The sequence below is a fragment of the Nerophis ophidion genome, linkage group LG14, assembly GCF_033978795.1.
Source record: "Nerophis ophidion isolate RoL-2023_Sa linkage group LG14, RoL_Noph_v1.0, whole genome shotgun sequence".
Lineage (NCBI taxonomy): Eukaryota > Metazoa > Chordata > Actinopteri > Syngnathiformes > Syngnathidae > Nerophis > Nerophis ophidion.
This window is the reverse complement of record NC_084624.1, coordinates 48,819,254-48,891,342: the sequence shown is the minus strand read 5'-3', so window position 1 is coordinate 48,891,342 and position 72,089 is coordinate 48,819,254. Positions and strand designations below refer to the sequence as shown.

The window sequence follows — 72,089 nt, the reverse complement described above, 5'->3', positions numbered from 1 at the left end:
TCATCCAACATTGCAGTAACACACAACAGTTAATTTCACACAGTTCAACACCACACACACACACACACACACACACACACACACTTGGATTTTGGTCACACACTCCATTCCTTAGTTTAAGTATAGTGAGTTTGTATTGTTCATATCTATATATATATATATAAAATAAATCATTGAACATTACAGCCCCCTGGTTTCTGAGCCGTCATCTCCCCTTTCTAAACATAACAATCTTACTTTTTCCATTTCTGCAAGTTCAGACAATATTAAGTAGTAACACCATGGCAAAAGTGACTTATTGTTATAGTAAAACATAACATCATTTTCCCTGCCTTCACCTTTTTTGTGTGATGTCTGTTTCCCCCAGCTAATTAGTCCTCAGCGAGGGGCGGACACTAAGGCACACCTGCAACCAATTTCACCCAGCGAGTATTTAAGCTGGTCACTGACAGCCTAGTCTTGTCCATTATTTTCTCCTGCATCTCCCACCTGCTACACTTTGTCAATCCAGGTATGTTGTCTCTCCTTATTCCTGAAATTCCTCCCCTCTTTGTGTTTGCTTCCTAGCCTCCCTGAGGTAAAGAGGACTTTGTGTTGGACTTTTGTTGTGCTCAGTGTGCCCTGGCCTTTCCCCTGCCGACCCATGAGGGACCTGTTTTGTTTGTTGATTCATGGTGTGTACTTCTGCCCCATCGCCTTTAGTTACACCTTTTGGACTTAACTTTGTCTCCCGTCTCTGCATCCTGGGGTCTCCTCCTTGACCAATTCCTAACATATTTTGTTCTAAAAACTTGTTACTTTACCTCAACTCAGCGTTTTTCTCACACTTACCATGAATTGATGTATGTGGACCCCGACTTAAACAAGTTGAAAAACTTATTGGGGTGTTAGCATTTAGTGGTCAATTGTACGGAATATGTACTGTACTGTGCAATCTACTAATACAAAAAACTCTTCTACACTTTACTATGAATTAAAAAGCGCCTTTAAAAGAGAAACTTGCTAATTATTACATTTATTTTTACCATAAGAATGTTGAGGATTTTGAATTGCATTCCAGGTGTTTTCTGAGAGGACAAGGCGCATGTCTTGAGGAGGGATGAGGACTCTGTCCTGGTCCTCTCCTCCTCGTCCTAGAAAAGATGATCATCACATCAGCATGCTTGTAGCGAGTACGCTAAGTCACACATTACAATATCATCCATAATTCATTCTTGTATCGCATTCATTACTCACGCTGCTCAATGTTTGACCTAGGGCTGGGCCATAGGGCAAGAAAAACAAAATGATGACAATTAATTTCAGAATTATATATTTTTTAAATTAAAGTCAGATTGTCCCGTGCAGGATTATAGCGAGTACTTCCTGTTTGCTACTGCAGTATTTAGTGACTGACATCTGTGCCAAGTTTGATTGAGCGAATACGATATTATTCTCACAGCTGTCACTGTCTTCAAATGTATCATTGTCTTCACATGTATCATTGTCTTCACATGTATCATTGTCTTCATATCTATCATTGTCTTCATATGTATCATTGTCTTCACATGTATCATTGTCTTCACATGTATCATTGTCTTCACATGTATCATTGTCTTCATATGTATCATTGTCTTCATATGTATCATTGTCTTCATATGTATCATTGTCTTCACATGTATCATTGTCTTCATATGTATCATTGTCTTCATATGTATCATTGTCTTCACATGTATCATTGTCTTAACATGTATCATTGTCTTCATATCTACTGTATCATTGTCTTCATATGTATCATTGTCTTCACATGTATCATTGTCTTCACATGTATCATTGTCTTCATATGTATCATTGTCTTCATATGTATCATTGTCTTCATATGTATCATTGTCTTCACATGTATCATTGTCTTCACATGTATCATTGTCTTCATATCTATCATTGTCTTCATATGTATCATTGTCTTCACATGTATCATTGTCTTCACATGTATCATTCTCTTCATATGTATCATTGTCTTCATATGTATCATTGTCTTCATATGTATCATTGTCTTCACATGTATCATTGTCTTCACATGTATCATTGTCTTCACATGTATCATTGTCTTCACATGTATCATTGTCTTCATATGTATCATTGTCTTCATATGTATCATTGTCTTCACATGTATCATTGTCTTCATATGTATCATTGTCTTCATATGTATCATTGTCTTCATATGTATCATTGTCTTCATATCTATCATTGTCTTCATATCTATCATTGTCTTCATATGTATCATTGTCTTCACATGTATCATTGTCTTCACATGTATCATTGTCTTCACATGTATCATTGTCTTCACATGTATCATTGTCTTCATATGTATCATTGTCTTCACATGTATCATTGTCTTCATATGTATCATTGTCTTCATATGTATCATTGTCTTCATATCTATCATTGTCTTCATATCTATCATTGTCTTCATATGTATCATTGTCTTCACATGTATCATTGTCTTCATATGTATCATTGTCTTCATATGTATCATTGTCTTCATATGTATCATTGTCTTCATATCTATCATTGTCTTCATATCTATCATTGTCTTCATATGTATCATTGTCTTCACATGTATCATTGTCTTCACATGTATCATTGTCTTCACATGTATCATTGTCTTCACATGTATCATTGTCTTCATATGTATCATTGTCTTCACATGTATCATTGTCTTCATATGTATCATTGTCTTCATATGTATCATTGTCTTCATATCTATCATTGTCTTCATATCTATCATTGTCTTCATATGTATCATTGTCTTCACATGTATCATTGTCTTCATATGTATCATTGTCTTCATATGTATCATTGTCTTCATATGTATCATTGTCTTCATATGTATCATTGTCTTCACATGTATCATTGTCTTCATATGTATCATTGTCTTCATATGTATCATTGTCTTCATATGTATCATTGTCTTCACATGTATCATTGTCTTCATATGTATCATTGTCTTCATATGTATCGTCTTCATATCTATCATTGTCTTCATATGTATCATTGTCTTCATATGTATCATTGTCTTCATATGTATCATTGTCTTCATATGTATCATTGTCTTCATATGTATCATTGTCTTCATATGTATCATTGTCTTCATATCTATCATTGTCTTCACATGTATCATTGTCTTCATATGTATCATTGTCTTCATATGTATCATTGTCTTCATATATATCATTGTCTTCATATGTATCATTGTCTTCATATGTATCACTGTCTTCATATGTATCATTGTCTTCATATGTATCATTGTCTTCAAATGTATCATTGTCTTCATATGTATCATTGTCTTCACATGTGTCATTGTCTTCAAATGTATCATTGTCTTCAAATGTATCATTGTCTTCATATGTATCATTGTCTTCACATGTATCATTGTCTTCAAATGTATCATTGTCTTCACATGTATCATTGTCTTCACATGTATCATTGTCTTCACATGTATCATTGTCTTCATATGTATCATTGTCTTCACATGTATCATTGTCTTCATATGTATCATTGTCTTCACATGTATCATTGTCTTCATATGTGTCATTGTCTTCATATGTATCACTGTCTTCAAATGTATCATTGTCTTCACATGTATCATTGTCTTCATATGTATCATTGTCTTCACGTGTATCATTGTCTTCATATGTATCATTGTCTTCATACGTATCATTGTCTTCATATGTATCATTGTCTTCATATGTATCATTGTCTTCACATGTATCATTGTCTTCATATGTATCGTCTTCATATCTATCATTGTCTTCATATCCATCATTGTCTTCATATGTATCATTGTCTTCATATGTATCATTGTCTTCATATGTATCATTGTCTTCATATATATCATTGTCTTCACATCTATCATTGTCTTCATATGTATCATTGTCTTCATACGTATCATTGTCTTCATATGTATCATTGTCTTCATATGTATCATTGTCTTCATATGTATCATTGTCTTCATATGTATCATTGTCTTCAAATGTATCATTGTCTTCACATGTATCATTGTCTTCATATGTATCGTCTTCATATCTATCATTGTCTTCATATGTATCATTGTCTTCATATGTATCATTGTCTTCATATATATCATTGTCTTCATATGTATCATTGTCTTCATATGTATCACTGTCTTCATATGTATCATTGTCTTCAAATGTATCATTGTCTTCACATGTGTCATTGTCTTCAAATGTATCATTGTCTTCAAATGTATCATTGTCTTCATATGTATCATTGTCTTCATATGTATCATTGTCTTCACATGTGTCATTGTCTTCAAATGTATCATTGTCTTCAAATGTATCATTGTCTTCATATGTATCATTGTCTTCATATGTATCATTGTCTTCATATGTATCATTGTCTTCATATGTATCATTGTCTTCACATGTATCATTGTCTTCATATGTATCATTGTCTTCATATGTATCATTGTCTTCACATGTATCATTGTCTTCATATGTATCATTGTCTTCATATGTATCATTGTCTTCATATGTATCATTGTCTTCACATGTATCATTGTCTTCATATGTATCATTGTCTTCACATGTATCATTGTCTTCATATGTATCATTGTCTTCATATGTATCATTGTCTTCATATGTATCATTGTCTTCACATGTATCATTGTCTTCATATCTATCATTGTCTTCATATCTATCATTGTCTTCATATGTATCATTGTCTTCATACGTATCATTGTCTTCATATGTATCATTGTCTTCATACGTATCATTGTCTTCATATGTATCATTGTCTTCATATCTATCATTGTCTTCATATGTATCATTGTCTTCATATGTATCATTGTCTTCATATGTATCATTGTCTTCATATCTATCATTGTCTTCATATGTATCATTGTCTTCATATCTATCATTGTCTTCATATGTATCATTGTCTTCATATGTATCATTGTCTTCATATGTATCATTGTCTTCATATCTATCATTGTCTTCATATGTATCATTGTCTTCATGTATGTATCATTGTCTTCATATCTATCATTGTCTTCACATGTATCATTGTCTTCATATGTATCATTGTCTTCATATCTATCATTGTCTTCATATCTATCATTGCCTTCATATGTATTATTGTCTTCATATCTATCATTGTCTTCACATGTATCATTGTCTTCATATGTATCATTGTCTTCATATGTATCATTGTCTTCATGTATGTATCATTGTCTTCATATGTATCATTGTCTTCATATGTATCATTGTCTTCACATGTATCATTGTCTTCATATGTATCATTGTCTTCATACGTATCATTGTCTTCATATGTATCATTGTCTTCATATGTATCATTGTCTTCACATGTATCATTGTCTTCATATGTATCATTGTCTTCACATGTATCATTGTCTTCATATGTGTCATTGTCTTCATATGTATCATTGTCTTCAAATGTATCATTGTCTTCACATGTATCATTGTCTTCATATGTATCATTGTCTTCACATGTATCATTGTCTTCATATGTATCATTGTCTTCATACGTATCATTGTCTTCATATGTATCATTGTCTTCATATGTATCATTGTCTTCACATGTATCATTGTCTTCATATGTATCGTCTTCATATCTATCATTGTCTTCATATCCATCATTGTCTTCATATGTATCATTGTCTTCATATGTATCATTGTCTTCATATGTATCATTGTCTTCATATATATCATTGTCTTCACATGTATCATTGTCTTCATATGTATCATTGTCTTCATACGTATAATTGTCTTCATATGTATCATTGTCTTCATATGTATCATTGTCTTCATATGTATCATTGTCTTCAAATGTATCATTGTCTTCACATGTATTATTGTCTTCATATGTATCGTCTTCATATCTATCATTGTCTTCATATGTATCATTGTCTTCATATGTATCATTGTCTTCATATGTATCATTGTCTTCATATGTATCATTGTCTTCATATGTATCACTGTCTTCATATGTATCATTGTCTTCAAATGTATCATTGTCTTCACATGTGTCATTGTCTTCAAATGTATCATTGTCTTCAAATGTATCATTGTCTTCATATGTATCATTGTCTTCATATGTATCATTGTCTTCACATGTGTCATTGTCTTCAAATGTATCATTGTCTTCAAATGTATCATTGTCTTCATATGTATCATTGTCTTCATATGTATCATTGTCTTCATATGTATCATTGTCTTCACATGTATCATTGTCTTCATATGTATCATTGTCTTCATATGTATCATTGTCTTCATATGTATCATTGTCTTCATATGTATCATTGTTTTCATATGTATCATTGTCTTCACATGTATCATTGTCTTCACATGTATCATTGTCTTCATATGTATCATTGTCTTCACATGTATCATTGTCTTCATATGTATCATTGTCTTCATATGTATCATTGTCTTCATATCTATCATTGTCTTCATATGTATCATTGTCTTCATATGTATCATTGTCTTCATACGTATCATTGTCTTCATATGTATCATTGTCTTCATACGTATCATTGTCTTCATATGTATCATTGTCTTCATACGTATCATTGTCTTCATATGTATCATTGTCTTCATATCTATCATTGTCTTCATATGTATCATTGTCTTCATATCTATCATTGTCTTCACATGTATCATTGTCTTCATATGTATCATTGTCTTCATATGTATCATTGTCTTCATATCTATCATTGTCTTCATATGTATCATTGTCTTCATATCTATCATTGTCTTCATATGTATCATTGTCTTCATATGTATCATTGTCTTCATATGTATCATTGTCTTCATATCTATCATTGTCTTCATATGTATCATTGTCTTCATGTATGTATCATTGTCTTCATATCTATCATTGTCTTCACATGTATCATTGTCTTCATATGTATCATTGTCTTCATATGTATCATTGTCTTCATATCTATCATTGTCTTCATATGTATTATTGTCTTCATATCTATCATTGTCTTCACATGTATCATTGTCTTCATATGTATCATTGTCTTCATATGTATCATTGTCTTCAAGTATGTATCATTGTCTTCATATCTATCATTGTCTTCACATGTATCATTGTCTTCATATCTATCATTGTCTTCATATGTATCATTGTCTTCACATGTATCATTGTCTTCATATGTATCATTGTCTTCATATCTATCATTGTCTTCACATGTATCATTGTCTTCATATCTATCATTGTCTTCATATCTATCATTGTCTTCATATCATCATTGTCTTCACATGTATCATTGTCTTCATATGTATCATTGTCTTCATATGTATCATTGTCTTCACATGTATCATTGTCTTCAAATGTATCATTGTCTTCAAATGTATCATTGTCTTCATATGTATCATTGTCTTCATATCTATCATTGTCTTCATATGTATCATTGTCTTCACATGTATCATTGTCTTCATATCTATCATTGTCTTCACATGTATCATTGTCTTCATATCTATCATTGTCTTCACATGTATCATTGTCTTCATATCTATCATTGTCTTCATATGTATCATTGTCTTCATATGTATCATTGTCTTCATATCTATCATTGTCTTCATATGTATCATTGTCTTCATATCTATCATTGTTTTCATATGTATCATTGTCTTCACATGTATCATTGTCTTCATATGTATCATTGTCTTCATATGTATCATTGTCTTCATATGTATCACTGTCTTCATATGTATCATTGTCTTCAAATGTATCATTGTCTTCACATGTGTCATTGTCTTCAAATGTATCATTGTCTTCAAATGTATCATTGTCTTCATATGTATCATTGTCTTCATATGTATCATTGTCTTCACATGTGTCATTGTCTTCAAATGTATCATTGTCTTCAAATGTATCATTGTCTTCATATGTATCATTGTCTTCATATGTATCATTGTCTTCATATGTATCATTGTCTTCATATGTATCATTGTCTTCATATGTATCATTGTCTTCACATGTATCATTGTCTTCACATGTATCATTGTCTTCATATGTATCATTGTCTTCACATGTATCATTGTCTTCATATGTATCATTGTCTTCATATGTATCATTGTCTTCATATCTATCATTGTCTTCATATGTATCATTGTCTTCATATGTATCATTGTCTTCATACGTATCATTGTCTTCATATGTATCATTGTCTTCACATGTATCATTGTCTTCATATGTATCATTGTCTTCATATGTATCATTGTCTTCATATGTATCATTGTCTTCATATGTATCATTGTCTTCACATGTATCATTGTCTTCACATGTATCATTGTCTTCATATGTATCATTGTCTTCACATGTATCATTGTCTTCATATGTATCATTGTCTTCATATGTATCATTGTCTTTATATCTATCATTGTCTTCATATGTATCATTGTCTTCATATGTATCATTGTCTTCATACGTATCATTGTCTTCATATGTATCATTGTCTTCATATCTATCATTGTCTTCATATGTATCATTGTCTTCATATCTATCATTGTCTTCACATGTATCATTGTCTTCATATGTATCATTGTCTTCATATGTATCATTGTCTTCATATCTATCATTGTCTTCATATGTATCATTGTCTTCATATCTATCATTGTCTTCATATGTATCATTGTCTTCATATGTATCATTGTCTTCATATGTATCATTGTCTTCATATCTATCATTGTCTTCATATGTATCATTGTCTTCATGTATGTATCATTGTCTTCATATCTATCATTGTCTTCACATGTATCATTGTCTTCATATGTATCATTGTCTTCATATGTATCATTGTCTTCATATCTATCATTGTCTTCATATGTATTATTGTCTTCATATCTATCATTGTCTTCACATGTATCATTCTCTTCATATGTATCATTGTCTTCATATGTATCATTGTCTTCATGTATGTATCATTGTCTTCATATCTATCATTGTCTTCACATGTATCATTGTCTTCATATCTATCATTGTCTTCATATGTATCATTGTCTTCACATGTATCATTGTCTTCATATGTATCATTGTCTTCATATGTATCATTGTCTTCATATCTATCATTGTCTTCACATGTATCATTGTCTTCATATCTATCATTGTCTTCATATCTATCATTGTCTTCATATCATCATTGTCTTCACATGTATCATTGTCTTCACATGTATCATTGTCTTCATATGTATCATTGTCTTCACATGTATCATTGTCTTCAAATGTATCATTGTCTTCATATGTATCATTGTCTTCATATCTATCATTGTCTTCATATGTATCATTGTCTTCACATGTATCATTGTCTTCATATCTATCATTGTCTTCACATGTATCATTGTCTTCACATGTATCATTGTCTTCATATCTATCATTGTCTTCATATGTATCATTGTCTTCATATGTATCATTGTCTTCATATCTATCATTGTCTTCATATGTATCATTGTCTTCATATCTATCATTGTCTTCATATGTATCATTGTCTTCACATGTATCATTGTCTTCATATGTATCATTGTCTTCATATGTATCATTGTCTTCATATGTATCATTGTCTTCACATGTATCATTGTCTTCATATCTATCATTGTCTTCATATCTATCATTGTCTTCATATGTATCATTGTCTTCACATGTATCATTGTCTTCATATGTATCATTGTCTTCATATGTATCATTGTCTTCATATGTATCATTGTCTTCATATCTATCATTGTCTTCACATGTATCATTGTCTTCATATGTATCATTGTCTTCACATGTATCATTGTCTTCATATGTATCATTGTCTTCATATGTATCATTGTCTTCATATGTATCATTGTCTTCAAATGTATCATTGTCTTCATGTCTATCATTGTCTTCATATGTATCATTGTCTTCATATGTATCATTGTCTTCACATGTATCATTGTCTTCATATGTATCATTGTCTTCATATCTATCATTGTCTTCACATGTATCATTGTCTTCATATGTATCATTGTCTTCACATGTATCATTGTCTTCATATGTATCATTGTCTTCATATGTATCATTGTCTTCACATGTATCATTGTCTTCATATGTATCATTGTCTTCATATGTATCATTGTCTTCATATGTATCATTGTCTTCATATCTATCATTGTCTTCACATGTATCATTGTCTTCATATGTATCATTGTCTTCACATGTATCATTGTCTTCATATGTATCATTGTCTTCATATGTATCATTGTCTTCATATGTATCATTGTCTTCAAATGTATCATTGTCTTCATATCTATCATTGTCTTCATATGTATCATTGTCTTCATATGTATCATTGTCTTCACATGTATCATTGTCTTCATATGTATCATTGTCTTCATATGTATCATTGTCTTCATATGTATCATTGTCTTCACATGTATCATTGTCTTCATATGTATCATTGTCTTCATATGTATCATTGTCTTCATATGTATCATTGTCTTCATATGTATCATTGTCTTCATATGTATCATTGTCTTCACATGTATCATTGTCTTCACATGTATCATTGTCTTCACATGTATCATTGTCTTCATATGTATCATTGTCTTCACATGTATCATTGTCTTCATATGTATCATTGTCTTCATATGTATCATTGTCTTCATATCTATCATTGTCTTCATATGTATCATTGTCTTCATATGTATCATTGTCTTCATACGTATCATTGTCTTCATATGTATCATTGTCTTCATACGTATCATTGTCTTCATATGTATCATTGTCTTCATACGTATCATTGTCTTCATATGTATCATTGTCTTCATATCTATCATTGTCTTCATATGTATCATTGTCTTCATATCTATCATTGTCTTCACATGTATCATTGTCTTCATATGTATCATTGTCTTCATATGTATCATTGTCTTCATATCTATCATTGTCTTCATATGTATCATTGTCTTCATATCTATCATTGTCTTCATATGTATCATTGTCTTCATATGTATCATTGTCTTCATATGTATCATTGTCTTCATATCTATCATTGTCTTCATATGTATCATTGTCTTCATATGTATCATTGTCTTCATATGTATCATTGTCTTCATATGTATCATTGTCTTCATATGTATCATTGTCTTCATATCTATCATTGTCTTCATATGTATTATTGTCTTCATATCTATCATTGTCTTCACATGTATCATTGTCTTCATATGTATCATTGTCTTCATATGTATCATTGTCTTCATGTATGTATCATTGTCTTCATATCTATCATTGTCTTCACATGTATCATTGTCTTCATATCTATCATTGTCTTCATATGTATCATTGTCTTCACATGTATAATTGTCTTCATATGTATCATTGTCTTCATATCTATCATTGTCTTCACATGTATCATTGTCTTCATATCTATCATTGTCTTCATATCTATCATTGTCTTCATATCATCATTGTCTTCACATGTATCATTGTCTTCATATGTATCATTGTCTTCACATGTATCATTGTCTTCAAATGTATCATTGTCTTCATATGTATCATTGTCTTCATATCTATCATTGTCTTCATATGTATCATTGTCTTCACATGTATCATTGTCTTCATATCTATCATTGTCTTCACATGTATCATTGTCTTCATATCTATCATTGTCTTCACATGTATCATTGTCTTCATATCTATCATTGTCTTCATATGTATCATTGTCTTCATATCTATCATTGTCTTCATATGTATCATTGTCTTCATATGTATCATTGTCTTCATATCTATCATTGTCTTCATATGTATCATTGTCTTCATATCTATCATTGTCTTCATATGTATCATTGTCTTCATATCTATCATTGTCTTCACATGTATCATTGTCTTCATATCTATCATTGTCTTCATATGTATCATTGTCTTCATATGTATCATTGTCTTCATATCTATCATTGTCTTCATATGTATCATTGTCTTCATATCTATCATTGTCTTCATATGTATCATTGTCTTCACATGTATCATTGTCTTCATATGTATCATTGTCTTCATATGTATCATTGTCTTCATATGTATCACTGTCTTCATATGTATCATTGTCTTCATATGTATCATTGTCTTCATATGTATCATTGTCTTCATATGTATCATTGTCTTCATATGTATCATTGTCTTCATATGTATCATTGTCTTCACATGTATCATTGTCTTCACATGTATCATTGTCTTCATATGTATCATTGTCTTCACATGTATCATTGTCTTCATATGTATCATTGTCTTCATATGTATCATTGTCTTCATATCTATCATTGTCTTCATATGTATCATTGTCTTCATATGTATCATTGTCTTCATACGTATCATTGTCTTCATACGTATCATTGTCTTCACATGTATCATTGTCTTCATATGTATCATTGTCTTCATATGTATCATTGTCTTCATATGTATCATTGTCTTCACATGTATCATTGTCTTCATATGTATCATTGTCTTCATATGTATCATTGTCTTCATATGTATCATTGTCTTCATATGTATCATTGTCTTCACATGTATCATTGTCTTCATATGTATCATTGTCTTCATATGTATCATTGTCTTTATATCTATCATTGTCTTCATATGTATCATTGTCTTCATATGTATCATTGTCTTCATATGTATCATTGTCTTTATATCTATCATTGTCTTCATATGTATCATTGTCTTCATATGTATCATTGTCTTCATACGTATCATTGTCTTCATATGTATCATTGTCTTCATATCTATCATTGTCTTCATATGTATCATTGTCTTCATATCTATCATTGTCTTCACATGTATCATTGTCTTCATATGTATCATTGTCTTCATATGTATCATTGTCTTCATATCTATCATTGTCTTCATATGTATCATTGTCTTCATATCTATCATTGTCTTCATATGTATCATTGTCTTCATATGTATCATTGTCTTCATATGTATCATTGTCTTCATATCTATCATTGTCTTCATATGTATCATTGTCTTCATGTATGTATCATTGTCTTCATATCTATCATTGTCTTCACATGTATCATTGTCTTCATATGTATCATTGTCTTCATATGTATCATTGTCTTCATATCTATCATTGTCTTCATATGTATTATTGTCTTCATATCTATCATTGTCTTCACATGTATCATTCTCTTCATATGTATCATTGTCTTCATATGTATCATTGTCTTCATGTATGTATCATTGTCTTCATATCTATCATTGTCTTCACATGTATCATTGTCTTCATATGTATCATTGTCTTCATATCTATCATTGTCTTCATATGTATCATTGTCTTCACATGTATCATTGTCTTCATATGTATCATTGTCTTCATATGTATCATTGTCTTCATATCTATCATTGTCTTCACATGTATCATTGTCTTCATATCTATCATTGTCTTCAAATGTATCATTGTCTTCATATCTATCATTGTCTTCATATGTATCATTGTCTTCATATGTATCATTGTCTTCACATGTATCATTGTCTTCATATGTATCATTGTCTTCATATGTATCATTGTCTTCACATGTATCATTGTCTTCATATGTATCATTGTCTTCATAAGTATCATTGTCTTCATATGTATCATTGTCTTCATATCTATCATTGTCTTCATAAGTATCATTGTCTTCATATGTATCATTGTCTTCATATGTATCATTGTCTTCACATGTATCATTGTCTTCATATGTATCATTGTCTTCACATGTATCATTGTCTTCATATGTATCATTGTCTTCATATCTATCATTGTCTTCATATGTATCATTGTCTTCACATGTATCATTGTCTTCACATGTGTCATTGTCTTCACATGTATCATTGTCTTCATATGTATCATTGTCTTCATATGTATCATTGTCTTCATATGTATCATTGTCTTCAAATGTATCATTGTCTTCATATCTATCATTGTCTTCATATGTATCATTGTCTTCATATGTATCATTGTCTTCACATGTATCATTGTCTTCATATGTATCATTGTCTTCATATGTATCATTGTCTTCATATGTATCATTGTCTTCACATGTATCATTGTCTTCATATGTATCATTGTCTTCATAAGTATCATTGTCTTCATATGTATCATTGTCTTCATATCTATCATTGTCTTCATACGTATCATTGTCTTCATATGTATCATTGTCTTCATATGTATCATTGTCTTCACATGTATCATTGTCTTCATATGTATCATTGTCTTCACATGTATCATTGTCTTCATATGTATCATTGTCTTCATATGTATCATTGTCTTCATATGTATCATTGTCTTCACATGTATCATTGTCTTCATATCTATCATTGTCTTCATATGTATCATTGTCTTCACATGTATCATTGTCTTCATATCTATCATTGTCTTCATATGTATCATTGTCTTCATATGTATCATTGTCTTCATATCCATCATTGTCTTCACATGTATCATTGTCTTCATATGTATCATTGTCTTCATATGTATCATTGTCTTCATATCTATCATTGTCTTCATATGTATCATTGTCTTCATATCTATCATTGTCTTCATATGTATCATTGTCTTCACATGTATCATTGTCTTCATATGTATCATTGTCTTCATATGTATCATTGTCTTCATATGTATCATTGTCTTCACATGTATCATTGTCTTCATATCTATCATTGTCTTCATATCTATCATTGTCTTCATATGTATCATTGTCTTCACATGTATCATTGTCTTCATATGTATCATTGTCTTCATATGTATCATTGTCTTCATATATATCATTGTCTGCAAATGTATCATTGTCTTCACATGTATCATTGTCTTCACATGTATCATTGTCTTCATATCTATCATTGTCTTCATATGTATCATTGTCTTCACATGTATCATTGTCTTCATATCTATCATTGTCTTCATATGTATCATTGTCTTCAAATGTATCATTGTCTTCACATGTATCATTGTCTTCATATGTATCATTGTCTTCATATGTATCATTGTCTTCATATGTATCATTGTCTTCAAATGTATCATTGTCTTCATATCTATCATTGTCTTCATATGTATCATTGTCTTCATATGTATCATTGTCTTCACATGTATCATTGTCTTCATATGTATCATTGTCTTCATATGTATCATTGTCTTCATATGTATCATTGTCTTCACATGTATCATTGTCTTCATATGTATCATTGTCTTCACATGTATCATTGTCTTCACATGTATCATTGTCTTCATATGTATCATTGTCTTCATATGTATCATTGTCTTCATATGTATCATTGTCTTCATATGTATCATTGTCTTCATATCTATCATTGTCTTCACATGTATCATTGTCTTCATATCTATCATTGTCTTCATATGTATCATTGTCTTCATATGTATCATTGTCTTCATATCTATCATTGTCTTCATATGTATCATTGTCTTCATATCTATCATTGTCTTCATATGTATCATTGTCTTCACATGTATCATTGTCTTCATATGTATCATTGTCTTCATATGTATCATTGTCTTCATATGTATCACTGTCTTCATATGTATCATTGTCTTCAAATGTATCATTGTCTTCACATGTGTCATTGTCTTCAAATGTATCATTGTCTTCAAATGTATCATTGTCTTCATATGTATCATTGTCTTCATATGTATCATTGTCTTCACATGTGTCATTGTCTTCAAATGTATCATTGTCTTCAAATGTATCATTGTCTTCATATGTAGCATTGTCTTCATATGTATCATTGTCTTCATATGTATCATTGTCTTCATATGTATCATTGTCTTCATATGTATCATTGTCTTCATATGTATCATTGTCTTCACATGTATCATTGTCTTCACATGTATCATTGTCTTCATATGTATCATTGTCTTCACATGTATCATTGTCTTCATATGTATCATTGTCTTCATATGTATCATTGTCTTCATATCTATCATTGTCTTCATATGTATCATTGTCTTCATATGTATCATTGTCTTCATACGTATCATTGTCTTCATACGTATCATTGTCTTCACATGTATCATTGTCTTCATATGTATCATTGTCTTCATATGTATCATTGTCTTCATATGTATCATTGTCTTCACATGTATCATTGTCTTCATATGTATCATTGTCTTCATATGTATCATTGTCTTCATATGTATCATTGTCTTCACATGTATCATTGTCTTCATATGTATCATTGTCTTCACATGTATCATTGTCTTCACATGTATCATTGTCTTCATATGTATCATTGTCTTCATATGTATCATTGTCTTCATATGTATCATTGTCTTCACATGTATCATTGTCTTCATATGTATCATTGTCTTCATATGTATCATTGTCTTCATATGTATCATTGTCTTCATGTATGTATCATTGTCTTCATATCTATCATTGTCTTCACATGTATCATTGTCTTCATATCTATCATTGTCTTCATATGTATCATTGTCTTCACATGTATCATTGTCTTCATATGTATCATTGTCTTCATATGTATCATTGTCTTCATATCTATCATTGTCTTCACATGTATCATTGTCTTCATATGTATCATTGTCTTCATATCATCGTCTTCACATGTATCATTGTCTTCATATGTATCATTGTCTTCATATGTATCATTGTCTTCACATGTATCATTGTCTTCAAATGTATCATTGTCTTCATATGTATCATTGTCTTCATATCTATCATTGTCTTCATATGTATCATTGTCTTCACATGTATCATTGTCTTCATATCTATCATTGTCTTCACATGTATCATTGTCTTCATATCTATCATTGTCTTCATATGTATCATTGTCTTCATATGTATCATTGTCTTCATATCTATCATTGTCTTCACATGTATCATTGTCTTCATATGTATCATTGTCTTCATATGTATCATTGTCTTCATATGTATCATTGTCTTCATATCTATCATTGTCTTCATATGTATCATTGTCTTCATATCTATCATTGTCTTCATATGTATCATTGTCTTCACATGTATCATTGTCTTCATATGTATCATTGTCTTCATATGTATCATTGTCTTCATATGTATCATTGTCTTCACATGTATCATTGTCTTCATATCTATCATTGTCTTCATATCTATCATTGTCTTCATATGTATCATTGTCTTCACATGTATCATTGTCTTCATATGTATCATTGTCTTCATATGTATCATTGTCTTCATATATATCATTGTCTGCAAATGTATCATTGTCTTCACATGTATCATTGTCTTCACATGTATCATTGTCTTCATATCTATCATTGTCTTCATATGTATCATTGTCTTCACATGTATCATTGTCTTCATATCTATCATTGTCTTCATATGTATCATTGTCTTCATATGTATCATTGTCTTCATATCCATCATTGTCTTCACATGTATCATTGTCTTCATATGTATCATTGTCTTCATATGTATCATTGTCTTCATATGTATCATTGTCTTCATATCTATCATTGTCTTCATATGTATCATTGTCTTCATATCTATCATTGTCTTCATATGTATCATTGTCTTCACATGTATCATTGTCTTCATATGTATCATTGTCTTCATATGTATCATTGTCTTCATATGTATCATTGTCTTCACATGTATCATTGTCTTCATATCTATCATTGTCTTCATATGTATCATTGTCTTCACATGTATCATTGTCTTCATATGTATCATTGTCTTCATATGTATCATTGTCTTCATATATATCATTGTCTGCAAATGTATCATTGTCTTCACATGTATCATTGTCTTCACATGTATCATTGTCTTCATATCTATCATTGTCTTCATATGTATCATTGTCTTCACATGTATCATTGTCTTCATATCTATCATTGTCTTCATATGTATCATTGTCTTCAAATGTATCATTGTCTTCACATGTATCATTGTCTTCATATGTATCATTGTCTTCATATGTATCATTGTCTTCATATGTATCATTGTCTTCAAATGTATCATTGTCTTCATATCTATCATTGTCTTCATATGTATCATTGTCTTCATATGTATCATTGTCTTCACATGTATCATTGTCTTCATATGTATCATTGTCTTCATATGTATCATTGTCTTCATATGTATCATTGTCTTCACATGTATCATTGTCTTCATATGTATCATTGTCTTCACATGTATCATTGTCTTCACATGTATCATTGTCTTCATATGTATCATTGTCTTCATATGTATCATTGTCTTCATATGTATCATTGTCTTCATATGTATCATTGTCTTCATATCTATCATTGTCTTCACATGTATCATTGTCTTCATATCTATCATTGTCTTCATATGTATCATTGTCTTCATATGTATCATTGTCTTCATATCTATCATTGTCTTCATATGTATCATTGTCTTCATATCTATCATTGTCTTCATATGTATCATTGTCTTCATATGTATCATTGTCTTCATATGTATCACTGTCTTCATATGTATCATTGTCTTCAAATGTATCATTGTCTTCACATGTGTCATTGTCTTCAAATGTATCATTGTCTTCAAATGTATCATTGTCTTCATATGTATCATTGTCTTCATATGTATCATTGTCTTCACATGTGTCATTGTCTTCAAATGTATCATTGTCTTCAAATGTATCATTGTCTTCATATGTATCATTGTCTTCATATGTATCATTGTCTTCATATGTATCATTGTCTTCATATGTATCATTGTCTTCATATGTATCATTGTCTTCATATGTATCATTGTCTTCACATGTATCATTGTCTTCACATGTATCATTGTCTTCATATGTATCATTGTCTTCACATGTATCATTGTCTTCATATGTATCATTGTCTTCATATGTATCATTGTCTTCATATCTATCATTGTCTTCATATGTATCATTGTCTTCATATGTATCATTGTCTTCATACGTATCATTGTCTTCATACGTATCATTGTCTTCACATGTATCATTGTCTTCATATGTATCATTGTCTTCATATGTATCATTGTCTTCACATGTATCATTGTCTTCATATGTATCATTGTCTTCATATGTATCATTGTCTTCATATGTATCATTGTCTTCACATGTATCATTGTCTTCATATGTATCATTGTCTTCACATGTATCATTGTCTTCACATGTATCATTGTCTTCATATGTATCATTGTCTTCATATGTATCATTGTCTTCATATGTATCATTGTCTTCACATGTATCATTGTCTTCATATGTATCATTGTCTTCATATGTATCATTGTCTTCATATGTATCATTGTCTTCATGTATGTATCATTGTCTTCATATCTATCATTGTCTTCACATGTATCATTGTCTTCATATCTATCATTGTCTTCACATGTATCATTGTCTTCATATGTATCATTGTCTTCATATGTATCATTGTCTTCATATCTATCATTGTCTTCATATGTATCATTGTCTTCATATCTATCATTGTCTTCACATGTATCATTGTCTTCATATGTATCATTGTCTTCATATCATCGTCTTCACATGTATCATTGTCTTCATATGTATCATTGTCTTCATATGTATCATTGTCTTCATATGTATCATTGTCTTCATATGTATCATTGTCTTCATATATATCATTGTCTGCAAATGTATCATTGTCTTCACATGTATCATTGTCTTCACATGTATCATTGTCTTCATATATATCATTGTCTGCAAATGTATCATTGTCTTCACATGTATCATTGTCTTCACATGTATCATTGTCTTCATATCTATCATTGTCTTCATATGTATCATTGTCTTCACATGTATCATTGTCTTCATATCTATCATTGTCTTCATATGTATCATTGTCTTCAAATGTATCATTGTCTTCACATGTATCATTGTCTTCACATGTATCTGTGGAGAGGCGCAGTCGGCGAATGAGCCAAGATGGCGGCAAGGAGGCGGTGGTGGGGAGTGCCGGGAGCGACGCCACAATCGAGTTCAGGTGTGTGGATCGCACACCTGCACACAATCAATGAATCTCCTCTGGCTGCATAAAAGGGCAGCAGTGGAGGAGGGCGAGGCAGAAGGCGTTGGACAGCTTGCAGCAGCGCATGAGAAGCGGAAGCGACAAAACGCAGGACGGCGACGACGAAGTCGCGGCCGACTAAAGAGTGACACGGAGGAGCGAGCAGCGGGAGCAACGACGGCGCGAAAGACTTCCTTTTATTTGAAAAAATAAACCAGAGTCAAACCTGCAAAAGCAATGTCCTTCCTTGGTGGTCGGTGGAACCCGCACGACGACTGCAAGAGACGGTCACAGTAACTTTACAACTTTTATCATAATATTGCACAAATGTTCAGTTTTTATTGTAAAATTTTGACTTGTTTTGAGTAAAATGGAGACTTTTATTATAATAGTTTTTGTTATAAAATTCCAACTCATTTTTCACAACAAGCTTTTTTATATGTGCATAGAATGTATATATTATTCATGTTGTAAATACTCATCTTTATACATCTAGAAGGGCTGCTCCTAAAGAGGGAGGCATTTTACTCAGGTCTCAAGAAGGTAACAGATACAAAAAATGTGTGTGTTTGTTTGTCTATGTTTGTGTGTGTGTGAGAGACGCTCCCACTCTGAGTGTGTGTGTGTGTGTGAAGCAGACAGCTGTTATCTGTCGCTCACAGAATCTCCCATCAGCCCCCTCTTCCTGTCAATCAACGCACCTTGTCGCCATGTTGCTGCTCAAACTAGCCCCTTCTCTCTTTGCCAAAGCAACCTGCATGTGTGTGTGAGTGTGTGTGTGTGTGTGTGTGTGTGTGAATAAGCCCTATGACCTTGACTCCGGTCCTCAATGAATGAACACATAATTGACTTCCTCACACTGCAAAAAGATTCCCTCAATAAATAAAGAGCATGTTCAGGTGGGCGTGGGCTTTGCCAACCTCCTAATAAAAGTGGCGCTCCATTAGTGGTTCACCACATAAAATGGGACACTAAGGCTGGTGAATGACACGGACAAGGTGGTTTGGGGCCACCAACATCCCGTGACATAGAGGTTAACTGAGTCAGCTTGAGGGGAATTTGTTCTTCGGGGGAGGGGCATCAGGGGTACTATGGGATGTAAAGTAGTTTGGTGCTTACTATGTAAGTATTTACATCCTCTGACAGGCGGCAGGAGTGACCCTCGGTGAAAGTAATCGTGCATAAGAGGATTTGGTAACTTATGCCTCTGTTCCTCTGCTCTGGGCGCTTGCTCCTTCACCTGTCCCTGATTGGCAAACAGAACACACCTGTCCCTGGTTGCAAATCAGGATGCTTGTTATGCCAGTCAGGTCCTCTGGATGGAGCTGAATCATTTGCTTTGTATGCATTGTGCTTCACACATCTTTGCTTTTTTGTCTTACCTGCGTCTTCCTTAAGGGCTTCTTTGCATGCACTATTGCTTTCTTGTCATTTTCTGTAGTGTTTTAGTCATAAAAATGTTAGGAATAAGTTATATATATATATATATATATTAACACACATATATATATATAAACATATTTATATTAAATTTTTTAGTTTTTTTTAAAATGCATTTATTTATTTAAATATTTTGTCTCTATAATATATATATATATATATATACATATATACATAAATAAATAAATAACTGAAAAAAATAATTAAAATTAACAAAAAAAATACTTTTATATACATATTTACATATAAATGTATAAAAATATATGTGTATATTTTTTTAATTGTTTTATTTATTTATTAATATATTTTGTCTCTTCGGACCAAATTTTCGTTTCTTTGGTTGTTTTGCAGCTTGCGGCTTCTGCCATGATAGCAGTAATTGCACGTCTGCATTTGCGTGGACTTCCGTCTTTGCATCGAAAGGGAATGGGGGAAGTGATGTATGGCGTAAAGCGAGTCAGAACATTTGTAGTTTTTTTGTGTGGCAAAGTTCTTGCCCAACCTCCTCAAAATTGCTTAGTGCCAGTGAGAGCGATACAGACCCTTCAGGCCATGACACGGGTGTCATTCAACTAGTTTTAAGTCCATGTATCATCCTCAAAGTTGTGTCAATATTTTATGAAGGTTGAAAAGTTACTTAGGGCTCATTTGGAACCAGCAGACACTAAAATAAATCAATACATCTTATGAAAAAAGGTCTTGCAACATACGTGTGGATCATTCTAGACCACCATCGTGGTCAGTATCAGTGTGTGCAAGATCTCACCTTCAGCCTGCTAAAAAGGATCTGTTTAGTTGTGGATCGCACTGCAGAGTTGTGTGTATTACCTGGAAAAGGTGGCATGGATTGTAGTTGTGTGCTGCATGTTTCTCAACGTGTTGAAGCTTGGATGTCCAGTAAATGATTGTTTCCATGGACAATGTGCATGTCCAATTGACATTTAAATACGGTGATCTGCACCACTTTTTCATGTTATCAATTAGGCACACAATCGTAGTGGATCTATTGCAACACGTCCACCAATACTAATCAAAATGGTTCAGCTATTTTGCACCTGTTGGTCGCAGATCCGGCCCAATGAAAACCTGCATCAATCTGAAGACGGTGTCCTTCATATAAAGTAAACAAGGACAAATACTTCTAACAAGATTTTTACACGGACATTTCAGTCCCAATATTTTAGATGAGAGGACGAGACGAGAAAGTCCAGACTGAGCTCAAAGACAAATGCATGTCTCTAGTAAGTGGCAGAGACAACCCCGCTCCTCTTTGTCCGAGACAATCAAAGATTGCAAGCATCAAGTCTGATTTAATGCAGGAGTAAAGCGTCCTCTCCGTCTTTGTCTTTTCAGTGGGAGGTGTGTTCTGCAGTCCCGTAGCCGCAGGTGTGTTGCTGCTGCAGGAGACATTGCTGGGAAGTTGGACAAATCCTATTTGGCTTGGACCTCAAAGACTTTGTGACCGATGCCAAGGATTGCAATTTAACTGCCCTGACATGAAACCTGATCTGATATATTCTTGTTGTTTTCATCACAAGGTGGTCGAACTCTTTCAACAGCAGTTGGCATCGAAATCTTTAAGATGGATCCAACACAAGTCATTTGTTGTCATCAATTAGTACGTCTCGTATGTGTCAGGTTTGTACCTGACTGTTTGGTCATGTTTTAGTTGTCCCTCTGTGTTTGTCTTATTTCCTGTCAGCGCTCTTATTTTGTCTTTATTTCCTGCTCTTTTCCCTGAGTGCTTTTTCCCCTCGGGATCACACCTGGTGTCAATCAGCCAGTTGCTATTTAGACCTGCTTGTTCCTCCACTCTGGGCTGGATTATTATCATTACGACTTGTAGCTCCGAGCGTTTGTACCTGAACTTGTAGTTGTTTGCAGCCTGCTGTCCTTTTCGTTCCTCGTCTTCTAGTCCCTGTTCCTGGCATCCTGTTTCCTGTCTCCGAGTTCCTGGTTTGTTTTTTGCCTTAATTTTTGAACATTAAATTATGTTTTCCTGCTCAATGTCCGCAGTCATCTCTGCATCTTGGGGTTGTTCACCACCACAACTCGACAGTATGTACAAACTTGTAGTCATGACTTCTCTATTTAGGACTTTCTTTACTCGCTTGTCCTGACCACCAACATGGAATTTACATCTTTCCAAGCAAAATGTTCGTGATGACTAGAATACAATACAAAAAAGGGAACAGCTCTGATAATACAGAATTGATGATGTTTGTACTGTTTTCCATACAAATTACTGAACTGGAGTTGTTTGTATTGTTTTCTATCAACATTTTTTATCTTGTCAGGCTTTCCTCTGACAGTTTGTCTATGTTTTAGTTTTTTCCTCTGCATTTGTCCGTTTCCTCTGTTTAGTATCCTGTCCTTAGTTCCTGTCTAGGGCTCTTATTTTGTCAGCTTCCTGTCTTGTTCCCTGAGTGCTGTGTTCCTCCTCAGCTGCGGCTGATTGGCAGATGGCCACACCCGTTGCCAATCAGCCCGCTCCTATTTGTACCTGCTTTGTCTTGTGTCAGTTGCTGGATCATTGTATTGTCATTCGGACTTGTATTGTCGTTGCTATCGTGTCATGTTGTTTTGTTACAGCTACTACATGTCATGCTACATTTTGTCCTGGTCGTCGTAGCGGTAAGCGGTTTCTGTTAGCGTTAGCTATTTCCAGTTTTTCTGTTTGTTTTCCACTAGCTTCCGTGCTAAAGTTCCTTTTTGTTTTTCTAGCTCCCAGTGCTAGCTCCCTTAGTTTGTTATTCCGCCCACGTGCGTGCTTTTTGTTTGTTCTTGTTCTATTATTTATATTAAATAATGTCTTCATATCCAATGCCTGCCTCCATCTCTGCATCTCGGGGTTCGACAACAAATACCACTGACAGAATGATCCAGCAACTGACACAAGACAGAGCAGGTACAAATAGGAGCGGGCTGATTGGCAACAGGTGTGGCCATGTGCCAATCAGCCGCAGCAGAGGAGGAACACAGCACTCAGGGAACAAGACAGGAAGCTGACAAAATAAGAGCACCAGACAGGAACTAAGGACAGGAGATACTAAACAGAGGAAACAGACAAATGCAGAGGAAAAAACTAAAACATAGACAAACTGTCAGGGGAAAGTCTGACATATCTAAAAGTAGTTTTAAAAAAAAAAGCATGTTAGAATTCATAGCTTAAATTGATTTTAACTAATTTCAATGGGCTGTTTTAAGGTATTCTGAGAAGGAATGTGGCGGCAAGAACATTTCTTGTCACGGTTATTGTGACCAAAATCAACACGGTTATCATTATCGTGATATTTTTAAATGTGCTCAACATTTTCCAAAAATATAAAATTGGTGTCCCTTTACCGGCGACCACATAAAACTGGCGTCACGAACAGGAAGAAATCCCCGGGTTGAAGCCCCAACATTTCTACCACAGCACTTTCAATCATTTTCAGCAGACCGCATTGCAAAATACTTAAGGTGAGGTCCACCCAGGAACAGAACCGCACGAATCCCTCCTCTCCTGTAATGCATGTGTTTGAGGAGAGAAGTCGGTGTTTTGTTCTGATGCTCAGCGTGTAACCCTGATGGGAAATAGGAGGACGTGGCTTTAAGAGTTGAGCTTTGTCTCTTCTTCTGAGGATGATTATCCCTCAGCATCAACCCGAGTAACCCCCGGCACCCTCTGGCCGCCCAGAGGAGTAACCGTGGCAACAGGCTCCAACCATTCCACTGCAGAACGGCGAGTTTAAGAGGTGTGTTGTTCCTGCGGCCGTAAGACTGAAATATACATGGAGATTTTATTACTGTTGTGGGCATCTTTCACTAGTATTTATTATTGTTGTTGTTGTTATAAATGGATATGTTTTATGCTACTGGACACCTGAATTTCCCCCGTGGGCGATCAATAAAGTATTTATCCGTCTATCTTATGGATTGGAGTAAATATTGGAAGCATGATGTAATCAATGGGACTTTTTCAAGTTGGCCACACCCCATAATTGACTATCAATACTTCATGCAGTTATAGTTGCTGTGAGTGCTTTTTGCCGCCGCGCGAGCTTTGCCCAAAGAATCCAGAAGGCGGGGAAGAACAATCTTTCACTTGGCAAGCAGAGCCCCGGAGAGTTCATGAAATGAGCGTCTTGCCCTAAAATGCAAAAATGTACTTTTTCCTGCCATGAATGTGGTTTCCCTTACCAGGAAACACTTGAAAGAAACACTTTCCAGATGGAATACTGACTGGGAAACAACGACATTGGGCGTTAGACCGGGGAAACTTACCCGAGTCGGGCGTATTGAATCATGAATGGGACCTGGAGGACTGGAAACTACTGCATGAAAATTATTGTGAACATTTTGTATGACGGCGCCTTAAGGACATAACACCTAGAACTTTGTGTCCATAAACCTATAGTGTTCATGTATGAGGTCCAGTCCATCAATCCATCAATGTTTACTTATATAGTCCTAAATCACCAGTGTCTCAAAGGGCTGCACAAGCCACAACCACATCCTCGGCTCAGATTCCACATCAAAGCAAGGAAAAACTCAACCCAATGGGATGACAATGAGAAACCTTGGAGGGGACCGCAAATGTGGGGCCCCGCCCCCCGGGCAACTGGTGCAATGGAGGTCTAGTGGATCTAGCATAATAGTGTGAGAGTCCAGTCCATAGTGGATTTAGCATAATAGTGTGAGAGTCCAGTCCATAGTGGATCTAAAATAATAGTGTGAGAGTCAGGTCCATAGTGGATCTAACATAATAGAGAGTCCAGTCCATAGTGGATCTAACATAATAGTGTGAGAGTCCAGTCCATAGTAGTGTGAGAGTCCAGTCCATAGTGGATCTAAAATAATAGTGTGAGAGTCCAGTCCATAGTGGATCTAACATAATAGAGAGTCCAGTCCATAGTGGATCTAACATAATAGTGTGAGTCCAGTCCATAGTGGATCTAACATAATAGTGTGAGAGTCCAGTCCATAGTGGATCTAACATAATAGTGTGAGAGTCCAGTCCATAGTGGATCTAACATAATAGTGTGAGAGTCCAGTCCATAGTGGATCTAACATAATAGTGTGAGAGTCCAGTCCATAGTGGATCTAACATAATAGTGAGAGTCCAGTCCATAGTGGATCTAACATAATAGTGTGAGAGTCCAGTCCATAGTGGATCTAACTTAATAGTGTGAGAGTCCAGTCCATAGTGGATCTAACATAATAGTGTGAGTCCAGTCCATAGTGGATCTAACATAATAGTGAGAGTCCAGTCCATAGTGGATCTAACATAATAGTGAGAGTCCAGTCCATAGTGGATCTAACATAATAGTGTGAGAGTCCAGTCCATAGTGGATCTAACATAATAGTGTGAGAGTCCAGTCCATAGTGGATCTAACATAATAGTGTGAGAGTCCAGTCCATAGTGGATCTAACATAATAGAGAGTCCAGTCCATAGTGGATCTAACATAATAGTGTGAGAGTCCAGTCCATAGTGGATCTAATATAATAGTGTGAGAGTCCAGTCCATAGTGGATCTAACATAATAGTGTGAGAGTCCAGTCCATAGTGGATCTAACATAATAGAGAGTCCAGTCCATAGTGGATCTAACATAATAGAGAGTCCAGTCCATAGTGGATCTAACATAATAGTGTGAGAGTCCAGTCCATAGTGGATCTAACATAATAGTGTGAGAGTCCAGTCCATAGTGGATCTAACTTAATAGTGTGAGAGTCCAGTCCATAGTGGATCTAACATAATAGTGTGAGTCCAGTCCATAGTGGATCTAACATAATAATGTGAGAGTCCAGTCCATAGTGGATCTAACATAATAGAGAGTCCAGTCCATAGTGGATCTAACATAATAGTGTGAGAGTCCAGTCCATAGTGGATCTAACATAATAGTGTGAGAGTCCAGTCCATAGTGGATCTAACATAATAGTGAGAGTCCAGTCCGTAGTGGATCTAACATAATAGTAAGAGTCCAGTCCATAGTGGATCTAACATAATAGTGTGAGAGTCCAGGCCATAGTGGATCTAACATAATAGTGTGAAAGTCCAGTCCATAGTGGATCTAACATAATAGTGAGAGTTCAGTCCATAGTGGATCTAACATAATGGTGAGAGTCCAGTCCACAGTGGATCTAACATAATAGTGAGAGTTCAGTCCATAGTGGATCTAACATAATAGTGAGAGTCCAGTCCATAGTGGATCTAATATAATAGTGTGAGAGTCCAGTCCATAGTGGATCTAACATAATAGTGAGAGTCCAGTCCATAGTGGATCTAACATAATAGTGTGAGAGTCCAGTCCATAGTGGATCTAACATAATAGTGTGAGAGTCCAGTCCATAGTGGATCTAACATAATAGTGAGAGTCCAGTCCATAGTGGATCTAACATAATAGTGTGAGAGTCCAGTCCATAGTGGATCTAACATAATAGTGAGAGTCCAGTCCATAGTGGATCTAACATAATAGTGAGAGTCCAGTCCATAGTGGATCTCACATAATAGTGAGAGTCCAGTCCATAGTGGATCTAACATAATAGTGTGAGAGTCCAGTCCATAGTGGATCTAATATAATAGTGTGAGAGTCCAGTCCATAGTGGATCTAACATAATAGTGTGAGAGTCCAGTCCATAGTGGCTCTAACATAATAGTGTGAGAGTCCAGTCCATAGTGGATCTAATATAATAGTGTGAGAGTCCAGTCCATAGTGGATCTAACATAATAGTGTGAGAGTCCAGTCCATAGTGGATCTAACATAATAGTGAGAGTCCAGTCCATAGTGGATCTAACATAATAGTGAGAGTCCAGTCCATAGTGGATCTAACATAATAGTGAGAGTCCAGTCCATAGTGGATCTAACATAATAGTGTGAGAGTCCAGTCCATAGTGGATCTAACATAATAGTGAGAGACCAGTCCATAGTGGATCTAACATAATAGTAAGAGTCCAGTCCATAGTGGATCTAACATAATAGTGTGAGAGTCCAGGCCATAGTGGATCTAACATAATAGTGTGAAAGTCCAGTCCATAGTGGATCTAACATAATAGTGAGAGTTCAGTCCATAGTGGATCTAACATAATGGTGAGAGTCCAGTCCACAGTGGATCTAACATAATAGTGAGAGTTCAGTCCATAGTGGATCTAACATAATAGTGAGAGTCCAGTCCATAGTGGATCTAATATAATAGTGTGAGAGTCCAGTCCATAGTGGATCTAACATAATAGTGAGAGTCCAGTCCATAGTGGATCTAACATAATAGTGTGAGAGTCCAGTCCATAGTGGATCTAACATAATAGTGAGAGTTCAGTCCATAGTGGATCTAACATAATGGTGAGAGTCCAGTCCACAGTGGATCTAACATAATAGTGAGAGTCCAGTCCATAGTGGATCTAACATAATAGTGAGAGTCCAGTCCATAGTGGATCTAACATAATAGTGTGAGAGTCCAGTCCATAGTGGATCTAACATAATAGTGTGAGAGTCCAGTCCATAGTGGATCTAACATAATAGTGAGAGTCCAGTCCATAGTGGATCTAACATAATAGTGAGAGTCCAGTCCATAGTGGATCTAACATAATAGTGAGAGTCCAGTCCATAGTGGATCTAACATAATAGTGAGAGAGTCCAGTCCATAGTGGATCTAACATAATAGTGTGAGAGTCCAGTCCATAGTGGATCTAACATAATAGTGTGAGAGTCCAGTCCATAGTGGATCTAACATAATAGTGAGAGTCCAGTCCATAGTGGATCTAACATAATAGTGTGAGAGTCCAGTCCATAGTGGATCTAACATAATAGTGAGAGACCAGTCCATAGTGGATCTAACATAATAGTAAGAGTCCAGTCCATAGTGGATCTAACATAATAGTGTGAGAGTCCAGGCCATAGTGGATCTAACATAATAGTGTGAAAGTCCAGTCCATAGTGGATCTAACATAATAGTGAGAGTTCAGTCCATAGTGGATCTAACATAATGGTGAGAGTCCAGTCCACAGTGGATCTAACATAATAGTGAGAGTTCAGTCCATAGTGGATCTAACATAATAGTGAGAGTCCAGTCCATAGTGGATCTAATATAATAGTGTGAGAGTCCAGTCCATAGTGGATCTAACATAATAGTGAGAGTCCAGTCCATAGTGGATCTAACATAATAGTGTGAGAGTCCAGTCCATAGTGGATCTAACATAATAGTGAGAGTTCAGTCCATAGTGGATCTAACATAATGGTGAGAGTCCAGTCCACAGTGGATCTAACATAATAGTGAGAGTCCAGTCCATAGTGGATCTAACATAATAGTGAGAGTCCAGTCCATAGTGGATCTAACATAATAGTGTGAGAGTCCAGTCCATAGTGGATCTAACATAATAGTGTGAGAGTCCAGTCCATAGTGGATCTAACATAATAGTGAGAGTCCAGTCCATAGTGGATCTAACATAATAGTGAGAGTCCAGTCCATAGTGGATCTAACATAATAGTGAGAGTCCAGTCCATAGTGGATCTAACATAATAGTGAGAGAGTCCAGTCCATAGTGGATCTAACATAATAGTGTGAGAGTCCAGTCCATAGTGGATCTAACATAATAGTGTGAGAGTCCAGTCCATCCCCAACATATGGACAGATGAGTGGTCCAACCTGGGTCCCGACTTTGGACAGCCAGCGCAATACGTGTGGTCACCGAAAAGAAACGGCAGATCAACTGGACTAAAAGGGGGTGTATTTTAAAAGCTAGAGTATACAAATGAGTTTTAAGATGGGACTTAAATGTTTCTACTTAGGTAACATCTCCAACTGTTCCTGCTAGAACATTCCAGAGTACTGGAGCCCAGATAGAAAACACAATTGTGTGTGTGTGTGTGTGTGTGTGTGTTACTGTACCACACAAAGTAAACATACATAAACAATGTTGTTGATGTTGTGAAATGGGATTAAATTGTTTGGCTGCGATCCAGGAGATGATATTACATCCGTGTCTCGGAGCAAAATGTTTTCTGGCAGCAATGAGCCGAAAGCCTGCTTGACATTTAACTGGCCCAACATGCTGTGGTTCAAATATGAATGAGTCACACAAAAATAGTGACACATTTTGAAGTTACAAGTAGAATTATGTGCAAGACTAGGAATATATCAATCAGTATCGGACGATTTTCTTGGAAAAGGTTGTGGAGTAATGCCTTTTAATGACAATCCCCTCCCTCACGTTGTGTAATTAATTTAGTCTTCCGGCTGGCAGCTAATTAAATGTCTGCATAGTCATCACCTCCATCACGGCAAATCAGATGTATGTTTTTAAAAGTATCTTAAGTATCTTTATCAAGTATCATCATCATGTTGAAGAGGTTCATTTAGCCCACTGATGTCTGTTCATAAATGCTTGATTTATATCTGTCAGAATAACCCCGCCTTCCGCCCGATTGTAGCTGAGATAGGTGCCAGCGCCCCACGCCAGCCCAAAAGGGAATAAGTGGTAGAAAATGGATGGATGGAAGAATAATTGTATCCAAAACTTTGTGTTTCAATGAGTTCCTGGCGAGAAGACAAAAGCTGTCTTTGAACCTACCAAGAAGAAGGCTTGTAAAACTCCACCGTGTAGGATGGGAAGCAACATGAAGGTGTTCTGTTTCTTTGATGTATTGTAATCAACAGAAATACATTGTCTTGACCCGAGAACTACGAAGAGAAGAGGAAGCAGGACCAGACTCCCCTCAAGGCGGCCTTTTCTTTGAACTGTTTTACGACCTCTTCTTTGAACTGTTTTATAACCAAAGGCGGTGGCAGTTTATGACCACCAGACCTGTTGTGTACCGGGCAGAGAGAAGGAGGCGACACCAAGGCAGAACTGCGGTTTACCAGGTTTATTGAAGACCTTGAAGAGTGTGTGTGGGGTGTGTATGCTACCACAAGTGAATGAGTGTGGACAATGTGTAGAATTAACAATGTAAGTTTTACCAGTGGTTGTTGTTGATGCGTGTTGTGGGAATATTTCATCAAATCCAAGGGGCAAGACGAAGAGGTAGTCAGCAGGGGGTTGGAGAGAGGCAACAATGTCCGAGTCCAAGCTGGGGTCGAGGGTCGCGGGAGGCAAACGATCACAGGCAACAGGGAAGACACTGTGGAAGACACACGGGACATCAAACACCGGAACCAGGAAGAGCACAATGAAGGCGAGCAAGGAACAAGGGAGGGATGCCAAACTTGTTGCTTACTGTGAAAGATTGGCTACGTTCTGGCAAAGGTCTCGTGGGTCCGCTGGCTTTTATGCCGGTACCTCTCGTCAGGTTCAGGTGTGCTGATTTGCAATTGTCTGCAGCTTTGTCGCTGCGTGGGTGTGCTGCGCCCAGCGCAAGCAGGGGCGTATCTGGGACGAACTGGGAAACTCAGCTGCTGGAGAAAAGCAGGTTCGAGTCTGCGCCGTGACAAGACCTTAGAAACAGCTGTTGCCATGTAATCAGGAAAGTCCAAATAAGAGAGGAGGCGTACAGTCGTTCGGCGGAGCCCAGAAGTCTCTCCTCAATTGAGCCAATTTTAATTCTGTCTCTGTTTAATTCCTTGCTTCTTGTCTTGTTTAATAGATGTCATCAGTGTTTGAACCTGACAATATCAATTTGTCAGGTAGAAAACTTTACCTTACTAACCTATATAAATCAACCATTTATAAAAAAGTATCATTATCTTTGGAGGGGGAGGCCAAGCACGTTATCTTATGTTATCTTACAACACATTATTATGTGTTGTCAACTTTGTGCTTTTATTAAAACAGTTCATGTCGTTGCCAGAAATAAAAAAATGGAAAAAAAAAATGTTACACACTGAAAGCAAGCCAGGAGCAGGCATGCACACACAGTATACAACACTTGGTGGACAATATGTACCTAGCTCTAAACAACATCAAGAAATAGGTCTATGAACTGTAGATGGAACCATGTTGCAGCAGAAAGTAAGAAGATATTAACAGAAAATGAAGAAGTATATTAAGTGTGGAGAGAGAGGAGAAGTGAGCATCGTCACAGTCGGTTCACGACACTTAAGAAGAAGATCGGATCGATCCATTTGTGGTGTAAGTGATTCGGTCGATATTCGTATTTGTTATTGTTTACAAATTCAGCGAATAATTCCCAGAGCACAGGGAGGACTTTGAGGGCAAAAACTGAAGAGTTTAAAATGACTGGTAGATAGTTTTGCTTTTGTTGAGTTATTGTGTACCGTAGGTGGTGTCATGGAAATTTTCTTAAAGACGATCCTTTAGTGACAAATACCTTTAAAATGATTTATTAAAGTAACAAACAAATAATAACAATTTTTGCAAAGCGAGACCAAACCAGAACGACACATCCGTTGGTTCCAGCTTGTTCTAACTCCTTTAGAATTTGACATGACAATTATAGAGTCTCAGAAGTCCCACCCTCCATGCTCATTTACATACAGCACACCAGTGGAATGAATACCCAAAGTCCTGTGAAGGGGAGAGGGTGTCGTTTGCCCAGAGGGGGGGGGGGGTCACTCAGGAAAGGGGAACAATTTAGCTCTGTTGGGGTCAAGAATAAATGACACATGTGCCCAGGTCAACTAAAGTCCACATGTTACATCAAAGACACAGGAGACAGAGCTTGATCAGATAATAGATCTCTTGCTAAGTGTCACATTCCTGAGCCCAATAAACATCTTTTGGTACCCAGTTCAAAGAACATCATCTATTAAAACGAGTAATTTTGCTATCACAGTGGGTTGTGGTCATGTGACCTGAAGGCACTTCTGGGTTTCATGCCATGGTCTAGGCTCCCATCAGGCTGCTGGTTGTTTACCTGCATCAGTGCAGATTGACTTTTATTTTGAAATGTGTCGAGTCAAATATATAAGTCATCATTTAGAAATAAAGTTAAATAGGATGGAGTGGATTTGGACTCTTAAGAAAATATTTTTAATGATTTAAAGCATTTATGGTCAGCAAGATTTTACTACTACCTCACTTCATTTGACACTCTGGAGTAAAGACATGTGAGGACTCCACAAATGAAACATTTCTGTGTAGAAGACAAAGTTGCATGCCTAAGTAACGTGTTTGATTGACATGGACGCTAATGAGACAAAGTCTGTTTGCAGTAGATTTCCTGCTACTAGTAATAGTCTCATGTCTGCACTTGTTTTTATGTGTGAAGTTATGTTGTCTCATTATTTAGCTGCAAGATGTTGTTCAGCAATGCTTGCTAGTGATAACAAGTTTCACTCTATGCTGTTCAGACTACTTTATTATTACTAAGAAGGATATTTTATTCATGCTAACAAATATTGCCAAAGACGCTAGCTATAATGTGGTCTTATATAGCACTTTGTTTTCCTGCACTAAAGGGCGCTAATTAATTTAAAACCTCTTCTCACTCCGGCACTTACCAAAGGCATGCGGTAAATTTAGGCCTGCGCTTAAAATTTTTAGTGTGATGTAAGGATACCATCATGAAAAGCACATTTAATAAAAAAACACGTTATTATGGTCTTACCTTTACTTATAAATGAAGTCCATGCGCAGCTCCTTCTGATCAAAAGCATCGATAACTTGTTTATAGAAGTCTTCCTTATCTTTCTTCAGTTTTAAAAGTCTCTCTGTCTCGATGGAGATCTTCCTTTATTACCTCCTGTTTCGATTGAAAGTCCAGTTTAGAAAACTGTTTTCTTTTAGATATGTAATCCTCCATGTTAAAAGTGCAAGCGAGAGGAAAAAATAAACGCTCGCTGCTCACTCTTGCTGCTTGTTGTCACTTCTTCTGCAGCCGAGTAGTCGCAAGAAGGATCACTAGCGCCCTCTACCACCAGGAGGCGGGAGTCATTTAATGACTCATATTTGACACACGCAGCTACGGTATATTAATAAAACATAGCTGCTTACTGTTCTTTTTAGCATATTCAATAGCTTGGACCTTAAATCCTACTGAATAGCTCTTAATCTTCTTCCCTTTATGCGATTTCAAATGATTGAAATCAGCCTCCTCCATTTTGAAAATGATGACAGGTGAAGTGTCACTCGTGACGTGACGAGTTTGACTTTTAACATCATGTTGATAGTAGGCTAATATAGCTAATACAGATACTTATATAAGGCTCCAGACAGATTTTTTTTTTGTATTTCTGCTCCAACTTGGCTCCTTTCACATGGTGTGTTGCTTACCACCTCGACTTGGGTAATCTTTTTTCTGGAAGCCAGCTCAGCTGATGAGCCTTACCTTTGGTGGAATAAGTGATTGTGAGTTTGTGTGTTGCATCTGTGATGAGCCTCCTGCTGAGAAGTGACTCGCAAAGAGCCGAGCCCTTCCAGCTGACCCTCAGACATATCTGTGGCATTTTAACAAGGTCCTCATTTAATCAGCACATTTCATTCATTAAAGTGAACTTTGTTTCCCCACGCTTGAACCTGCGCAAACACTGGCTAATGTGTTCCTACATGGAAAGTCAGGTAGTGTTTGCAAAGCAGGCAAGACAAATCTGCTTGAAGTGATGGCGGCCACAATAATCAGGAGTGTGTCTGAGGCAGCTGTATGCTTGGATGGCATGATTGCCAACCTTCAACTTCCTTGCCCGTGGTTGTCCACGGCCAGACTCTGCACATCTGTGTCGCTCACTCAGCCTGCCTCCTCTACACATCTGTGTCGCTCACTCAGCCTGCCTCCTCTACACATCTGTGTCGCTCACTCAGCCTGCCTCCAATCAGCGCTGACAGGTCTTCAGCACCTGCAAAGTGCCAGAAGCCTGATGAGTGGTCACATGAGGAGGGAGATAAGTGGCGTGAAGCAGGTGCCGGGGGTCTGGGAGACCAGGGAGGAGGACTCTGTCCACTGGCACCTGGCGCCGACAGGATCCTGGTCCGATTCCCACCTCTGGAGGGCCTTGTGACCTGGTCTTTCCTCCATGGGGGTCCCATCATTACCTGCTGATGACACACCTGGCCCGGCTTGGGTCTGACAGGTGAGGCTCCTGATTGTGTGGAACACCTTCTTGTGTGCTCGGGCTCAACCTCGGACGAACTCTGTAAGACTTATCTTTATCACTTTAAACAAGACATGAATTAACAAATTATAGGAATATCGATATTTATTCGACATGAGAATGACCAAACACCACTTATTTGTGAAGTTAAACTATCAATCAATCAATGTTTACTTATATAGTCCTAAATCACCAGCGTCTCAAAGGGCTGCACAAGCCACAAACACATCCTCAGCTCAGATCCCACATCAGGGCAAGGAAAAACTCAGCCCATTGGGATGACAATGAGAAACCTTGGAGAGGATCCCCCGAGCAACCGGTGCAATGGACGTCACGTGGATCTAACATAATAGTGTGAGAGTCCAGTCCATAGTGGATCTAACATAATAGTGAGAGTCCAGTCCATAGTGGATCTAACATAATAGTGTGAGAGTCCAGTCCATAGTGGATCTAACATAATAGTGAGAGTCCAGTCCATAGTGGATCTAACATAATAGTGTGAGAGTCCAGTCCATAGTGGATCTAACATAATAGTGAGAGTCCAGTCCATAGTGGATCTAACATAATAGTGTGAGAGTCCAGTCCATAGTGGATCTAACATAATAGTGAGAGAGTCCAGCCCATAGTGGATTTAACATAATAGTGTGAGAGTCCAGTCCATAGTGGATCTAACATAATAGTGTGAGAGTCCAGTCCATAGTGGATCTAACATAATAGTGTGAGAGTCCAGTCCATAGTGGATCCAACATAATAGTGTGAGAGTCCAGTCCATAGTGAATCTAACATAATAGTGAGAGTCCAGTCCATAGTGGATCTAACATAATAGTGTGAGAGTCCAGTCCATAGTGGATCTAACATAATAGTGAGAGTCCAGTCCATAGTGGATCTAACATAATAGTGAGAGTCCAGTCCATAGTGGATCTAACATAATAGTGTGAGAGTCCAGTCCATAGTGGATCTAACATAATAGTGAGAGTCCAGTCCATAGTGGATCTAACATGATAGTGTGAGAGTCCAGTCCATAGTGGATCTAACATAATAGTGTGAGAGTCCAGTCCATAGTGGATCTAACATAATAGTGAGAATCCAGTCCATAGTGGATCTAACATGATAGTGTGAGAGTCCAGTCCATAGTGAATCTAACATAATAGTGAGAGTCCAGTCCATAGTGGATCTAACATAATAGTGTGAGAGTCCAGTCCATAGTGGATCTAACATAATAGTGAGAGTCCAGTCCATAGTGGATCTAACATAATAGTGAGAGTCCAGTCCATAGTGGATCTAACATAATAGTGTGAGAGTCCAGTCCATAGTGGATCTAACATAATAGTGAGAGTCCAGTCCATAGTGGATCTAACATGATAGTGTGAGAGTCCAGTCCATAGTGGATCTAACTTAATAGTGTGAGAGTCCAGTCCATAGTGGATCTAACATAATAGTGAGAGTCCAGTCCATAGTGGATCTAACATGATAGTGTGAGAGTCCAGTCCATAGTGGATCTAACATAATAGTGTGAGAGTCCAGTCCATAGTGGATCTAACATAATAGTGTGAGAGTCCAGTCCATAGTGAATCTAACATAATAGTGAGAGTCCAGTCCATAGTGGATCTAACATAATAGTGTGAGAGTCCAGTCCATAGTGGATCTAACATAATAGTGAGAGTCCAGTCCACAGTGGATCTAACATAATAGTGAGAGTTCAGTCCATAGTGGATCTAACATAATAGTGTGAGAGTCCAGTCCATAGTGGATCTAACATAATAGTGTGAAAGTCCAGTCCATAGTGGATCTAACATAATAGTGAGAGTCCAGTCCATAGTGGATCTAACATAATAGTGTGAGAGTCCAGTCCATAGTGGATCTAACATAATAGTGAGAGTCCAGTCCATAGTGGATCTAACATAATAGTGAGAGTCCAGTCCACAGTGGATCTAACATAATAGTGAGAGTCCAGTCCATAGTTGACCTAACATAATAGTGAGAGTCCAGTCCATAGTGGATCTAACGTAATAGTGAGAGTCCAGTCCATAGTGGATCTAACATAATAGTGTGAGAGTCCAGGCCATAGTGGATCTAACATAATAGTGTGAGAGTCCAGGCCATAGTGGATCTAACATAATAGTGTGAAAGTCCAGTCCATAGTGGATCTAACATAATAGTGAGAGTTCAGTCCATAGTGGATCTAACATAATAGTGAGAGTCCAGTCCACAGTGGATCTAACATAATAGTGAGAGTTCAGTCCATAGTGGATCTAACATAATAGTGTGAGAGTCCAGTCCATAGTGGATTTAACATAATAGTGTGAGAGTCCAGTCCATAGTGGATCTAACATAATAGTGAGAGTCCAGTCCATAGTGGATCTAACATAATAGTGTGAGAGTCCAGTCCATAGTGGATCTAACATAATAGTGAGAGTCCAGTCCATAGTGGATCTAACATAATAGTGAGAGTCCAGTCCACAGTGGATCTAACATAATAGTGAGAGTCCAGTCCATAGTTGATCTAACATAATAGTGAGAGTCCAGTCCATAGTGGATCTAACGTAATAGTGAGAGTCCAGTCCATAGTGGATCTAACGTAATAGTGAGAGTCCAGTCCATAGTGGATCTAACGTAATAGTGAGAGTCCAGTCCATAGTGGACACAGACATGTGGAGAAAATGTATGAACAACAAATCAATGATGCAAGTGACAAATTTTCCATCCAAACAATACCTTGTTTGTTGACAAGAGGACATGACAGCCATGGAATCACATTCAATCTCTTTATTAAGCAGAGGTAACAAGATCCAATGGAAAGATCCAAAAGAGCTGGCGTCAGAGTCAACAAAGTTAACGTGGACCCCGACTTAAACAAGTTGAAAAACTTATTGGGGTGTTACCATTTAGTGGCCAATTGTACGGAATATGTACTGTACTGTGCAATCTACTAATACAAGTATCAATCAATCAATCAAAACGGCTAAAGCTAGCACACACATGTCACTAGGCAACAGGCCCCGCCTTTAAAAGCACAGACTCCACCCACTTTGCACTGATAGTAAACATCTCTTAATGCATATGCAGGAAATATTTCTTAACACATTACTTTTATTCCATAGTAATTCTGTTAGTAACTTAATTACTTTTCAGGTCAAGTAATGAGTAACTAATGACTTTGTTATGAGTGATTTTCCAAACGCTGGTCAGACGACACAAACACCAGGAAGTTTGCATCCATGCAGCATGAGAGTATGTTCAGGTGTGCATATTCAGCACAGCCAGGCCATTAAAAGTACTTGCAAAAGGAAGAATCCTGCATGGCTGTTTGACCTTTAAAGGGTACTTTTAAAATACTAATAAAGTTTGGCCAAGCTACTTTACAAGAACTGGTAACTTTCACACAATAAATGTATGTTTCTCCATAAAGTCTGCCGCTAAAAGGCAGACAATCCTGTCATAAATATTTCACATCATATTAAGTCACCCTGCGTACATCATAATGTGCAGCTTTTTGATGAATAAAAGAGCTATTTAATTTTTATATTTCAACGCATAAACTCCCTTTTACTGTCTTTTGTTTCTTTAAATCATAGTCTGATGTTTCTGCTTAAAAAGGGAATTGGGTGGGACAAAACATCTTTGTGACAGTTATACTGCCTTCAAGTTAATATTCAGCTAGCATGAAAGTCCCACTTTGAGTGCTAGCATTCTGGAATATACTGCAGATTGCTTTCTGCACGGAGACCATGGATGCTTCAAAGCTCCTCCTTGCTGGTCCAGCCTTCCAAATGTTCCCTCATAAAAGAGGAATAAAAAGGCAACGATGTGAGAGTGGAAGCCAGGATAGTAATGGCCTGGAACTACAGAACAAGACCAAGAGGAGCAGATAGACCTGGAACGTCATGATATCAATTGAAGGAATGAAGGAATGAAGGCTGCAGAATTGAAAGGAAAAGACAACCAGTGGGACAAAAATAAGAGGCAAAGATGGATGTGATACCAAAGTAGAGACAAAAGACTAAAGGTTTCTAACCTACCGTATTTCCTTGAATTGCCGCCGGGGCGCTAATTAATTTAAAACCTCTTCTCACTCCGGCGCTTACCAAAGGCATGCGGTAAATTTAGGCCTGCGCTTAAACATTTGAGTCTGATGTAAGGATACCATCATGAAAAGCACATTTAATAAAACAAACATAAGGAAGTCTGATCAAAAGCATCAATAACTTGTTTATAGAAGTCTTCCTTATCTTTCTTCAGTTTTAAAAGTCTCTCTGTCTCGGTGGAGATCTTCCTTTATTACCTCCTGCTTCGATTGAAAGTCCAGTTTAAAAAACGGTTTTATTTTAGATATGTAATCCTCCATGTTAAAAGTGCAAGCGAGAGGAAAAAACAAACTCTTGCTGCTTGTTGTCACTTCTTCTGCAGCCGAGTAGTCGCAAGAAGGATCACTAGCGCCCTCTACCACCAGGAGGCGGGAGTCATTTAATGACTCCTATTTGACACACGCAGCTACGGTATATTAATAAAACATAGCTGCTTACTGTTTTTTTTTTAGCATATTCAATAGCTTGGACCTTAAATCCTACTGAATAGCTCTTAATCTTCTTCCCTTTATGAGATTTCAAATGATTGAAATCAGCCTCCTCCATTTTGAAAATGATGACAGGTGAATTGTCACGTGACGAGTTTGACCCAGAGGAAATCGTAGACATGCGCTAATAAAAATAATATTTTGCAAAATTTGTTTGAACCGGTGTTAATCCTGAGCCGGCGGTAATACTAAGCATGCGCTAATTATTTTGCGAAACGAGTTTGACCCGGCAGTTATTCTAGGCAGGCGCATACTATTCAAGGAAATACGGTAAGCTTTTGAGAAAGTTGGTCTTTGTGAGTGCACAGTCCCTCCCAAGGCTACATAGTTTGCTCCCAAAACCAAAAACACGTACGATAAGTTGATTTCTGCATTGGTCCCTTGACACCAGATCTGAATCTGTTCCATGGTCTTTGAACTGTCACCACTTTTACCGGATTTTGTTAAAGGCAAAGATCAAAGGCCTCATCCACTCAGAAAATTTTTCAGCGAATCTGCAATTTCCTTTTCTTTCATCCATGCATTGATTATTGTAAACAACCTTCAGTGTGGATGTATTTTTCTGGCAGGAATAAAGTTGTCACGTCTATGGATCATGTTTTGTTTTGGTCATGTTCGGTTTGGTTTTTTGGACATTTGGTTCTGTCTTGGCACTACCTGGTTTGTTTTCGTCTCCATGCCAACTCAGTTTTCACCTGTCATGTCACGTCCCTGTTCTCAGCCTCACACCTGTTTTCACTAATGATCCCGGCTATTTAAGTCACTCTTTTTCTTGTCTTCATTCTGGGATCTTCACACTCGCACGTACCCTACCCATGCTGCACCTCCTTCAAGACCTGGATAATCTGCTTCATGCCTTGCTGTTTGTTTTGGTCCACGCCAAGTAAGTTTTGTTGTTTATGCCATAGATAGTATCTTTTGTTTATTTGTATATAGTCATGGCATTGTGCTGTTTTGTTTTAAGTTTAGTAGAGATTATTATCTGCCACAGAGCGCGTCCTTGGTTTGCCTTTTTGAAGTTTGTTTGTTTATTAAATAAATATCAAGTACTCACGTCCACGCCTCGCTCGTGCTGATTCTCATCTGTGTCGAGGAAACAATCCACGTCCAAGCCATGTTGTGACAGAAGTGCCGGTTCTACAATGGGAATGAAACTGGACTCACTGGTGACGGTGGCAGAGAAGACTGTTGACAAACTAGTAAGCATCCTGGATGATGCCAGTCACCCTCTGTATAGTTTTATCCGTAGCCAGAGGAGCCTGTTCAGTTCTAGACTGCTTCATCCCAAGTGCAGGACTAATAGACTCAAAAACTCCTTTGTCCCACACGCCATTAGACTGTACAACTCCTCTCTGGTACGGGGGACGTGGGGTACTAGGATGACAGGGGATGCAAAACATTAACAGTGCAATACGTTTTCATAACATGGTCACTACTGCCTACTTTGTCTTGTTATATTCTTATTTTACTGTTATATTGTTATTCCCATTGTTTTTATTCTTTTTGTAATATTTCTCTATTTTGTTTCCTTTTAAACCCCCATTATTTACTTTTTTTTTAAATTGATCTCAACTCTGTACACTGCTGCTGGAATTTTAATTTTCCTGAAGGAACTCTCCTGAAGGAATCAATAAAGTACTATCTATCTATCTATCTAACTAGATCAGTGGTTCTTAACCTGGTTGGAGGTACCGAACCCCACAGTTTCATATACGCATTCACCGAACCCTTCTTTAGTCAAAAAAATAATAAATAAAATTTAAAAAAAAAATATATATAGATATATTTTCAAGTTGAAGACAAAGTTATATGGATTTGGTAAAACTTTAGTATGGGGAACATATTCTAAGTGACAAAAACTTCATTTAGAGTTATTTGGTTAGGGTTAGAGAGTTAGAGTTATAATGAGACCATGCTGAATAAGGCATTAATAAGTACTAAATAATGACTAGTTAAGAGCCAATATGTTACTAATTTGCATGTTAACAAACACCTAATTAATGGTGAATAAGTCCCTCATACTAAAGTGTTACCATGTTGTTTTTACTGGTGCATAAAATGAAGCGTGCATGAACATCAACTTGTTCAAACAACAAAACCAACACAAATGACACACCTGTAAATCAGTCTGACTTCGGTTTTTTGCTGTATCCGTAATACGCCGATAGTTAGAAGTTTGATGAGTCGGGCGTGTCTTAACCTCCACCGAACCCCTGAGCCCGACTCACCTAACCCCAAAGGTTCCATTGAACCCAGGTTAAGAACCACTTTGCTAGAGTATAATTGGAGTAATTTTAGGTGAAGGACACAGTGGTGCATCAACTTAGGAGCATATTGCAGTCCATGATCTCAAATTATTCCGTCCTACGTGTCTGTGTCCGTGACGTAAACAAGTTGACAGATAGTTAACATGAAGATCCCAAGGAAACTGAAGAAAGAGTCCAGGCCTTTTATCTTTAAGAAGCTTTAGGGATTTTCACAGATAATGCACTTTTCCTTTCTCCTTGTCTAATTGGTCATTTCTTTCTTTGTTTTCTCGTTTCCTTGTATTGATTAGTTTGTTTTGGTTATCTTTTTTGTTTGTAAAACTGTATGAAGAGACACCAAATATATGTCAAATAAACACTACTAAGTAACAACATGTCCATACCTTTTTGCTGCATAACATGTTTTCACACACACACACACACACACACACACACACACACACACACACACACACACACACACACACACACACACACACACACACACACACACACACACACACACACAGCCCATACAATAGCATGTAAACAGTGCTCATAAACGTATGTAAATAGTCCTAACACTCAAATCCACACATGAATGAGATGTGCATATGGAATGCTTGTAAACAACACAGGATAATATACATTAAATACTGAAGAGGAGAGACACAAACATTCTTTAGAGGAGTGAAAAACGGAGTGAAAGTTGAAAAAGTTGAAAAACTTATTCGGGTGTTACCATTTAGTGGTCAATTGTACAGAATATGTACTGTACTGTGCAATCTACTAATAAAAGTATCAAAAGAGCTAGCGAGCAAAGAAGCTAAATGCTAAGTAGCAACAAGCTAAAACAGGAAAACAAGCTATCTTCACACAGTACTATTTTTTTTTACATTTACACGCACACACAACGTCTTCATGTTACTCATAAAACAGACACAAGACTTACAGAGAATGTTTCCAAGGCACTTCGTGGAAGAAACAACAAACTTTAAGCGCTGAATCAGGTAAATACGTCTCGTGTGTAAACAAGTGAGCGTCAGACTGTCACACGCAGACTTCCGGAAACCAGAGGAAGGAGCAACTCGCCTTCAAAATAAAGGTCCCTTCTTAATACCGAATAATGTTACATCACACAAATCGTTGAAATTAGTTTCCATACATTTAATCCATGCTTGGCGAAATAACCACAATTTTAACATGTAACATGCAAAAAAGTGTTTGGAAAACATCACAATAGCGTGTAATAGTAGGAGTAGTTTTATGAAATAGTGTAAAGGTAAGTAGGTAGGTCTTTATTGTCATTGCACAAGTACAACGGGACTTTGTTTTCAGCACAAACCCGTTCAAGATGAGACAGACAAAGAGTGTACAGGGTTGGAGGACAAGAAGGCTGATGGGTCACCAGAAGGCGCCCCATAGAAGATGGGAAAAAGTTCAACGATGGCGGAGGATAAGTAAAACAAATACAATCCAGACTGGGCTCCTAACTCGATCAATCAATCAATCAATGTTTACTTATATAGCCCTAAATCACTAGTGTCTCAAAGGGCTGCACAACCACTACCACATCCACGGTAGGCCCACATAAGGGCAAGGAAAACTCACACCCAGTGGGACGTCGGTGACAATGATGACTATGAGAACCTTGGAGAGGAGGAAAGCAATGGATGTCGAGCGGGTCCAACATGATACTGTGAAAGTTCAATCCATAATGGATCCAACACAGTCGCGAGAGTCCAGTCCAAAGCGGATCCAACACAGCAGCGAGAGTCCCGTTCACAGCGGAGCCAGCAGGAAACCATCCCAAGCGGAGGCGGATCAGCAGCGCAGAGATGTCCCCAGCCGATGCACAGGCAGGCAGTACATGGCCACCGGATCGGACCGGACCCCTTCCACAAGGGAGAGTGGGACATAGGAGAAAAAGAAAAGAAACAGCAGATCAACTGGTCTAAAAAGGGAGTCTATTTAAAGGCTAGAGTATACAAATGAGTTTTAAGGTGAGACTTAAATGCTTCTACTGAGGTGGCATCTCGAACTGTTACCAAGAGGGCATTCCAGAGTACTGGGGCCCGAACGGAAAACGCTCTATAGCCCGCAGACTTTTTTGGGGCTCTAGGAATCACTAATAAGCTGGAGTCTTTTGAACACAGATTTCTTGCCGGGACATATGGTACAATACAATCGGCAAGATAGGATGGAGCTAGACCGTGTAGTATTTTATACGTAAGTAGTAAAACCTTAAAGTCACATCTTAAGTGCACAGGAAGCCAGTGCAGGTGAGCCAGTACAGGTATATATGTATGTATATATGTATATAAAGGTATATACAGTATATATGTATGTATATATGTATATAAAGGTATATACAGTACAGGAGTAATATAATCGAACTTTCTTGTTCTTGTCAAAAGTCTAGCAGCCGCATTTTGTATCAACTGTAATCTTTTAATGCTAGACATGGGGAGACCCGAAAATAATACGTTACAGTAGTCGAGGCAAACTTATAGACATTGTATATGCCTCCAGGTTTCTTACAGTGGCTTGAATTTGCCGGATGATTTAATCTCTTCCACATTCATGCTGACCCCCCCCCCCCCCCCCCCCCCCCCCACCCCCCGCCCCCCCACCCCCCCCCCCCCTCCCCCCCACCCCCCCCCCCCCCCCCACCCCCTCCCCCCCCCCCCCCCCCCCCCCTCCCCCATCTGCACACCCCATTTATACAAGCAGTTAAGCAAATTAAATCCGAATCTTTGTGTCCAAAACAAAACTTTGCCCTGGTGCAACCGGTGGAACGGAAATGGCCCGTGGACTTAATTACAGACTGGTCTACGGCGATTTGAGTCCAGTCTGATTGGTAGATATACAATCTCCTCTGTTTGAGTCCACTATACTTTTGTGAGAACCATTCAGAAGAGATCTCTGGGATGATGCTGTGTTCTCCATGACTGGTGGAACCCCCTTAATGGTAGTGCTGTGCCACCGCAATCATTACCATATAATTGTTTCTGCTTAAATGCGCCCATCATCACCACCACCGTCCCCAGAGTGAGCAGCAGATGCCCCGCGGTGGTAATTCAACATCATTAGTGAACTTGACTGGTTGGAGGCATTAGAGACGCAACATTAGAGCGCGCCAGGCGGCGTGCCAATGCTTGGAAAACTAGATAGCATCTCTTCACTTGTCATGTGTTGCTCATTGAAGCCTGAGAAGAAACCTGGTGGGAAATGGGCTCCAGCACCGTCTGTTGTGGCCGGTGTGGACTATTCCCAACACTAAATCTGTATTTGGCGAGCAACAAAGCCAATCATATCCAATTTGTCATTTCATTCGCGTTTCAACCTTTTTTGCAATCATACTGCCTCACACTCAGGTATCCTCACAGTAAGACTTTGGGATCTCTGGAGAAACAGGAAGACTTCTTGAGATCTGTGTTGAACATTCCTCCTCACTGAATGCACAGTCGCGATCAAAGGTTTACATACACTTGTAAAGAATATAATGTCACAGCTTTCTACAACTCTTGTTTTTTTGTGATCTAGTGATTGGAGAACATACGTGTTGGTCACAAAAAACATTCATGAAGTTTGTGTCATGATCCACGTCTTGTTTTGGTTTTGGTTCTGTTTATCACATTCTGTCTAGTATTTGTCTTCCTCAGTTCTTTGTGGCACTTCCTGGTTTTGTTTCCGTTGTCATAGTTACCTGTCTCTGCCTTAGTCACACGCACCTGCCCTTGATTATTTATCTCCCTATATATGCCCGCCTCTGTTTGACATTCAGTCTTGGACTCTTGCTTGCTACACAAACAGCTGACGCCGCTCTTCCAACATTGTGGTAAATCTATTTTTTGGATACTTCTTAGCTTATATGCTATTTTGTTTGTTTATGTCCCTCGCTTCCACGCTAGCGCCCTTTGTTCTTTCTAGCTCCCAAGCTAGTTCTGTTGGTTTTTGGTTAGTGCCTTTGTGCAAGTGTTTTTGTTCTTAGTTTAGAGAGAACAACTCGTCACCACAATGCCAGCGAGACGTCACAGTTTGCTTCTTTTATGAACTTATTATGGCTCTACTGACCACAGAACTTTCTTCCAGAAGGTCTTATCTTTGTCCATGTGATGTTAGATGAAACAAAAATGGAGCTGTTTGGCCACAATACCCAGCAATATGTTTGGAGGCCTTCAATCCCAAGAACACAATACCTACCGTCAAGCATGGTGGCGGTAGTACTATGCTCTGGGCATGTTTTGCTGCCAATGGAACTGCTGCTTTACAGAGAGTAAATGGGAAAATGACCTCCAAATTATTCAGGATAAGCTAAAATCATCAGGCCGGAGGTTGGGTCCTGGGCGCAGTCGGGTGTTCCAACAGGACAATGACCTCAAAAGTGGTAAAGGAATGGCTAAATCAGGATAGTGTCACGTGCGGGTCGCATTTTAATGCGGGATCGTTCCTCCAACGCAAACATAGACAACGTAAAGGTAAGAATGATTTAATAACAAACTTAACGTCCCCGTGGGCGGGTCCAAGGTTTGTCGGCCCACCCGGAGGGTGGTCATGGACGTTCTGGATGTGGCCCGGAGGTTCCCATGGGGGCCGTGGGGGCCCCAGGGTGTTTCCCCTTCAATTAGACTCTGTATGTTGCTTGGAAAAAAAAAGGACGTGCACCACTGCCTATAACCCCAAGTCGGATGGCATGATGGAGCGTCATAAACGAACTATCTCACAAACGGACTATCTTGCAGGGGGTCACTGGAGCGACCTCCTGCGCACAATCGGACTATCTCGCAGGGGGTGACAGGGGTAACCTCCTGCGCACCATCGGACCATCTCGCTGGGGGCGACCTCCTCCACATAATTGAACTATCTTACAAATGGGGCGATTGGAGTGACATCCTTCGCATCTGGGAGTTTTTGCATGTTTTGAGGGGCCAGTGTGTTAGCCTATGCAATACGGTGTAAAAAAAAATATATTGTTGATTTATTGTGAATTTTTTTTCTTTTCTCTGTTCTATTTCCCCTTGTTTGTTACCTATTTTGTTTGTGATGAAACGGGGACGTTTCTAATTGAGGGGGGGACGTATGTAACAAACAGTTCAGGGTGTCCCTCCAGTGTTGCCGTAAGGCTGTGACGCAAGAGGTCTATATAAAGGCAGGTTGTTGAAGAAGGTGATAGATGGGTATATGGAGATAGGTGTAAAGAAGGGAACAATAAAGTGGTGGAGACCGGACCTGCTCTCATGACTCCCTATTTTATTTTATCAGTACCCAAATTACGCGAACCCAGGACACTCGGCTACATTACCATGGTGACCAAACTGACTCACAAAGGTACACAAACAACAAAGGGAGTTCAAACTAACAGAAAATAACTAAACTAAACATGATCCAGACTACGGATCATGACAGATAGAATGAAGGTTTTAGAATGGCCTTCCCAAAGTCCTGACTTAAAGGTGCGGACAATGCTGAAGAAACAAGTCCATGTCGGAAAAGCAACACATTGAGCTGAACTGCAGCAATTTTGTGGTGGAAAATGTAAGCATAAGCTTGTGGATGGCTACCAAAAGCACCTTTTTGCAGGTAAACTTGCCAAGGGACATGTAAGCAGATATGAACATTGCTGTACGTATACTTTTGATTGCTCACATTTTCAGTAGAGCCATAATAAATTCATAAAAGAAGCAAACTTGAATGTTTTTTTGTGAGCAACACAAAAAAATAAGAGTTGATTGGAAACTCAAGACAGCCATGACATCATGTTGTGAACGTAAACTTTTGACCAGGACTGTATTATCCGTAAAATAAGGCAAATTATGTGCCATCCAGTTTTTTGGAGATGACATCGCAGCAAGGGTTTATGCAAAGTGGTTAAGACGTGCACACAGCTACATACCATGCTGCCCACCTCTGGTAAGTCAGCCCCCGACGCCAAGGTTCTGTTTATCTCACCTCCTGCTAATATTGACAGCTCACTCTGCCATTAAATTAATTTCTCCTGTTTTCCAAGCGTCCCCCACCACCCTCGTCAAAACATTTCTCTCCATTTTCTGCCGGTTTTCTAAGAACGGTATCGGGCTGTTGGTATAAAGAGTCGCTGGTCGTGCACACTTAAGCGGTGCAGTCGTGGAGAGGAAAAGTGGAAGCTGATTGTCGGCCGGGCAGAAAGACATTTGCACATCATTTCCATTGAAAAGCAGCAAACAAAAGACACGGGCGGCAGCTACGCCGCGACTGAAGCCACGTTCTGAGGATGCAGGGGCGCTTCTAGGCATGCTTATATGAGGGGGCAGTCAGAAATGTGAAGGGGGCATCTTGTGTACACATCATGCTCCAGCACTTTTTTCTGTGCTTATAGTAACGATGCTTTCTTCTTTGAAATGGGTCTTTAGGTATGTGTCCAACCCCAACCTGGAGTAGTGGATTGCACTTTGTCAGGCCTCTACCTTCAGACCTGTCCAACTTGGGTGTCCCACCTGAAGACTAAGCTCCTGCTGGTGTAGCTTTTACAGTCACTGAGGCACGCAAACCCCCTGACCACAATAAGGTGGCAATCCCTCAGGGGGGGAAACTGAAAAATAAAAATACATGAATAAAATAAAATAAAACATCCTTCATCCAGATTTTATCAACCAACAACATAACATTCATCCTAACTGGATGGCCTAACTCTCAAATAATTTGTGACCCAAAGTAGGACTTCCAAACTACAGTCAATATTGAGAATCAGCACCACCAAGTCCGAGTCCATGGATCTCGCCCGGAAAAGGGTGGAATGCCATCCCCGGGTTGGGGAGGAGACCCTGCCCCAAGTGGAGGAGTTCAAGTACCTAGGAGTCTTGTTCACGAGTGAGGGAAGAGTGGATGGTGAGATCGACAGGCGGGTCGGTGCGGCGTCTTCAGTAATGCGGACGTTGTATCGATCCGTCGTGATGAAGAAGGAGCTGAGCCGGAAGGCAAAGCTCTCAATTTACCGGTCGATCTACGTTCCCATCCTCACCTATGGTCATGAGCTTTGGGTCATGACCGAAAGGATAAGATCACGGGTACAAGCGGCCGAAATGAGTTTCCGGGTCTCTCCCTTAGAGATAGCGTGAGAAGCTCTGCCATCCGGGAGGAACTCAAAGTAAAGCCGCTGCTCCTTCACATCGAGAGGAGCCAGATGAGGTGGTTCGGGCATCTGGTCAGGATGCCACCCGAACGCCTCCCTAGGGAGGTGTTTAGGGCACGTCCAACCGGTAGGAGGCCACGGGGAAGACCCAGGACACGTTGGGAAGACTATGTCTCCCGGCTGGCCTGGGAACGCCTCGGGATCCCCCGGGAAGAGCTAGACGAAGTGGCTGGGGAGAGGGAAGTCTGGGTTTCCCTGCTTAGGCTGTTGCCCCCGCGACCCGACCTCGGATAAGCGGAAGATGATGGATGGATGGATGGATGGAAAGGTAGTCTGATGAATATTGATGAAAAAGAATCTCAAACTATTTTATAAAACAGAACGTGGGCACTCATTTGGGCACAAAATTCATTCACTCCAAAGTATGTGTGTTGCCCACTTGCTTGTAAATTGATGAAAACGGCTGTGTTTTTGTTTTGAGGTGTCTTGGTCCTATCAAATGAAACTTATAATTTGTTTATTACAAAATGTAGATTGAAACATTAAAGGTTGACTACAGAAAAACTACAGAAAAAGAATTCCAGCAGTCGATTGCCAGACCGTTGCTAGGTACAACGGGCCGTTGCTAGGGACTCCGCTCTGAACAGAGGACAGCAGAGGAGGACTGCTAAGCAGGATATATACCTTATGTTTCATTTGTACCCTCATTAACAGCATCATAAATGACTTGTAGCTTGTTACAGAGACAGTGGAGGCTCTCTGCCTTCCAAACCACTGCTGCTCAGAGCCTCCGCTGTCACTGCTCTCGTCAAGTGGTATAAAAAAAAAAAAAGGAACTCCATAGCACCGAAAGTCCGCGACGATAAACGTGTTTATGACAGATAAGACTACACAAATACACCCATCCTAAGAAGTATATGATAAATGTAGACAACTTTTCCTTTTCTTTTACTTTCATACTGCAACAGTGATTGGATATTTACTGAGGGCTGAGTGCGGGTGCCCAGCCTGTGGAATGTTGAATACACGCACAGCGGAGGGAGGAATGAGAGGGAAGCCGACACTACTATATCGTGTGTGTCCCTTTTTTGGGGGATTTTTCCGCTAGTGCCGATAATTTTGTCAACTTGTAATGTAGTAATTTTGTGAGTTTATTCAAATTTACTTTCTCAAATTTTGATTTGAGGGGGCAAGACATTTATTTAAGGGGGCTGTGCCCCCTCTTGCCCCTGCGTAGATCCGGCCATGCCTCCCCGTCACAGGTCTATTCCAGTGGAAAGCCTACAAACTTCTGACTGTTCCGTGTTCCAGCCTGTAAGACAAAGTCAGTCAGACATGGAAGAGAGAGAAATGAAGGGGGCTCAGACAATTAGATGCACCATCTGCCTTCCAACATTCCCCCGTGTGAGGAATGCAAATACCCGCCAAGTTAGTCAAGTGAACACCACACATGTTCTTGTTTGTGTTTGGACTGATTGCATCGCGCTTTGGATGTATTTCATTGTGTCTCGTGTTTAATTGCGTGCTTAAAAAAGGTCGGGCCATGCAGCTAAGGTCTTCGCCCTTCTCCACTTTGTGATCATGCATTCTTTGCCCGGGTCTTCCTACCACACGGTCTTCCTGTGCTCGCCTCACCGCAGCACACTGAGCTGGATGACTTCACCTTTCTCAGCAACAATAGCATTACAAGCCTGGATGGATTCCACGGTGCCTGCGGGTGTTTGGAAGGCAGACAGTCTTCCTGGGGGGAAACACGGATGCAGCCTTTTGTTTTCGCTCTTGTTCCTGATTACCGTTTGTTTTATTAATGCTATGCTAATCTACTTTCCCCTCCTTCTGTGAGCTTTATGCCTCCTGCCATAGCGGAAACACTGGAAAGAAGCCTGCTGAAGGAACTCCGGAGAGAGCCCGTGCCATTCTTTCTATTTTCTACCGTGGCAAACTTTTCTTGAATGCTGCAGGAGGAAAACGGCACTTGGGGAACTCCTACCAACAATAGGATTGACATAATGTAGTCAAAGTGACATCGAGTATACCTGCTGAACAAAAATTGGCCCTATTAACTAATCCTGAGGTGTAACTGATTCTTTAATTACATGTTGAAAAAATCCACAACTTGCGTACGGAGGGCGTGGCATAAAGGGGCCATGGTTTAAGGATCCATTCATCCATCTTCTTCCGCTTATCCTAGGTTCCTCTCCCAGCTACTTTGTCCAGCTCTTCCCGGGGGATCCCGAGGCGTTCCCAGGCCAGCCGTGAGACATAGTCTTCCCAACGTGTCCTGGGTCTTCCCCGTGGCCTCCTACCAGTTGGACATGCCCTAAACACTTCCCTAGGGAGGCGTTCGGGTGGCATCCTGACCAGATGCCCGAACCACCTCATCTGGCTCCTCTCGATGTGGAGGAGCAGCGGCTTTACTTTGAGTTCCTCCCGGATGGCAGAGCTTCTCACCCTATCTCTAAGGGAGAGACCCGCCACCCGGCGGAGGAAACTTTTTTGGGCCGCTTGTACCCGTGGTCTTGTCCTTTTGGTCATGACCCAAAGCTCATGACCATAGGTGAGGATGGGAACGTATATCGACCGGTAAATTGAGAGCTTTGCTTTCCGGCTCAGCTCCTTCTTCACCACAACAGATCGATACAGCGTCCGCATTACTGAAGACGCCGCACCGATCCGTCTGTCCATCTCGCCATCCACTCTTCCCTCACTCGTGAACAAGACTCCGAAGTACTTGAACTCCTCCACTTGGGGCAGGGTCTCCTCCCCAACCCGGAGATGGCACTCCAGCCTTTTCCGGGCGAGATCCATGGACTCGGACTTGGAGGTGCTAATTCTCATCCCAGTCGCTTCACACTCAGTTCAAATATGACCTGGGAAAAATGAGTCGGTGTGTATAAATGATATATTGTTGCGCTTGTAGCATGAAAGCAAGACAACTTGAAGTAAGTATCGTTTGATACACAAAAACATGTGCGTTATTTATTCATCAAAGACAAAAAATAATGACTGCGTACATCCAGCGACTCAAAATTGGTGGTCACAACACTTGGGAAAATCACCTGACGGTCACTTGAAGGGGCCGCTCTGAATGACTCACTCTTAACTGCATACATGAATGCTAAACAAGAACAACATTGTTGTGTGCACAACCCGACAATGACCGTGAATAATGATGAGAAAGTCAAGTAAACAGGTGTGCTGAATTCTAAGCAACAGCTACACATGTCCACCCAGAATTCACCATCCCAAAAAAATAAACAGTGAATGTACAGGGGCACGGACAGGCCGACTGGACCGGGTGCGCCGGACTGGTACTAACGCCGGGGTGTCAGCAGGGGGGGAACCGGCAGGGCAGCTGCACTGTCGAAGGGCCTGGGGCCCAAGTAGAGCGGGCGGACGACTCCGGTGCGGTGCAAGAGTACGGCGGGCCGTGGTAACTGGCTGACTAAGATCCAGGTGATCCTTTCTGACCAACCCCCGATATCCCACAGGAAATGCTTGTCTCCGCTCTCCAGGACGCAAAATGGCCCATCGTAAGGAGGCTGAAGGGGGCCGCAGTGGGCGTCGTGGCGAATGAAAACAAATGTCGCTCTTCGTAAGGAGGACGGGGTAAAAACCCTTGGCGGAATCGAGGGGAGCAGTTTGCTGGTCACCGGCGGACTAAGGTGCCGTAGTGCTAGGAATAAAGTCCCCTGGCACTCGCACAAGCTGGCCGTATACCAACTCTGCCAAGAAAGACTACAGGTCTTCCTTGGGGGAAGTCCGAAGCCCCAGCATCACCCAAGGGAGTTTGTCTACACAAGCGCTATCTTTTAGGGATGCCCTAAGCGCTGCCTTCATGGAACGGTGAAACCGCTCACACATACAATTGGCCTTTGGGTGATCGGCCGTGCTGTGGTGGAGTTCCACTCCCAAGCTCTCTGCCACAGCAGCCCAGAGCTCAGAAGTGAAATGGGAGCCCCGGTCGGATGATATGTCTGAGGGGGTACCAAAACGGGCAACCTATGTCCCAATGAAGGCGCACCAGAGGTACTGCCCTGGCCAGCGGATGGGCCTGTCGACCATCGTGAGGAAGTATGTGCAGCAGCGCGAAGATTGGAGAGGCCCAACCGGATCCACGTTGACATGGCTAAGACCGCGCTCCGGAACTGTAAACGGTGCCAGTGGAGCCCGTGTGTGGCAGTGCACTTTTGAGCGCATGTGGCAGCCCAATCCCTAACATCCTTTTTCAGTGCACGCCAGACGAATTTTGCAGCTACCAAGCGCTGTGAAGGTTTCCTCCCACGGTGGGAAAGGCTGTGGTTGGAGTCGAACACCTGCCGCCTCCAACTGGCTGGCACAAGGGGCCGGGGCCGACCCATAGCGACGTCTCAAAGGAGCGAAACCCCTGTGTCCTCAAATGGAACCTCAAACAACTGTAGCCCCGTGGCTGCAGCCTTCAGAGCTCAGATGTCAGGGTCGTCGACTTGGTCAACTGCCATCTGTGCAAAGTCAAGCCCCCTAAGGACAGCGACAGATCTGGAACTGATCATTCACACGTTCATTTCATCTCACATTGACTATTGCAATTCTCTTTTCAACAAGTCAACACTAAAGAGACTTCAGACGCTACAAAATGCAGCTGCCAGAATTTAGACCAGAACAGTCCACATAGCTCCCGTTTTAGCCACTCTTCATTGGTCCAGTCTTCATTGATCTAGTCTTCATTGGCTTCCAGTCAAATTCAGTTGAAGATTTTAGTCCTGACTTTCCGTGCGTTGCATGGTGGGGCCCCTCAGTACATCACTGACTTTTTATGCCCCTACTCTTCAGCTGCATGGTGGGGCCCCTCAGTACATCACTGACTTGTTATGCCCCTACTCTTCAGTTGCATGGTGGGGCCCTTCAGTACATCACTGACTTGTTATGCACCTACTCTTCAGTTGCATGGTGGGGCCCCTAAGTACATCACTGACTTGTTATTCCCTACTCTTCAGTTGCATGGTGGGGCCGCTCAATACAGGACTGACTTGTTATGCCCCTACTCTTCAGTTGCATGGTGGGGCCCCTCAGTACATCACTGACTTGTTATGCCCTTACTCTTCGGTTGCATGGTGGGGCCCCTCAGTACATCACTGACTTGTTATGCCACTACTCCTCATATGCATGGTGGGGCCTTTCAGTACATGACTGATTTGTTATGCCCCTACTCTTCAGTTGCATGGTGGGGCCCCTCAGTACATCACTGACTTGTTATGCCACTACTCATCAGTTGCATGGTGGGGCCCCTCGGTACATCACTGACTTGGTATGCCCCTACTCTTCAGTTGCATGGTGGGGCCCTTCAGTACATCACTGACTTGTTATGCCCCTACTCTTCAGTTGCATGGTGGGGCCCTTCAGTACATCACTGACTTGTTATGCCCCTACTCTTCAGTTGCATGGTGGGGCCCCTCAGTACATCACTGACTTGTTATGCCCCTACTCTTCAGTTGCATGGTGGGGCCCCTCAGTACATCACTGACTTGTTATGCTCCTACTCTTCAGGCCAGGGTCTCCCAGAGATCCCAAAAAGTAATTTTAAAACCTGCCATACCAGACTTTAGCTCCCAGACTCTGGAACAACTTGCACCAGTCCCTCCCTGATCTCGACTGTGTCGACACTTTTAAGAAACATTGGAAAACTTCTCTTTTTAGTAAAGATTTTAGTTAATGCACATTTTAACTATCATTTTTAAATCACCTTTGTATGATGTTGTTGTTTTCATTGAATTGTTGTTTTACTTCACTGATGTTTTGTACGGCACTTTGTCATTTGATCTGTGACAAACTACGGACAGCCTGGACACAAGCTCAGTGTGGTCCAGAACGCTGCTCAAACCAAGTTCTGATGATTTGATGTGCAAGAACTTGGGAGCCCTGACCTTACCCTCCTCAAACATCTCTGGGGTGAAGTACCGTAGAAGAAAGATAGCAAGGCAAGTCATCTCTCAAGTCCAAGATGGGTGACCTCTTTTGAGTGAATGAACAAGAAGAAGAACAAGAGTGCAGCTTGTCTTCTTGGGCAAAAGGAAGCTTTTCTAGCTGCAGAGGAGCAGCTTGAACCAGGTGTCAGGGATATGTGACCTGTGTCCATGGTGTGCACACCACCTCTACTGGACCATGGAACTTATCTAGCTCCCTTTAGTGGATTCCATATTTCCTTCATGTCTCCATTTTGTCCCAATTCCATGAAATAGTACTGATCATAGCTGTTCTTGGCCGACTGAGAGTTCTTTGTGTTCAGGTGAGTCTTACTTAGGACTGGTGTTCTGCCTGCTAATGACCGTGGTTTCCCAGACCTCTTGGCCTCTGTCTCTTACGTCCTCGGCACCTCTACTGGATGATGGAACTTATCTAGCTCCCTTTAGTGGATTCCATATTTCCTTCATTTCTCCATTTTGTCCCAATTCCATAAAATAGTACTGATCATAGCGGTTCTTGGCCGACTGAGAGTTCTTTGTGTTCAGGTGAGTCTTACTTAGGACTGGTGTTCTGCCTGCTAATGACCGGGTTTTCCCAGACCTCTTGGCCTCTTTCTCTTGCGTCCTCGGCACCTCTCGTCTCTCATCTCACGCTCCAGACTTCTGTTTCATTCTCCTCTTATCTGCTTCCCGGGACAGACTTAAAGACTGGCCTTGAGCGGCGGTGACAACTTGTGAATGCAGCGGTTGCCCCCTCGCTCTGTCTCTCATTTCTTTGCCGTCTTGTCTCTGCTTGCTACCCTCTCAAAGATAATGTGCTAATGAGGACGTCTTGGTTTTTCTTCTTAACCTCACCTGCTTTTTCTCTCAGATCTGTTTCCTCTCTATTCACTCTTCAAAGTTATCCCTCTGCCATCTTATTGCGTGCTGTAATGAAACAACTGGAAGTATGTCATGCATTACATTCTCTTGGTATTGTATGCATGTTCCAAATAGACTGAAACTAACTTTTGTTGCATTTATTAGCATCAAATGGCCAGTTTGTATGTCCAGAGAACCAAACCTGCGCCAGGTCCTATCTCCCAATAGTAAAGAATTGTTGAAAATATTCCAGATTCAAGAAAGTGACACAGATCAAAGTATAATCACTTGTTTTTTTTAAATCTCATTTCTGACATTTTCCAAAAGTTTAATTCTTGCCCAATTTCGGTAGGCAGGTCTTTGATGTCATTGCACAAGTACAACGGAACTTTCCTTTCAGCACAAACCCGTTCAAGATGAGATAAACAAAGTTTACAGGTTTACAGAACAGGAACCCTGATGGGTCGCCACAAGGCGCCCCGTAAATGAAGGGAAAAAGTAAACGCCACTAACTCACCAGTGCCTCCATGGAAATGGCCCCATCTACCTCAAAGAAGTACTCACTCCCAAATCCTCCACACAACACCTCCGCTCCAAACAGGCTAACCTCCTCCAACCTCCGAGGACAAAGCTACAAACTATGGGAGACCGGGTTTTCTGCTCCACTGCTCCCAGTCTGTGAAACGCTCTCCCTGACCACCTGAGGGCACCTCAGACTGTGGATGCTTTTAAAAATGGCTTAAAAACCCTACTTAAAAAAAAAAAGCCTTTTTATGGATATATGCATACTAGTTCTAGCTATTAGGCCAGGGGTCGGGAACTTTTCTGGCTGAGAGAGCTATGAAAGCCAAATATTTCAAAATGTATTTCCGTGAGAGCCATATCATATTTTTTAACACTGAATACAACTAAATGCGTGCATTTTTAAGTATGACCAAGATTTTTAGAGTATAAAAAGTCTCTTATTCTTTTTCATAACATTGTTATTCTGAAGCTAACCAATAATAAATAAAATGTCATGTCTGTTGATCATGTTTTTGTTTGGCCATGTGCTGTTTGTCCTTTGGACTCTTTAAGTTCCTGTTTTTTCCCACTCCCTTGTCTGGTTTCCTTGGTTACTCATTTTGTCCACCTGTCTCTGGTGGACAAAATGCCCGCTCACCTGCTTCCCGAGCACTAATCAGAGGCAGTATTTAAGCTCGTCTTTGCCAGTCAGTCGCCCTGTGCTGACTTGTTTCATGCCTTGCCATAGTTTCGTGCTTCATGCCATGCCAAGTAAGTTTTGTTTGATTTATGTTCATAGTCTGTTTATGTGTTAGCTTTGTTCTTTAGCCCAAGTTGTGCCTCCGCTGTGAGCGATTTTTGTTTGTATCTTTTTTTAGTTTAAATTAAGTCATGTTTTTACCTAAATGCCATGTCCCGAGTAGTCCGTCTGCCTTCCTGGGAGAACGACCCCGCAGCAAGCTGCAACCCCCCCCATCGTGACATAAAATACTTCTTACCATTAATGCGACTTCTTGAACAGGTGCGGTAGGAAACGGATGGATGGATTTAAATGCATGAGAATGTTTTATATTTTGAACGTTATTTTTAGCACTGTCAATTCCAGCGGAATTATTCATAATTATCGTGTTAAGCAATGTCAGCTAAGATTTATCTGAGAGCCAGATGTAGTCATCAAAAGAGCCACATCTGGCTCTAGAGCCATAGGTTCACTACCCCTGTATTTTATATTTTATTTATTTTTATTATCTTTTTATTATTGTTATTTTCTTATTTTTATTTGTATTTTTCTAATAGATTTTTTTAATACACTGTAGCACTTTGAGGTTGTTTGCTCAATGTGAAGTGCTTTTTACAAATAAAATATATTATTATTATTATTATTAAGGATGAGTAAAAAAATACAATCTAGACTGGGCTCCTAAGGGGGTCCAGTCTGGAGTGGGAAAAACCTCCATAGCAAAGCACATATATAACGAGACTAGCAACAGATGGGGGGGGAGTGGGGGCCAAGGTGGCAGGCTGCAGCTCTTCAGGTGCTGCCCAGCCGTCCATCACCCCTAAGGGATTCGCATCGAGGGCGTTGGAAGGGAGGTGGGGTATGTGTGTGTGGCGTATATTTTGGTGGATGCATGTGTGTGTGTGTAAGCCTGCCGCGTGTCTCTGTGCCGCGGCCTTGATGTCGTGCATTCGCAAGTCAGTCCAAAGTCATTAACAACAAGTGTGTGTCCATGCGAGACAAGAAGGGAGTTTGTTGTGTCTTCGCCGCACTGTCCTTCGGGAGAGTCTCCGAGCCAGGGAAACAATCCAAGTTAGAATGTTTTGTATGCGAGCGAAAATAAAATTAGATTTTCACTCTAAATTGTCTATGACTGATCCTCAAAATTCATCCTGCAGGGCAGACAGTCCAAAGATATCCAAATCACAAGCGTGTCTACAGTTCTTCCCGCATCCTCCAATCATTTGTGGCAGCTCTAGAGTATTTTGAAGACTCCCAGCGACTTCCAATTTGTGGACAAATCAGAGCAACGCTTACTCCAATCAGCAGATGTCCTGTTGTCAGGTAGATAGGTAGATTTTTCCCAAATTTTAGTCATGAGCAACCTTTTCAACAACCATCCGACAGCTTTCCAACTTTTCGATTTACGAGCCACAGACAAAATAAAAATATTCTTTTATGGTTCACACACATTTTTTGTTCTCATTCAGTCATCAAAAGCCAAGCACTGTGTGGTTTGAAAGGGAACAAAACAAACAACATGTCTATCAAGGAGCTTTTTGTACTATTAGGACTACCCGTGCTAAATATTATAAACCTATCACTTTCTTCTGATACTCTTCCTCTAGCATTCAAAACAGTGGTTGTTCATCCTCTGCTCAAAACACCTAACCTTGATTCTGACCTCATGGTAAACTACCGGCCAGTGTCACACCTTCCCTTTACCTTGAAAATCCTCCTTCAAAAGAAAAATGCACCGACATGAACACTTGGCATTTTACAATCTTTGTGAACCCTTTTATTCTGGTTTCAGGGAAAGTCCCTCTACGGAGACAGCCCTGGCAAAAATGACTATTGATCTATTGCTAACAATGGATGCTAATGCGTCATCCATGTTGCTGCTTCTTGATCTTAGCGCTGCTTTCCATTCCAGCCATCATACCATTTTTATATCAAAACATGTATTGGTATGTCAGACTTAGCCTTGTCTTGGTTTAACTCTTATCTTACTGACAGGATGCAGAGTGTTTCCCAGAACAATGTGTGTGCGTATTCTATCCATCCATCCATCCATCTTCTTCCGCTTATTCAAGGTCAGGTCGCGGGGGCAGCAGCCTAAGCTGGGAAGCCCAGACTTTCCTCTCCCCAGCCACTTCGTCCAGCTCTTCCCAGGGGATCCTGAGGTGTTCCCAGGCCAGCCAGGAGACATAGTCTTCCCAACGTGTCCTGGGTCTTCCCCGTGGCCTCCTGGTCGGATGTGCCCTAAACACCTCCCGAATCACCTCATCTGGCTCCCCTCTATGTGGAGGAGCAGCGGCTTTGCTTTGAGCTTCTCGGCGTATCTCTAAGAGAGAGTCCTGCCACCCGGTGGAGGAAACTCATTTCAGCCGCTTGTACCCATGATCTTGTCCTTGGGTCATAACCCAAAGCTCATGACCATAGGTGAGGATAGAACGTAGATCTTGTCCTTTGGGTCATAACCCAAAGCTCATGGCCATAGGTGAGGATGGAACGTAGATCTTGTCCTTTGGGTTCTAACCCAAAGCTCATGGCCATAGGTGAGGATGGGAACGTAGATCTTGTCCTTTAGGCATAGGTGAGGATGGAACGTAGATCTTGTCCTTGGGTCATAACCTAAAGCTCCTGACCATAAGTGAGGATGGAACGTAGCTCTTGTCCTTTGGGTCATAACCCCAAGCTAATGACCATAGGTGAGGATGGGAATGTAGATCTTGTCCTTTAGGCATAGGTGAGGATGTGAACGTAGATCTTGTCCTTTAGGCATAGGTGAGGATGGGAACGTAGATCTTGTCCTTTGGGTCCTAACCCAAAGCTCATGACCATAGGTGAGGATGGGAACGTAGATCTTGTCCTTTAGGCATAGGTGAGGATGTGAACGTAGATCTTGTCCTTTAGGCATAGGTGAGGATGGGAACGTAGATCTTGTCCTTTGGGTCCTAACCCAAAGCTCATGACCATAGGTGAGGATGGGAACGTAGATCTTGTCCTTTAGGCATAGGTGAGGATGTGAACGTAGATCTTGTCCTTTAGGCATAGGTGAGGATGGGAACGTAGATCTTGTCCTTTGGGTCATAACCCAAAGCTCATGACCATAGGTGAGGATGGGAACGTAGATCTTGTCCTTTAGGCATAGGTGAGGATGTGAACGTAGATCTTGTCCTTTAGGCATAGGTGAGGATGGGAACGTAGATCTTGTCCTTTGGGTCATAACCCAAAGCTCATGACCATAGGTGAGGATGGAACGTAGATCTTGTCCTTGGGTCATAACCTAAAGCTCATGACCATAAGTGAGGATGGGAACGTAGATCTTGTCCTTTGGGTCATAACCCAAAGCTCATGACCATAGGTGAGGATGGAACGTAGATCGACCGGTAACTTGAGAGCTTTGCCTTCCGGCTCAGCTCCTTCTTCACCACAGCGGTTCAATACAGCAAATATGTAATTCTATTGATATCTAAAAGTTATTCTTAATGTCTTTGATCTTATCTTCCAAACATGTCTTATAAAAGGGTAACCAGTCTTTATCAGATCATTCACAGACAGAACTGTCTACACGGTTACGCCATACCTTTTTACAACCATACTTATTTGTGTGAAATCATTCTCTACGTGCGCCGCCTTCCCTGCCTCCCACGATTACCCATCATTTGACATTCCCCTTCTGAGTGTAGACAAAAGTAAATTGCATTTTTCACTTCCTCTTTATCATCTTGCGGTTAAGTCTCGGACAAGATGGAGTGTGAAGAAATGTCAGCTGTCACATTAGATGATCATTTCTGCAAGATGAAGGCAGTGGAACCACCGGCCGAGTCGTTCAGATGGAATCCTCTCGGGGGCCTCATTACAAATGCACATACAGCATGGAGGATTTAGCCATTGGCTTGAAAGTCCATGCATTTGAAAGCATCACTGACGTGCTGACAGAAGACGACATTGATGGTTTCTTAAATGCATGGACTTACACGCCATTGGCCTAATCCTCCATTCTATATCTACATACAGTGTGTGTATATATATATATATATATATATATATATATATATAGAGAGAGAGAGAGAGAGAGAGAGAGAGAGAGAGAGAGAGAGAGAGAGAGAGAGAGACCTTAAGATCCATTTAACATATAAAAAAACACAATACACAACATTAAAAACACTAAAACATTAAAAAACAAAACAATAAAAAGGAATATAAAGCCCAAGTGTCAGTTTCTAACATACAAACATGTGTGCCAATGGTTCCACAGTCCAGATGAGTATCTAACAAAACTGCAGCCAGAGTTTGTTAACACAGTGATTATGTCATTTTCAGACTCAGATGCCCTGCACATACACTTATTCATAAGGTATATATATATATATGTATATATATATATATGTATATATATAAAACATACTCTTTGTCATAACTATGGATCATGTTTTGTTTTTGTCATGTTTGGTCATGTTATGTTTTGGTTTTTGGACACTCAGTTCTGTCTTTGCACTTCCTGGTTTGTTTTCGTCTCCATGCCAACTGACTGATTTTCACCTGGCCCTCAAGTCACGCCCCTGTCCTCAGCCCTCACACCTGTTAGTAATGATCACAGTTATTATTTAAGCCAGAGTTACCAGGTAGTCGGGCTGGCAACTTCCCACATCACCCATCTACCTTCATGCCTTGCCATGCTGTTTATTATTATGTTCATGCCATGTAAGTTTTTGTTTTTTATTCATGCCATAGCGCAAGGGTTTTTGTTTCACGTTTATAGTTTACAGCCTTTGTTCTAATCATTTTTTTTTGTAGCCAAGTATTCTTTCTCTGCCATTGTGCGCGCCCTTTGTTTGCCTTTTTGTAGTTTGTTTGTGTTAGTGTTAATAAATCAAGATGTTCTTACATTCACCTCTGGCTCGTCCTAAATATCCTCTGCGTTGAAAAAACAAGCAAAGTGGGTGTATGTATATATATATATATATATATATATATATATATATATATATATATATATATATGGTAACACCTCAGTATGGGGAAAACATTCACCATTGATTAGTTGCTTATTAATATGCAAACTAGGAACATATTAGTTACATTTAATGGAGAGTAACATGTAGCCTAGCCACATTTAATGGAGGGTAACTTGTAGCTCAAGTTTTTTAAATGGCAAGTGACTTGTAGCTTAGTTACATTTAATGGATAGTAACTTGTAGCTTAGTTACATTTAATGGAGAGTAACTTGTAGCTTAGTTGCATTAAAGGGAGAGTAACTAGCTTAGTTACATTTAATGGAAGGTAACTTGTAGCTTAGCTACATTTATTGGAGAGTAACTTGTAGCTTAGCTACATTTATTGGAGAGTAACTTGTGGTTTAGCTGCACTTACTGGGGACTAATTTGTAGCTTAGTTACATTTAATGGAGAGTAACTTGTATTTTAGCTACATTTAATGAAGAGTAACTTGTAGCGTAGTTACATTTAATGGAGAGTAACTTGTAGCTTAGTTGCATTAAAGGGAGAGTAACTAGCTTAGTTACATTTAATGGAAGGTAACTTGTAGCTTAGCTACATTTATTGGAGAGTAACTTGTAGCTTAGCTACATTTATTGGAGAGTAACTTGTGGTTTAGCTGCACTTACTGGAGACTAATTTGTAGCTTAGTTACATTTAATGGAGAGTAACTTGTATTTTAGCTACATTTAATGAAGAGTAACTTGTAGCGTAGTTACATTTAATGGAGAGTAACTTGTAGCTGAGCTACATTTAATGGAGAGTTACTTGTAATTTAGTTACATCTAATGGACAATAACTTGTAGCTTAATTACATTTAATGGAGATTAACTTGTAACTTAGCTACATATAATGGAGAGTAACTTGTAACTTAGTAACATGTATTGGAGTGTAACTTGTATTTTAGTTATATTTAATGGAGAGTAACTTGTAATTTAGTTACATCTAATGGAGAATGACTTGTAGCTTAATTACATTTAATGGAGCGTAAGTTGTAGCTTAGTTACATTTAATGGAGAGTAACTTGTAATTTAGTTACATCTAATGGAGAATAACTTGTAGCTTAATTACATTTAATGGAGATTAACTTGTAACTTAGCTACATATAATGGAGAGTAACTTGTAACTTAGTAACATGTATTGGAGAGTAACTTGTATTTTAGTTACATTTAATGGAGAGTAATTTGTAACTTAGTTACTTTTAATGGAGAATAATTTGTAGCTTAGTTACATTTAATGGAGCGTAAGTTGTAGCTTAGTTACATTTAATGGAGAGTAACTTGTAACTTAGTTACATTTAATGGAGAATATCTTGTAGCTTAGTTACATTTAATGGAGAGTAACTTGTAACTTAGTTACATTTAATGGAGAGTAACTTGTAACTTAGTTACATTTAATGGAGAATAACTTGTAGCTCAGTTACATTTAATGGAGAGTAACTTGTAACTTAGTTACATCTAATGGAGAATAACTTGTAGCTTAATTACATTTAATGGAGAGTAACTTGTAACTTAGCTACATATAATGGAGAATAACTTGTAGCTTAGTTACATTTAATGGAGAGTAACTTGTAGCTTAGTTACATTTAATGGAGAGTAACTTGTAGCTTAGTTACATTTAATGGAGAGTAACTTGTATTTTAGTTACATTTAATGGAGAGTAACTTGTAGCTCAGCTACGTTTAATGGAGAGTAACTTGTAACTTAGTTACATGTATTGGAGAGTAACTTGCATTTTAGTTACATTTAATGGAGAGTAACTTGTATTTTAGTTACATTTAATGGAGAGTAACTTGTAGCTTAGTTACATTTGATGGGAGAGTAACTTGTAACTCAGTTACATTTAATGGAGAGTAACTTGTAAATTAGTTACATTTAATGGAGATTAACTTGTAGCCTAGTTACATTTAATGGAGAATAACTTGTAGCTTAGTTACATTTAATGGAGAGTAACTTGTAGCTTAGTTACATTTAATGGAGAATATCTTGTAGCTTAGTTACATTTAATGGAGAGTAACTTGTAGCTTAGTTACATTTAATGGAGAGTAGCTTTTAACATAGTTACATGTATTGAGAGTAACTTGTAGCTTAGTTACATTTAATGGAGAGTAAATTGTAACTTAGTTACATGTATTGGAGAGTAACTTGTATTTTAGTTACATGTAATGGAGAGTAACTTGTAACTTAGTTAGTAACTACATAGTCCAAGTAGCTAGCCCCTCACAAAGGACCAGAAAGTGCACTTTTCCTCCCAGTTTGCACATCTGCTGAGTAGTTTAGACGCCATGTGCTGCAGAAGCGTGAGAGAAATCCCTTTTTCCACTCACTTAGTTCTTCAGTGTTTGCCAGAGTAGGAGGTGAAGTTGCTCAAGGCTGAGAGGTGTTTTAGAGACAAGATGCATTACTTTACAACCCCAGAGCGGGGAGAACATTGGTGAGCAACAGTGGAATAAATCAGGGCTTATTTCCTCCCAGCCTGCACTGCTGCTGTCATTCATGGCTGCAAAATTGGGTTTGGCGTCTTTTATTTCCCCTTCAACACTTTGCCTTTCCACACATCTGATGTCTGTAATCTGCAAGCAAATGAGGGCTTTTGACGCGGGGCTGATGTGCCTCGCAATGTGGGGAAAGGTTGGAGCGCCACTGGGGCGGGGGCTCATGAATAATGGAGGGGGGGGGGGGGGCTTGAATATGGACGACCCCCCCTGGAGTCAAGGCTCATAGTCACAAGTCAGAGATGTGCTGGGGATGTTAACATCTTCCAGTCTCTGACCGCCACTCTGGCCTCTGGCTTTGATGAAATGGCAAAAATGAAGAGTGGTTTTGCAACCTAGGCGGGACTTTGCAGGCACCTTCAAGTTGCTGGCACAACACCCGGTAGCTTCCGCGCAAAACACGGCTAATGCTAACAGGAAACGAGAGCGAGAAGTTTGTTCCCAAGAAAAGAAAAGTGTTGTCGGTGGTTTAGATTTGCAGCCACAGGCGTACATTTTAGTGACCGCACGCTGCAAAGTTTGTTTGACAAAGGAAGCAACACAACATTCATTGTACGTACATGTCCTTTAAAACTGACATGGATACAACGTTGATTGTACGTACATGTCCTTTAAAACTGACATGCATACAACGTTGATTGTACGTACATGTCCTTTAAAACTGACATGGATACAACGTTGATTGTACATACATGTCCTTTAAAACTGACATGGATACAACGTTGATTGTACGTACATGTCCTTTAAAACTGACATGGATACAATGTTGATTGTACATACATGTCCTTTAAAACTGACATGGATACAACGTTGATTGTACGTACATGTCCTTTAAAACTGACATGCATACAACGTTGATTGTACGTACATGTCCTTTAAAACTGACATGGATACAACGTTGATTGTACATACATGTCCTTTAAAACTGACATGGATACAACGTTGATTGTACGTACATGTCCTTTAAAACTGACATGGATACAATGTTGATTGTACATACATGTCCTTTAAAACTGACATGGATACAACGTTGATTGTACGTACATGTCCTTTAAAACTGACATGCATACAACGTTGATTGTACGTACATGTCCTTTAAAACTGACATGGATACAACGTTGATTGTACGTACATGTCCTTTAAAACTGACATGGATACAACGTTCATTGTACATACATGTCCTTTAAAACTGACATGGATACAATGTTGATTGTACATACATGTCCTTTAAAACTGACATGGATACAACGTTGATTATACATACATGTCTTTTAAAACTGACATGGATACAACGTTGATTATACATACATGTCCTTTAAAACTGACTGTGAAACAACATTGCAAAATAGTTGTATTTGTAAATTGAGACAATGTCCAACATTTGTCACAACCTGACACTGATTAAAGGTCTCAGAAAGCTTGTTGTTTCCACGTTATGTTAGAGCTGCTTCAACAAGTTGTCAGCGTTGTTTCAAAGTCTGGTGGCTGCTAGACACATTTATTCCAGCTTCTGGATCAGAAGCAACAAGCCAAGTGGGAGAAATGCAAAACTTCTGAGGCCAACAAGATGGAAAAAAGGAAGAACGAACTCCTGCTAGAAAGCAGTTGACTGTGGTGGAATCATTGACCCAAGGTTCTGTACCAAGTATAATCCATTTACCCAAGGTTATGTACCAACTATAATCCATTTACCCAAGGTTCTGTACCAAATATTGTTCATTTACCCTAGGTTTTGTACCAAGTATGATCCATTTACCCAAGGTTCTGTACCAATTTTGATTCACTTACCCAAGGGTTCTGTACCAAGTATTATTCATTGACCCAAGGTTCTGTAACAGGGTATGATCCATTGACCCAAGGTTTTGTACCAAGTTTGATCCATTGACCCAAGGTTCTGTACCAAGAATGATCCATTTACCCAAGGTTATGTACCAAGTATGATCAATTTACCCAAGTTTATGTACCAAGTATGATCCATTTACCCAAAGTTATGTACCAAGTGTGATTCATTGACCCAAGGTTCTGTACCAAGAATGATCCATTTACCCAAAGTTATGTACCAACTATAATCCATTTACCCAAGGTTCTGTACCAAATATTGTTCATTTACCCTAGGTTCTGTACCAAGTATGATCCATTTACCCAAAGTTCTGTACCAAGTTTGATCCATTTACCCAAGGTTCTGTACCAATTTTGATTCATTTACCCAAGGGTTCTGTACCAAGTATTATTCATTGACCCAAGGTTCTGTAACAGGGTATGATCCATTGACCCAAGGTTTTGTACCAAGTTTGATCCATTGACCCAAGGTTCTGTACCAAGTATGATCCATTTACTTAAGGTTCTATACCAAATATTATTCATTGACCCAAGGTTCTGTACCAAGTATAATCCATTTACCCAAGGTTATGTACCAACTATAATCCATTTACCCAAGGTTCTGTACCAAATATTGTTCATTTACCCTAGGTTTTGTACCAAGTATGATCCATTTACCCAAGGTTCTGTACCAATTTTGATTCACTTACCCAAGGGTTCTGTACCAAGTATTATTCATTGACCCAAGGTTCTGTAACAGGGTATGATCCATTGACCCAAGGTTTTGTACCAAGTTTGATCCATTGACCCAAGGTTCTGTACCAAGAATGATCCATTTACCCAAGGTTATGTACCAAGTATGATCAATTTACCCAAGTTTATGTACCAAGTAGGATCCATTTACCCAAAGTTATGTACCAAGTGTGATTCATTGACCCAAGGTTCTGTACCAAGAATGATCCATTTACCCAAAGTTATGTACCAACTATAATCCATTTACCCAAGGTTCTGTACCAAATATTGTTCATTTACCCTAGGTTCTGTACCAAGTATGATCCATTTACCCAAAGTTCTGTACCAAGTTTGATCCATTTACCCAAGGTTCTGTACCAATTTTGATTCATTTACCCAAGGGTTCTGTACCAAGTATTATTCATTGACCCAAGGTTCTGTAACAGGGTATGATCCATTGACCCAAGGTTTTGTACCAAGTTTGATCCATTGACCCAAGGTTCTGTACCAAGTATGATCCATTTACTTAAGGTTCTATACCAAGTATTATTCATTGACCCAAGGTTCTGTACCAAGTATGATCCATTTACCCAAGTTTCTGTACCAAGTATGATTCATTGACCCAAGGTTATGTACCAAGTTTGATCCATTGACCCAAGGTTCTGTAACAAGTATGATCCATTTACCCAAGGTTTTGTACCAAGTTTGATCCATTGACCCAAGGTTCTGTACCAAGTATGATCCATTTACTTAAGGTTCTATACCAAGTATTATTCATTGACCCAAGGTTCTGTACCAAGTATGATCCATTTACTTAAGGTTCTATACCAAGTTTGATCCATTGACCCAAGGTTCTGTACCAAGTATGATCCATTTACTTAAGGTTCTATACCAAGTATTATTCATTGACCCAAGGTTCTGTACCAAGTATGATCCATTTACTTAAGGTTCTATACCAAGTATAATTCATTGACCCAAGGTTCTGTACCAAGTATGATCCAATTACTTAAGGTTCTATACCAAGTATTATTCATTGACCCAAGGTTCTGTACCAAGTATGATCCATTTACTTAAGGTTCTATACCAAGTATTATTCATTGACCCAAGGTTCTGTAACAAGTATGATCCATTTACCCAAGGTTTTGTACCAAGTTTGATCCATTGACCCAAGGTTCTGTACCAAGTATGATCCATTTACTTAAGGTTCTATACCAAGTATTATTCATTGACCCAAGGTTCTGTACCAAGTAAGATCCATTGACCCAAGGTTTTGTACCAAGTTTGATCCATTGACCCAAGGTTCTGTACCAAGTATGATCCATTTACTTAAGGTTCTATACCAAGTATTATTCATTGACCCAAGGTTCTGTACCAAGTATGATCCATTTACCCAAGTTTCTGTACCAAGTATGATTCATTGACCCAAGGTTATGTACCAAGTTTGATCCATTGACCCAAGGTTCTGTAACAAGTATGATCCATTTACCCAAGGTTTTGTACCAAGTTTGATCCATTGACCCAAGGTTCTGTACCAAGTATGATCCATTTACCCAAGTTTATGTACCAAGTATGATCCATTGACCCAAGGTTATGTACCAAGTGTGATTCATTCATATATACTTACATCATGTATATATGACATGTTATTATGAATGTTACTAGATATTCACTGATAAAGTCGGAATAAAGCCCAGGGGGTGGTAGATAACAACCAGGTAGAGAGGAGGTGGTAGATAACAACCAGGTAGAGAGGCAGCGGTGTGACAGACCTCATAGCAAGCAGCTGAAATTTTTTTTATATTTATCACTTAACTTAAGGGTAAGGTTGTCATTGTACATTAGTGCAGAATTTCCAACAATTAGGAAGCTTTGTGTCCTGTTATATATATATGTATATATATATATATATATATATATATATATATTTTTTTTTTATTCCCTCATCTTTTTCATTCGCAAACATGTTTGAAAAACCTCCAGGGAGCCATTAGGGCGGTGCTAGATCTAGAACCCCAGGTTGGCGTCGCCCGCTTCAGTCGATCAGGCCCACATCGTAGAAAAAAGGTGCTTACCACACGGCACCTTGGTGATTACAATATGTTTACTGGTGAACTGTGGGGCTCTTATTAAAAATTGATCCGCAATCTGTTGTGTGTCGCTGCTGAGGAATTCATTAACTCCATGCCATGTGCCAGTGTCACCCCCCCCCCTACACCCCCCCCCCCCCATGCACACCCTTTGTTTGGAATATTTGAGAAGCAAACAAACAAGGAGTCCAGAGAGAGAAGAGGATGTGAGGCAGATGGGCTCAGAGGAGGGTTCACCATCAAGATGATGAGGGAAGAAGGATGAAAGGCAAGAAGTGGTCTCCCCAAGTGCTGCATTGTTCCTTCCAATATGCTGTCTTTAAAGGCAAGGGGTTTGGTCATGTGTTGCCACCTCCCCTCCTCGCCATTTGACTCCTCATTCAAGCAGCCTTTCATCTTCTCAAAGCCAGCCAGCACTCACAGAAATCATCTTCTTCCATCAACCATCACTTTCAGCAGCTCACCAATTGTTTGATTCCTGTCCGCCTTTCCGGGCTCACGGCTGCAAGGATCTATAAATAAGTGTCACAAGGATCTACAAATAAGTGTCACAAGAATCTACAAATAAGAGTCACAAGGATCTACAAATAAGTGTCACAAGGATCTACAAATAAGTGTCACAAGGATCTATAAATAAGTGTCACAAGGATCTACAAATAAGTGTCACAAGGATCTATAAATAAGTGGCGCAAGGATCTACAAATAAGTGTCACAAGGATCTACAAATGAGTGTCACAAGGATCTACACAAGTGTCACAAGGATCTACACATAAGTGTCACAAGGATCTACAAATAAGTGTCACAAGGATCTACAAATAAGTGTCACAAGGATCTACAAATAAGTGTCACAAGGATCTACACAAGTGTCACAAGGATCTACACATAAGTGTCACAAGGATCTACAAATAAGTGTCACAAGGATCTACAAATAAGTGTCACAAGGATCTACAAATAAGTGACACAAGGATCTACACATAAGTGTCACAAGGATCTACAAATAAGTGTCACAAGGATCTACAAATAAGTGTCACAAGGATCTACACATAAGTGTCACAAGGATCTACACATAAGTGTCACAAGGATCTACAAATAAGTGTCACAAGGATCTACAAATAAGTGTCACAAGGATCTACAAATAAGTGTCACAAGGATCTACACAAGTGTCACAAGGATCTACACATAAGTGTCACAAGGATCTACAAATAAGTGTCACAAGGATCTACAAATAAGTGTCACAAGGATCTACAAATAAGTGACACAAGGATCTACACATAAGTGTCACAAAGATCTACACATAAGTGTCACAAGGATCTACAAATAAGTGTCACAAGGATCTACAAATAAGTGTCACAAGGATCTACAAATAAGTGTCACAAGGATCTACACATAAGTGTCACAAGGATCTACAAATAAGTGTCACAAGGATCTACAAATAAGTGTCACAAGGATCTACAAACAAGTGTCACAAGGATCTACAAATAAGTGTCACAAAGATCTATACATAAGTGGCACAAGGATCTACAAATAATTTTTTTTTCTTTAGAATTTCCATCTAACTTGAAGTGTTTTGCCAAGAGGATTATTTGTAATGAGCACATTTTCAGAATGTGCTTGTTCTATTCTGGGCCAACCTAAAGCAAAATAAAAGAATCAGAAGTTGTCTTTATTTTCTAGTTATCACGCCGTGATTTGACTCTGAGCTAAAATGACTTTGCAACCTTCCTGAAGATCATTTTTACAACTTCTTCCAGAGCGCCTTCACCTTTTTTTTACCTGCAGAAAACAATCAAGGCTGATTGACAGCAGTTGTTGAACAAAGCAGGATTTTGTGTGTCGTGTGACTCAAAGATCTGCTTTTGCACGAGCAAACAACGGGCCTCACAAGCATCCACTGCACCCCCGCGCTGCATCTCCACAACACGCTTTTGATTCTGAGCTGATGAGCAGATTAGGAAATGGAAGTGCGGTATGTATTATTGTCACGCATTGATCTCCCCGCTGCATTACAAGCGCCGCTTATCTCCAAAGCCAAGGGCGTGGGAAAATCTTTAGCCCGCTGGACCTCGGCGCTGACTCGCCAAGTCTTTGCCGAGGTGCTTCAAACATCCGCATGCATCTTTTATGCTGTTTGGATGTTTTGCACGAGCACTGCCAGCATGACATTATAGAACAAAGTTTTTAATGGCCGCTCTCCGACAGGAAGTCAGGCCTTTATGCTAATTCCTGTGCGGGACCATAAATCTGCATCGGACTTGTGTGAGCGTCTGTCTTGTTGGGCGGAATTAGATTGGAGTTGTGATGCGAGGAAAGGGAAGATATACGCATGGAGAGATTCCGCTATGAGGCTCATAAATACTTGAACCACCCAGAGGAGATTCATCAGAATGTTTAAGAGGTAAAGTCAATTCTTGGCCTCAAACCCTCTCATCCTGAAGAGAAAGGGGCGGGACTTGAAGATGCTGGCTGATCTTCTTCAGCATCACCTCAGACTTGCTGACCACTGATGTGGGAGCAGTTTTTACATCTGTCATCTCGCCTTCTGGGTCACCACATGCATGTGTTGTTGTTCCTTCTAGAAACTGTCAACTCCACTACAAACCCCGT

The 72,089-nt window shown here is 38.9% G+C and overlaps 1 long non-coding RNA gene across 4 annotated transcripts; it reads right to left on the bottom strand.

The window, feature by feature from the left end:
• Window positions 1-31,261: 31,261 nt before the first annotated feature.
• Window positions 31,262-43,267, bottom strand: LOC133568782 (uncharacterized). 4 transcript variants are annotated; one of them, XR_009809675.1, is made up of 5 exons: window positions 43,168-43,267; window positions 41,024-41,343; window positions 33,917-34,051; window positions 31,628-31,802; window positions 31,262-31,531 (listed from the first exon to the last, which is right to left on the bottom strand). It is a non-coding gene; the product is annotated as an uncharacterized LOC133568782 (long non-coding RNA). The 4 variants fall into 4 exon arrangements; XR_009809676.1 differs by lacking the exon at window positions 33,917-34,051 and having other exon boundaries at window positions 31,628-31,827; XR_009809674.1 differs by lacking the exon at window positions 33,917-34,051 and having other exon boundaries at window positions 31,628-31,805.
• Between the last annotated feature and the right edge of the window lie 28,822 nt (window positions 43,268-72,089).